We start from the raw sequence: 72,089 nt of genomic DNA, 5'->3' as shown, positions 1-72,089 counted from the left end.
TTAAAAGATTACTAAATATTTAAAAAAAAAATGGTTAAAAATAGACTACAAAGGGCAATGACTCCTTAATGGATCAACTGACAATTTGGGTCATGTTGACTTATTTGTAGATCGCACTTTGCTGGACATTATTGCTGTTTACAGTTCATCTCTATCTATAATAATATTCAAGATAATAACCAAAAACTGCAAAATTTCCCTAAAATTACTAATTCGGGGGCAGTAACCCATATCGGGTTGTCCGATTTATCTGAAAATTTCAGATTTGCTCTAAATGTTTTGGTTTTACATATATAAGCCAAAATCTACATTTTACACCATATTCTATTTTTAAACATGGCGACTATCTTGGTTGCTTGGCCAGGTTATCGGACACATTTTTAAAACTATATACCCCAAGGATGATTGGGACCAAGTTTGGTTAAATTTGGCCCAGTAGTTTCAAAGGAGAATATTTTTTAAAAGATTACCAAAATTTTAGAAAAAATGGTTAAAAGTTGACTATAAAGGGCAATAACTCCTTAAGTGGTCAACTGACAATTTTGGTCGATCTAACTTTGCTGAACATTATTACTTTCTACAGTCTATCTTTTATATATTCAAGATAATAACCAAAAACTGCAAAATTTTCTTCAAATAACTAATTTGGGGACATCAACCCAACAACGGGTTGTCCAATTTGTCTGGATAGATCTTGACCTGATAAACAATAGTCCCTCGTCAGATTTGCTCTAAATGCTTTGGTTTCAGAGATATTAGCCAAAATCTACATTTTACCCCTATGTTCTTTTTTTAGCCATGGCGGCCATCTTGGTTGGATGGCCGGGTCATTTAACATTTTTTAAACTAGATACTCCAAGGATGATTTTGACCAAGTTTGGTGAAATTTAACTCAGTAGTTTCAGAGGAGGAGATTTTTGTAAAAGTTTACAGGCGACGGACGACGGACGAAGTACGTCAAGTGATGAGAAAAACTCACTTAGCCCTTTGGGCCAGGTGAGCTAAAAAGAATAGCCAACGTTGATACAATATCTTGTCTATATTGTGTCATGTGTACTATTGTTTGTCTGTTTGTCTTTTTCATTTTTAGCCATGGCGTTGTCAGTTTATTTTCGATTTATGAGTTTAACTGTCCCTTTGGTATCTTTCGTCCCTCTTCGAAACTTACAAATGTAACCATTAAGATTGAAATACCCTGGTCAAAGCTTCAGGAAATATATGACACCATGTTTCAAGGACAGATGAAATACTAGAAGATGTGTAGTTTCCGGTAAGTGCCGACCAGAAAAATGGGTCGAAATCAATTGAAAACTTTTGAATTAAAACATCAATGCTAAATTTCAACTTCATCAGTAATATATATTTCACGCATTAATAATTATGTAATTTATGAAAATATTTTTCTTCGATTTTGTATTTCTATTTGGATGGTTATACTTTTAAAAATGTATGGGAGTTGGCTGTATACATCACGCGGTGCGTTTTACTGCCAAATGAGGTTGACAAAACCACTCAAATAGTTCACCACATTTTAAACAATTCAATTTTATTTACAAATGGTATAAACAAAAGTCATCTGTTGTTTTCTCTTTTGAATTTCATGATAATTTTTCAATGCATTGGTAAGCACAGTAATATTAATGATTTCAGTTTTGAAACTAAACAACGTAGGACTGGTCTAAATTACTAGTTCTTATTTATACATTTATAAGCATGAGTGATATAAATAACAAGCAACTCTATTTCGACCATTATTGGATCAATGATCATCACCTCTAAGTTCCCAAAGGTGAGTAATCAGTACATAATTTATAATCGACTTTTTTAAGGTTGTCCTATCAGAAATTTTGAATTATATAGAAACTAAGCTCAGTCCAAGATGACCATACATGAATTTAGCTATTTTTTCTTTGTCCACATTGGTGTATAGTTGTTTTAACTGTTTCTGTTCTTATACATCATTAGCTTTCATATTTTCGGCTTTGTGCATTCATCATAATTATTTGCATATACATTATAATTTAAATGTTAGGCGTGGTTATAACCAAACTTATTTGAGCAGAATCTCCCACTTTTATGATCGGTAAAATAAGATAGAAATTTATGCAAAATTGTAAAAAAAACAGAATATTTTTCGACGGTATATAAGTCAGATAATGCATATTTTAAGGTTTTTCTTGTCGTAGAACACACCTCGGGGTGTTAGAATTGCCCAAGGAAAGACCTCCCTACAGTCGGTTTTTCATTTCATCAATCCTGACACCCCTCGATGTTCTACGACAAGAAAAACCTTAAAATATGCATTATCTATAACAGAAATTACAGAAAAGCGTTGTGGACACATGACTATCTTATCATTTTGCTTTATTTTTTTACAGCACTGGGTCAATACCACTGCTGGTGGACTTTCTGCTCGCAGGATGTATCATAATCTCAGTGGTCAGTACTTCGATTACTGACGTGACTTATAACACATTTTTTTTAAGTTTCCGTCGATGAATTTTAGGATTTAAAGAAACTATGGTTTCAATTCCCATTGTACGGTATTCAACAATGTCTTTTAACTGTTTTGATTCGAGCGTCGCTGATGAGTATTTTGTAGTCGAAACGCGCGTTTGGCGTGAATATAAAATTTAAATCCTCGTATCTATGATGAGTTTATTTACAACCACTAGGTCGATGCCACTGCTAGTGGAGTCTTAATTCCCCGAGGGTATCACAAGCCAAGGAGTCATCAATTCTGTGTTGACTTGAGTTATCATTGATATGTTCATAATTATAAATTTACTGTTAACAAATCTTTGATTTTTTGAAAACTAGGGCTTTTCTACCTTAGCTGTATTTGGCGAATCTTTTAGAAATTTTTGGTTCTCAATGTTCTTTAATTTAGTACTTTATTTGGCCTTTTATCATGTTTTGATTCGAGCACCACTGATGAGTCTTTTATAGACGAAATGCGCGTCTGGCGTCAATATAAAATTTCAATCCTGGTATCTATGGTGAGTTTATATACTAGTATAGTTAAGAGCAGATAAGACATTTTTCATATCAAATTGATATTATAAGATGTTTACATAATGGCCTTTGATTTGGGAAAATTATATCGTATATAATCATGTCATGTTCTGTTCATTTATAAAAAGTACCCACCAATCATGCAATTGACAGCTTTGAAATGCGTTCATATTTCGCTCGTTGTCGCTTATCATTAGTGTGTATTAAGACAGTAAGCGACATTTAAAATTTTAAATTGCAGGAGAACATGTAATTAAAGGATATTCTTGTTAATGATAAAAAGTGTTTTTTTCCTCCGCTTCCAACTCAAGAAAACAAACTTTTGAATAGGAAAATCTACTGTTATGTATTTTGGAATCTGGCGTGACAATGTCTCATGAAGTTTTCAATATCATATAACATTGGCAGACAGGGTGATGCTCATACATCAGTATTCTCACACAGAGAAATAATACAATATCTTGTATAACGAAATAATTAACTGAAACAGCAAATGCAAAAAGGCGTATAATTAAGAATGAAAATAGTAAGTCTCATTACCATTGAGTGGGGTTGATATTTAATGTTCTGTTTTGAATCTCTAGTGTTGATTCTCTTATCAACTTTGTAGAAAAGTGTTATCCAACATGATATACAGCTCTGTTTATAAATATATATCATAGTATATGTTATGTTTTAATTGGGAATGTGATAAACGGGTGATTCAAAAACTGATGTGACTTTGATAGACCACTTCGAACACCTGTGTGTTATTATTGTCTAGAAAAAAATATTCCCGAGGTGAGACTTCTACAAGACATAAAACAGGTAAGATGCTTTCCTTTTACTTCGAACAAAATAATTACACTAGGGATATATGAGTTACATAAAATTTAAAAACCTTAAATACAAGTCTTTTATTCTTCTGGCCTTAATAATCACTGAACTAGAACACATTTTCGTTTAGGGGTCAGCTGAAACACGCTTTCGGTGAGGGATTTTATCGCTGTGTTGAAAACCCATTGATGTCCTTCTGTTGGTTCTTTTGTTCTTTGGTCGGGTTGTTGTCTCTTGGACTTATTCCCATTTCTATTCTCTTTACTTTTTTTCATACTTATTATGAATAACAATTAGTTGATTTGCAATGTCCTTGTAAATGCGAAACACGACCGTGTGCATGTGTACCCAAAGATTTGAATAAATGTACAGTTATTGAAATATAAACTATATAAGTACCTATATTATTGTATCGGTTTTAAAATTAATTCTCAGTATCGAGGATCTGTACTACAACATGAATTACATAAGTCATTGTATGGAACTTTATATCATCATCAACTCCTGAACTGAATATTTGTGTGTTTTAGGTGAACAAATTGAAATTAATTTTATAGCGGCTCGTCTGCGGTAGGATATTGTCGTTTCAATCAAAAGCGGTTCACAGACAACATGAACATTTTACCTATAATTTGAAATGATTCAAATGAATTTCTAAGGGATTGCTGTATTCACTGGTTTGGAAATTTCACTAATCCTGATTTTGTCTAGACATTGGTTACATTAAATAAGAATGACTGTTGTTTCATTGCATATTCATTTTCTCTTTTAATGAACTAATGCATATTAAATGTAATATGATTGTAAAACAAAATTATTTGAATACCCTTTTTTTGGAAACGTTTGTTTTTTTTGTATTTTTTTTTTTTTTTTTTTGTGTGTGGAGAATCTCATTAAAAGATTTGATGATCTATAAATTACAAAATATTTTATTATAATTAAACACTTGCAATGGATGATATTTTTACACGAGTTCTGTTATTTTTGGGAAATAGACTGTAAAGTGTTCATGCAACTGCGTGAAATAATGAAATATAAATTGATTATTGACAATACCAACCAGATATTAATTGGACGAAATTAGGATGAAGAGAAACTCAGCAATTTCAAATGTTTGTTCTGATATATTGACAGGACTTTCATGACCAATTTCCGACTGAAAAATTAGATTAAACGCGCCACTATAATTTGCTATAACAACAGGTTAAAAAAGCTTTAATTACCAAAAATAGTTGGAATGGCTAGAAAACGGATTTTTATTATAAAGAATAAAGGACCAATTTCCTGTCATTTTGAAAAATCAAAGTTAAGTATATAAATGTACATTGAAAATTTACTTTGCTATCTGAATTATGCCTTGTCATCTTTGATAAGTATTTTTTTCTGTATAAAAAAAAAATGAATTATCGGTAATGGTGTTCTTATCTTGTTGTCTGTCTAACTGCTTGGTTTTAATTTTAGAGGGTATTCAGACTTTTGCTTGAATGGTCTGATTAACTTTTAAAATTTTAGGTATTTCGTATTAAATACTGTTGGTATGTTTACTGTTATACATTGTAGAAATCATATTAAATCAAAGAATATATCTTCCTTATATAAAGCTCTGTTTCATTGTCCTTTTTTCGTTATACTTAATGTTTTTTTTTTTTTTACAAGTTCTTGAACGTTTGTATATAGTTTGGATTTTCAAATATTTTTGCCTCGAGCGTTACTGAACAAACATACATGTAAATTGTCGAAATGCGTATGGAGTAAAAGTGGAAAATAATACCGAACTGCAAGGAAAAATCAAAACGAAAAGTTCGTAATCAAATGGTCAAATCATAAGCTCAAACACGTTAAACTTTTGGATACCAACTGGTACGGTTAATTAAATTGGCAATATTTTTCATTGTTTCTATGTTGCTGTTACAATTGCTGTTCCCACAACAACTATAAAAATGCAGCACCATTTTGAATTTCAATCATGAATACAATTTTTCGTATTTTATCTAAAACATACCGGCTGTACTTGATTGTAATGGAGAGTCTATAGATATGTTGATGATACAAGAGCTGATAAACAATCATCATGTTCTGTTAATTAAAAATTCAGGATGGATGTTGCAACTCCTCACAGAATATAACAGCATCAATTTATTTCTGCTGTCATTATCTTACAAAAGGTGTAAACGCTTTGGAGTTTGTTGATTAATATCATTTTAACATTGAATTCTGAAATTCAATTGTACATGCTAAGTTGAAAACCACAGGATAATGTTTATAGCCAATTAGCAAAATAAAACGGCTATATAAATATAAAATTCTAATTGGATATGTGAGAGATAGATTAGCTACCTGCTATGAATCTGGTAATGTTTTGGCATAAATTAATTGAAAGGAATTTAGAAGTCGCAATAACTATCATTATGTAAAGCATTATGAGAGGTGTCATCTTCTGAATAAGCTTCTCATCAATTGAAAAGTCATTTTGTCGGAGAACAAGAAAAAAGGGCAACCTTTTTTTCTTCTACAATTTTTCATAAAACAGCACCAACGTCAGTCATCATATAAACAGATATATTTTCGCATATTATAAATGAACGGAAAATGGTAATTGTCTCTTTTTCACTTTAAACTTTTAGAAAGAGACATTGGATAATAAATTAGTAGCCAAACTGTTATACATTCTAAAGTAATATTTAACATATATACAAACATGTATTAAGTATACAAGTCTGTCATTTATAAGACTTTCATATTAAAATAATAACTGTAAATTAAATATTCATACTTAAATAGAGGCGACAGTAGTATACCGGTGTACAGTCATAAATCGACTGTGAAAAAACAAATCCGGAAGACAAACCAAAATATGAGGGAAACACATAAACTACAAGAGAAAAACAAAGGAACAACAGGGAAACCGACGTGAAGGAAGTAAAATCACAAAAGTACTGAACTCCGAGGAGAATTCAAAATACTAATTCCCTAATCAAATGGGAAAACAAAAGTTCAAACACATCAAGAGAATGGATATAAACTGTCAGATTCCTGAATAAAATAGTAGATTAAACTTGGTTTTATTGCTAGATAATTCAAAAGTAGGTTTGGCAAAGTTGGCAAACCGAAATGAATTGTGGGAATTTAGACTCCCATTTAAACGGAAGGGTATGTTGCAATTGGATGAGGATAATAATATATGATTGCAGAAGACTTTTCCCATACTAAAAGAGGTGAAGTAGTGGCTGAACGTCTTTGACGTCCAGAGAGCGGAGTACTTTTCCTGCACGACGTATCGAAATCAATGTCCCTATTCCTAACGGACGTGGTTGAACGTTTTTACATCCTATTGTCTAACATTGGAATGTTTAGGTACTTACATCATGGTCTCTGGGGGAAAGAGCCTGAAACGTTATAACTGTAATGAAAGACTATTTAAATTATAAAAAAGTTCATTAATGTTCATGAAAAGATTTTCAGTGCCTACAAAATGATTGACGATTAACATTATAGTTTTCAAACTTTCAGTAAAAGATCAACACTAGTGCTTACATGTCTTTCCATACTATATTATTCAATTTACTTCTCTAAGTGAATAAAACATGAAAGCTTAAATTGATTTTTTTGATTCCTATTTGCACTTTTAGATTTCTACCATGAATCTGATAGACATGTTGTGACGTATAATAAACAGAAAAAGAAAAATAATTTTGCAATATTGAAGTTAACACTTAGCAACGACTAAATTATATAAATGAGGATATACTTTAACTGTGGCGTTTTAATGAAAATAATGCATTTAAAAAGATAAACGAAAATGTTTGAATAGTTGGTAATTGGCTACGCAAACAAGACTTAATCCGATACATTACGAAATTAAAACACGGAGTCATTACTAAATTTTAACGGTTATCTTGTTTTATTTTAATTTGTAATCAGCTACCAGCAAATTTATGTTGTATCGACTACGTGTTATATTTGCATTAATTTGTTCTTTGAAATAGTTTTCGGTCAAGGCTGTTAAATGTGCAAAACGATATTAGTAAAAAAAGGTTAATCATAATTCAATTACTCGATTTTATGAGGCTTTTTATCAGGTCTAAACTGTGCATGGTTGTCGTTTGTTTATTTGTTACATATTTATTTTTCGTTCATTTCTTTTTACATAAATAAGGCCGTCAGTTTTCTCGTTTGAATTGTTTTACATTGTCCTTTCGGGGCCTATTAGCTGACTATACGATATAGGCTTTGTTCATTGTTGAAGGACAAACAATGACCTATAGTTGTTAATTTCTGTGTCATTTTGGTCTCTTGTGGAGAGTTGTATCATTGGCAATCATACAACATCTTCCTTTTTTTATATGAACTTTACATTTTGTAGTGGATGTTAACATTTTAAAAACCAACAAAGACTTTAAATTTAAGAAGCAAATCCTTTAAAATGTATAGTGCATGTAGAAATCTCTTTTTGGGTTATGCTTATACTGTTCATGAACTATAACAGAAGGAACGGATCCAATTGGGGATATAATGGGAGTTCCTACCATATATCCCAATCTTAACACATTTATCGTAAACAATAGAGGGGTCCACCTGGATCCACCACTGAGAAGAAACATGAAACATATAAAAAAATAATTATGTTTGAACCATGCCCATGCCAAACTGAATCGGAGCCGAACAGAGTGGATAGGTAAGAATACACGAGTTGATACAACATTTGTTTCGCAGGTAAGAGCAGAAATATTACGTGCAGTACCTGATATAGCTTTAAATGATAAATTAGCTTGCTTGCATGTCGTATACAGATGGTAAATCAAATATGGGCAATATCCGTGCTGAAAAAACTAATTCATCCACAACAACCTCTTTGTAGACAATATTTTAATTATAAAACAGACTAATTGTTTTCTGTAATTTTATTCGTTAGTTGGCGAATCAATCAAGTAAAGATTGTAACTACTTGTAACATCTCTGTGACGTCAGTACATAAAAGGTGTCATACTTCACATAATTGTGTACGAAAATGAAATGTCCAGCTTACATTTTTAAAAACAGTTATTTGAAAAGATACAAAATTACTTGTTTGGCAAGAATGTATTAAAATACCGAAATATGGCACAAACATATGCATAACATTCATAAGTACACAAAAACACGTACAAGTTTCTGTCTAATCGTTGTATGAGCCGAGAGCAGGGTTGTCATTTCGGGGCCTTTTATAGCTGACTATGCAATATGGGCTTTGCTCATTGTTGAAGGCCGTACGGTGACCTATAGTTGTTTATTTCTGTGTCATTTTGGTCTCTTGTGGACGGTTGTCTCATTGGCAATCATACCACATCTTCTTTTTTTATTTGTACTACTTAAAAGTTTAACACACTATTTCTTGGTTTTTATTTTTTGTTCTAGTTTTGTAAGGACGCTTTTATTCTTTAAACAAAATATGTTCTAATGAAAAAAATGTAGAAGACCCCAAAAGGATAATCATATCCTCAACTCGGGGCTCATGAGCAACGGCAAAGAAGTAATCTATAATGCGTGGATATGAATGAAAAATGTTTTGATGGAATATTAAGACGTAACGTAATAACTTTTTCCATCAATGATTTATAAGTTTGTAGACATGTACGTTTTGTTTTAGTAGCATGCATAAGAAGAAGGGTCAACATTTGAATCTTTTTTTTTATTGTTGTTGATTGAAATAAGTGTCATGTGTATTGTTCATACAGTTTAAGTTGTAAGGCTCTAATAATTATGGTAAACTGATTACACCAGGAATAATCGTCGTATAACACATTTTTCATGATTATTAAGCGTTCTTTATCTTTATTTCAATGTTAATTTATTACTCGAGCACAAGGAGCGCTTGAGTTATCTATAACGATGATGGTTTAGTTGATTGTCAAGAAAATATCTTGCAAATAGCTACAACACCTTTTTAATATGGCATACTGTAAAACATGGTATGGTACAACAGTATGCTATGTGTTATGGTATGATGGTATGGTACGAAAACCATCATACCATGGTATGCATGATTGGTACCATGGTATGGTATGATGGTATGGTATGCAATGGTATGAAGCATGGTATGGTTTTTCAAAAGAGGAAATTTTGAAAAGTTAATAAACCTATTCTTAAACAGAATTTTATTAATTATATGTTTTCTTTTCTTTCTTTTTTGACCTATTTCAAAACAAACTTTTTATATTCAATGCATTAGAATAAATTGACACACAAGAATATACTTTAAAAAATGGCAGTGGCTATTCGTCCGGCTAGCCGGACGAATAGTCAAAAAATCTATTCATCCGGCTAGCCGGACAAATAGCATTTTGACAGTTTTTCGCTATTTGTCCGGCAAAAAATATAATGATGAAGATATAACATCGTGTTTTGAAAGAGATAAAGCATGAGAAGTTTTAAAATATATATTGTCTAACATCGTTTTATGAAAAAGAACTGATTCTGAGAAAAAAAAAACTATTATACATTTGATTCAGATTTTTTTTTATTCTAAAGGAATTATTTGGGAAGGGGGGGGGGCAAAAATGATTTTCTCTTTTGTTGTTCTGCCTATGAATTACCTGTAAGGTATATAGTCGGGCAAATGACTATTGGCCTCACTAGACATCTATGATTCCAGAAGATCCTGAATTTATTGTTTCAGTGAAGTTTGGTTAAAGTAAGGTCCTCAAATGATTATGCACGATTCTTCATTTAAATTGTTCGGCGATCTTTAATTTATAGGAAATTAGAGAAAAGGGTAGGCACGTGTAACCTGTCCCCAAAAGTAGGATTGTGTTTTCGATAGATTTTTTTTTAGAAAAAAAAAGTATATTAGATACAACAGAAAAAAGGGGGGATACCCCAACCCTGGTGTCATATTCTCATCCCAGGCAAACCAGTGCATGTTCATAGATCTCCGTTGTAGTATCACTTAAAAATAATGAATTCAAGCCAGCTGTTTGATAATTGTATTTTTTCCGAATGCGTTTTGCCTTCATAAGGCAGTTAATGGGGGTAAATCATCAATTTCACTTTTATTCCAGGCTAAATCCTCACAGATAACATGTATACGCTATTGTTCTGGAATCACTCCTATGGAAATATGTTTAAAGCAATCACATTCTCTCATGGTTTGCTATAATAAAACTTCCATACAACAACGCATCCCATATTGCATGATAGGACCCGACACATTACTAATTACGTGTTTCGGCAGTTTAGCTTGGGATGGTCATTTTAAGATGCATTATTTGAATATAACCAAATATGAAAATTATTCATGTTTATATTGATGTGTTTATATTTTAATTCTTCTTCAATAGATCTAGTTATTATGACAGATGTGTTGACTGTTGTACCCCTTTTTGACATTTTTACTTATTTTGTCTGTTTGTTTTGTTCACACATCGTTGTCAAAATAATAGAACTTGATGCCACTTTCATAAAAATGAGAGGTTTTACTAGCTTTAAACCACCATTTTCTACATAATATTATGCCTGTACCAAGTTGTTATCCATTCGTTTGATGTATTTGAGCTTTTGATTTTGCAATTTGAATATACTGTCTGCTCTGAATTTTCTTCTCAGTTAGGTATTTTTGTGATTTTACTTTTGTTACTTTTGGAGAACGTGTTTTCAAACAAACAATTGGTATTCCAATGGGAACCAATTGCGTTCTTCCTTTTACCGACTAGTTCTTTTATTCATGTGAGGCTGACTTCTAAACGATTTTCTTCATAAGAAAGAAAACAAGTTGGCAGTATCCTTTTACTTTACTTTCCGCTATATAGATGATGTTCCCTCATTAAATAATTAAGACTTTGGTGACTATGTTCCATCGAACTTGAGATAAAGGATACAAAAGATACAGTTAAGTCTGTTTCATATCTTGACTAACATTTAGAAATTGACAATGAGGTTCGATTGAAACAACGAATTACAACAAAAGGTATGATTTCAGCTTCCCAATTGGAAACTTACCATTTCTATATAACAATATAAGTTTTTGTTTTCAACCGACCTTTATTGTTAGTTTCCTCTAGATGTAAGTCAGGAATTGGTGCAGACTAAACCTATCTGTTGTATCCTTTATTTCAAATTCGATGGGATAAATGCGTTCAACATTATCATCAAACTTAAAATTATTAAGCGAGAGGACATCGTCCTCATGTAGCGGAACGTGAAGTTAAAGGATAATGCCAGATTTTTTCATTCTTTATAAGAAGCTCTTGTATGAAGTTATCCTCATTTGAATCAGGAACATGTTAGAAAAAAGACGGGAACAATAAGTTCCGATGGCATTGCCGATTAAATTGTTGAAAATCACATCCTAAAAACGAAACAAATTTGTTGTTAATCAACCATCTTAATGATGCAAGTTTCGGGACATGTTTTGTTTGAATCGGTATGATTTTCACAAAGAAATATTGATTTCCTCAAAAGAAAAGTACTTGTATCAACGCTGGCAATCTATCTTTATGAAATAAAGCAGGACCAATTATTTCCATTTGTCTTTTAATTTGGAACGGGGAATACTTGTGAAAATGGTAGAAGAGTTATATTTTTTAGTATTATTGAAGATGAATTAGACTTAGATTGTACATTAATAGATCATTCGAAGTTTTGAGTATTTGCATCTGATTCATGCCGCTCCCACAATAACTTTGAAGTCTGTCTTTGATTACTGATAAAAGTGATGTTATTAATATTGAAAGAGGTTTCGTGGAGCACTTGTTATACATTATGTACCTAAATAAATTTTCAAGCAGTTTATGCAATGTCGTTTACCTAGCAATGCAGTTTGGAAACAAGCGAAATTTATCGCATCATAATGTTTACAGTGATGTTGTTTATATACCTGTATTTGCACACTAGTATCGGCTTTATCGGGTCATACATTTATTACATCTTGATCACTAATGGTCCTATATCTCATATTTACCTTTAGTTTGGCATTACACATTGTCGTGCTTTTATCAGATTGCTTTACGACGTTTCAACACAAAATCCTTTGCAGGTATTCTGATTGATATGTTGACTTGGAGAACAGGGTTTATTTATTTTATTAGTTAGAATATGGCTTCGATTTTTTTTAAGTAACCGCAAGAACTCTTTATTGTTCTGTACTTTGTTTTGTTTTATCATGTAACTGTATGTTCTTGTACTTTAAGACCGATATGGGAAGTAACGCCATTAAAAACTTATTTTACAGTTTGTCCATATGTTGTGTTATTATTCCACCAAACAAGTTTAGGATGAGGGTTGGGTATTCACAAACATTTTAAGCATGCTGTCTGTCACATTTATTGTTCTTCATTGTTATTGTTCATATTGTTGAAGTATAAACTACTTGGTAGGTTTCCTCTTCTGAATTGTTTTCCAATGTGTTGGCATGTGGTAGCCACTTTCTTGAAGCGTTTATATGGATACCAATAACCTTATAACATCACGTTCATTTAGAATATATCTTCAATATATAAATATATAGATGCATGTACCAGATGAGAATACAAGGGTTTATAAAAACTCTATTTTATATGAACTGTGATCAAATTACTAAAAAGTCATATTGCTAATGTCGTTTGTCTATATGTATTTTTGTGCTTCTTTGTTACATATTTGTTTGTTTTATAGTGATTAAGATTATAAACACAATGTTGACTGCTGTACCCCTATTTTTGATATTTTTACCTATTATGTCTGTTTTTCCTGTTCACACATCGTTGTCAACATACAGGATTTTGATGCGACTGTCATACAAGTGAGGTTTAATCCACCGTTTTCTACATAAGAAAGTGTCTGTACGACGTCAGGGATACGACAGTTGTTATCTATTTGTTTGATGCATTTCAGCTTTTAATGTTGACATTTGATTAGGGACTTTCCTTTTTTGAATTTTCTGTTCAGTATATTGTGATTTTACTTTTTATATTTACTTAAAATGAGGTTTACATTTCTAATTTTATTTTATCTCGTAATATATAATACTATAACATTACAAAATTGGAAATAAATATAATTACATAGGAACAAAGACACAAATGAATGGAAACTTGCACATAAAATGGCTATTTCTGCAACAAACCTTTGTGTATTACAATGCATAAATCTTATATTTCGTTTGATTTTGTTTAATATATTTATACTATATACTAAATCAAGTTATGTATGTACCTTTCATAATAAAGAAATAACAGAAATGAAGTTATTTTATGATTTAATGTATTACGATAAATCAAGATAATAAAAGTTTGCGAAGATATTGTACCTTTGTGTAACACTTTTCTCAAATCGTCTCAGTGGTCTAGCCATAAGTGCGGGAGATCAAGGGTTTGTTTTAAGACCAGATCAATTCAAAGAAAAGACTGCGGCTGACTCATACTGTCACACGATTACAAAATGTATTGTCTCTTTGTATAGGTAAAGTTGTCTAAAAGATAAAGATTTTAAAATAAAACGATTGGAGTATAAAACAAATTTATTACGCTCCAGGGTTTGACAAGTATTTGTAAACATTAGATTCCAGTCAATATTTAGTATTCAAAATACAATATTTCAAATATGTCAATGTTTTATTTCCATACAAAACCAGACCAGGCTAAATAAAATGTATAATTACCTTTTTACATTCTAACTTATAATGCTAATAATTCTGAAATCAATTGCTAGAACGCAAATTTAAATAGTTCTCACATCAGAATTTTACATATAATCTATTGATTTAGAATTAAATTATGAAATATGAGGACTACAGATAAATGTTTCGATAAATATTTGCTTCACTAATATACTACTAAAGGAATGCCTTCTCAATTAAATAGTTATTAATTAAGTGGAACTTCATACTAAAATATTCACATCATTTGATCAAAACTCAGATGATTTATTTGATTTTATCCCTTATCAGTGGATCAAATTTAGCTATTTTAAAACACCTTATAAATAAAAATAATACCGTATTATATATGCACTCATCAGTTTAAATGATAAATTGTTTTATTTTTAAGGATACGTATTAGGAGCTACGACCTTTAAGTTGTGATGTAATTACTATATGGTTATTCTGTAGTACCATTTGACATTTATAGTTGTAGAAATTTTTATAATTTCAATGATTTGATATGATGCCATTTACAAGTGCTGACATAGATTTGGTTGCTATCTTGCATCGACTAGTTAGCATGTGACTCATTTATTCCTTTATCTTGCGTTATGTCATTTCGTAATAGCTATGCGTTTGTTCAATTAACCTTCTATTGTGGATTTTAGATCCTTAAGTCCAATATTAGATGGTTTTGTTTGAGAAATCTGGTAGGAATGAGCTGAAGTTCATAGGCGGATCCAGGGGGGGGGGGGGCAGGGCCCCCCTTTCGTGGGAAAAATTTGGTTGATTATATAGGGAATCATTGAAGCATGACTGGAGCGGCCCCCCTTATGTCAGTCAGCGCCCCCCCCCCCCCCCCCCCCTTAGGAAAAGTTCTGGATCCGCCACTGAAGTTGGCTGCTGTTTTTTTTTTCTGAAGAAAACCAGAGACATATAAATACATTTAGTATACATGTCTCTGAGAAAACAAACTTAACTTGTCTGAAACGACTGCATTAGTAAGTACAGTGAATGAGGTTATATAACCTCCTTGGTATATGATGACTAATTTTTAAAGCTGTTTTCAGCATTACCACCGACAATTACACACAGTCGGAAACCCGGTTGAAATAGAACAAAAGAATCGAAGCTCTTTGTTAGAGAAGGCGATAAATGCTTACTGTAATGTTTACTATAGTGACAAAAAAAAATAAAATTAATAGAAACAACCAAAATTACAATTTTCTTCTCAATTACGAAGTGTTTTATTTTAAAAACACCATTTGCATAAGTTTTCAATTTATCTAGTACATAGTTAAGCAAAACAATCAGATATCATATGGGTATTTTTCAAGTTGGATGTTGAAAATGCACAACCTCTGTTTTTTTTTAAATTTACCACGGACGAAAAACATATTAATCTATTAGTTCAGTTATTTTCGTGTCTGTCCTTGAATTGTGCGACTCAAGAAAAAATTCCAAAAAATAGGTAACAATTGTATCGAAAAGAGAGAATCGAGTGCACTTTTTAATGTTATGGCGTGTTTGAGTTGAATATTTTGTCTTGATATCGCACATAGCAAGAATATTTCATACATCGTTTCGCTTCAGATTCTATCATTTTTATATATCAAAGCTTCAGGTTGACTTTATAACATAAAAAAAATCACAGTTCTAAAAGATGAAATGGGTCAAGTGAAATACCTATCTAATGAATCACAAAAACAGAGTAGGTGTGTTCGAATAGCTATTTTTTTTTACTGAAAGTACTTGACGACAGTCTTTCAAGTTGGATCATGAAAATGCATATCTTCGAAAAATTAAAATTGTTTGTGTGTGATAACCAGGGTTTATAGTCTTCAACCACTAAAGAAAATCTAGTCGGCCCTTCCACGAAATATTTAATTAGAATTTTTAAAAATGTTTATGAATTTTCGAAAATTCCACGTGACAACCGATCAGACAATCGTTTTAAGTTGAATCAATGCAGACAAGATCATTAACTGATGCTCATTAGATAATTGAAACATTTGTCTTTTAAAATACAACTGACATATACGGATCGTAATGGTGCAATGTGGATACATTTATCGGTTTCCGAGAGCAAAATTAGCAGCGCGTCATTCCTACAATGGCTTCCATGTCTACGATTGTGAAAATGAACTGGCGTAATGGGGAGATAATTTTGACGAAGTAGAATCCTGATCATTCCTGACTGCACATTACTGGTCTCACTAAGAATAGAACATAGGAGATAAATTTTACAGTTTAGATTGAAACTTAAAAAAAAAAAATAAGTATGAATTGTTTGTGTTTAATTGACCTTGATTTAAGACTGATGGTTTTGATTTGATTTTTGAGTTTCAAATGTTTACTAGCGTATCCAATGACCCTGGCCGCTTCTATAGTTTCTACACCTGCGATCATAAGACATATGTCAAGCTATTATATATTCTTGTTTGAACCAAAAAGGCCTTATCATCCTCATCGAAGGTTTTTATTTTTAAATTTGTATATTGCCACTGGAGAAGACTATACAAAAAATGAGCAAATAATGCACATAGGATCATACTACTCTAGCGATACCGATGCAGTTTAACTATACTTTTAAAATGCTTCATATTTGTGTTCGAAATGGTTCATTAAGCTAAACTTTACATGAACTCTTCATGTTTAGACATTAAAAACTGATTGAGATCATATGTTTTTTAGGTTTACTTGATAACGCAATGCTAATTCAACAGTACACATTATATATTATTCCCGTGGGATTCCTTGTGCGTGCCCATGTCAATCATTCCAGTTATGTTTTAAACAAAAACTGTCACAATTTAACAATTAAAATGTATTTGTGCATTTGATACCTTGACAAATTACATAATTGTGGTTGATCACTGCGAAAATGCAATAAATGCTAATTAAGTGATTCATAGCGTATACTATTACATTAAAACCATGTTCATTCAGAAATAGTAGGTAAGCACAGACTTAAAAATCAAATCACACAGATGTATTTTATCAGGGGTTATAATCTGCCCGTTTTGTTAGGTTATTTCCGAGTGAAGGACTGCACCAGGGAACAAATATCTCGGTGGTTATAAATATTTTTGTGTTTTAAAGTGCAAAATATTCGGACATCAGTCAATTGATAACTAGGTTTGAATCTATAGAATCTTATATAATTAAGGACTTGCCGATTTTAATTTCGTCGGAGTTCAGTATTGCTGTGATTTTACTTTTTATAGGGAGATGTATTTATAACTGGTTTAAGGAATTACCCATTACTGTCTTATATAGATTGTATTCCGAGTACGTTACATATAAACCAAACCAACCGTTGGTTTGGTTTATATGTAACGTACTCTATATTGAACGATCTCTATATTGATATCTTTTTTTCTCTGCAGTACTCGATTTTAATATTTGATTTTATAACTTGTGTCTGTATGCATGTCACATTAAATTCTCGAAAGTTGATGATACCTTCGAGAAGCAACAGTCCTTGACTGATTAAATTGAGAATGAAAATAGGGTTTGTCTCAAAGAGCAGAAAACAGCAGAATGCATCCAATGGATCTTCCACGAAGCAAGAGAATTCCGCTCCCGGCAGCTAGATTGTTTTTACTTTTTCTCAAACTCTCAATTGTTATTTTCGATCAACCACATTTCCAAGCCCTTGAGAACAACACCGAATCATTTAATCATTTACATTGTACCTTTACAAAGCATTCCGGAAAACGTCGTTAAATGCATTACTTGATGATTTGAGATCCTTCTTTTATTTTGACTGTATACCGTTATTCGTATAGTAATCATTCTGTATACATATGTTACAACACTAGTTTTTATATTTTGATGTAGTTATAGAGAGACATGTGTGCGAGCTTTTTCTTAGAAGAAATGTACCACATCCAATATTACCTGTTTTGCACCTTTTTCCAATTTTAAATTGCAGGTGCATAGCTTACGATTTTGATGACGATATAAAAGTTATGATTTCCGTGTGGGTTTTATATGTGAAATAAATGATCGTTTGTTCAATAGTTTACATTACAATTATTGAAATAGTCAAGGTGTTTCTACGACCGTATTTCCTTTTAGCAAAAATCCGTCAATCAAGATTATTCTAACTCTCAAGTTCGGTGGTAATTTTACGTTATGACATATAAGGACGAGAGCGATTCTTTGTCCATTAATCATGTAAACAGACAGCTAAAATCCATACAAAACAGATGTCATCTATTGAAACTTTTAATCCTTCCACTCAACACAAGTATTTCACCTTACAGTAGAGATTATGAAGTTGCAAGGTTCAATGAAATATTTTTTGTAGGGATCAAAAGTAGTATTTTGCTATCAGGCTAAGGTCGATATTCATCTATTCATAGCAACTTACAGTAAGTAATCATATTACTGTTTCAAATTCATTTTTGCAGTCTTGTGTAAATTTGTATTTTCTCTTTCATTTTGCAAAATAATTTTGAACTCTTAAAAATCAATAAGTTAAACACACAAAGGTAAAATGTAGGCCAATTTGTCGAAAAGACTAAGACAATTTTTTTTTAAAGTATCGATCTCTGCCGTCAAACGGTGCTTTTTTTTCATGACGTAGACGTTTGATTAAGGCACGGACACGTACATGTATTGATTAATGCAATGAGATTGGCAACTTCAACAGGAAGCCTGGGAATTCATTTTATCCTAATTTTATTCAAAAATGATTTTTTTCTTCATTTTAAATAAAATATAATGATGTCACTGGTTTATGCTTTGTGTAATGATGAATGTGCTTCTCGATGAATAGAAGATCGTATTGACCAAGTATCAGATACAGCGCCATTCGCTATTTGAGTGCGCATGTCGTTGGTTTTCAGTGGTAGGCCGGTATCTGTTTCTTTTGATCCTGCTTTAGTTCTAACATTGTCTACATTTAGATTAATGCACCATAGTAATTTGGTGATATTTACTAACATTGCAGATGAGACGAGGATGCAATAATTTTCAAATTATCAAGTCGACGAAATAAAATAGCTAATCTCAACAGGAATATGACAAACAAACAACAATAAAAAAAATGTATGATTAACTTTAAAGCATCTCAGACTCTCAGTCCATTTGAAATTCATGCCATTGAACTTCCCTGCAGTTTTTTTCTTGGTATGTGTTCTTAAAATTCAGTTATGGATTGATGGGTTTTGAATATCAGTTAACCACCTCTTTTTCGACGCGCAGTGATTTTTTTATCCAACCATCTTTTTTTTTGTGCTCATTTTGTCTGCTTAACAAGTCAACTACTGAAAGTTAAAAATTTCGGTTAGAATTAAGTTCTATATAGATTTCTAATTGTGAGCTATGAAATATATCGAAATGGAAATACATGATTCGAAATTATTCAAATTGCGAATAATATGTCTTTAATCTCATCATGTATGTTGTCATTATATTTCGGTTTGATTATATTTTATTTGTTACCGGGGGAAGGGGGGGGGGGGGTGCTCTAAGTTTGATTTAACCACTGTATCACTGTGGGTTTGGACACCGTAAGTTGCATGTGTGCTTGACTTTAATCTTAATTGACAAGGGTTTTTAGATTTCCTAACGAAGGTCGATGGTTCTTTCCGCTAACTGCGAATACCTCCACCAATAAAACTGACCGCCACACGTTGCACAAAAATGCTGAAAGAGGTGTTAAACACAGAAAAATCAATATGGTATGGGTACGAGAAATGGAAAAGTCCATGGCGTTTAGTCCCCGGTTTAGTCACGCAGTAAAAACTCTTATGAAGACACTATTCGTTGCTTCTCTGGAAGAGCACCTGTATATATGCGAAATCCTGATTTAAAACAGCACTATCTGAAATTTCTTATCAACTGCGAAGTATTAATTTCAACAGGCACTCATAGAATTTTGTTACATAAAACTTTAGGTAATGCAAGGGAACAATAAAGTCATCTATTATGTTGTAAATTGTAGTTCTCAATGAGTCGTCGCTGCTAATCTGTTAGTAGATGTATTACAAGCCCGATATGACATACGCCTAGCTGTATATGTTTGGTATTTTTTTATTTCAATTTCAAAGTGATAGAGTGATTCAGTGGTAGAACACTCCCTCTTTAGCACAACTTGAGGTTGATGGTTAGTTTTGGCTTTCTATTTTCCATTGAAAGCTATTATACGATAACTGCCTCCTAAACACTTGAAATGCCACATCACAAAAAAAAAAAGGGAAAATGTGTAGCTTTCAGTACAAGATCGCATTTATTTTAGTATATTAGGTCACCTAAATGTGTGGGATTTTCATATCGGACTCCTTTGTATTTAAACATACTTTTAATAAAGCCAAAGGATGGTTTGGAAAAAAGCAGTTAGCTTTAGCATGCATCTGTCCTAATACCACAGGGTCTGAATTGTCATGGTAAAAAATGTCTTTTAAAATACACATGTGTCTCCCAACATAAATTTAATAATGAAATGTTCGAAAATATTAGTGAATAAGGTTTTGTATGTATACATTGTACTTGATTAGGATAACGACTTACGGTATGTGAACATGTAGTTATGATTGCGCAACATGTTTTGATTAGATATTATACATAAAGTCGTTGTTAAACTATTTTATCTCATTTTGAAAAAAAGTATCTTGTTTCAAATAGATAAGTTTCGTACTCGTCTAGACCCTTACAACTATTGCGTTTGGTCCAGTAAAGCTAATTCAGTAGAAACATCCTTGGAACTATATCGGAAAACAAAGCGATAAAGGTGAACTATACAAGATTTTCTCATTTTGTTTCAGGTTGATATAAAAGTTACAACAAATTACTCGATGTAACCTTCATGTGGTGTTTGAATCCGAACGGTTTTATGAGGATTTAACACGCATTTAGGAAAGTCATCTACCGGATTTTATGTCACATCAAAAGTATATTTCTTTACACTGTGGAGACCGCCATAGATAAAGTATTTATAAAGGTAGGTTATATGTTTTATTTATTTATACAGAAATTCGTTCTGCACATATGGTGTAGCACATGTAATGTTAATTCAATATTTCATCGGTATATTTTGAGCCGAACATATTTTTTTTTCTATTTCACTCTGTTATTGTGACAACGGAAAGAATTCGTGTCAACATCGCACATTCATGATATAATCATTTGATAATGTATGTTCTGCTGTATGCTCCTAGATTCAACGAAGTTATAAATATCAAATTCAAATATTTAATGCCGTTTAAACTTTAAACATTAAGTTTGTGACATACAAAATAAGTAAACAATAAAACTATAATTCACATATATCATTTACAGTATTCCAATGTCCCCTGTCCTCAGTTCTAATGACCTCTTGATGTAGGACCCCAATTTATTTACTTGTGATGGTGTTGATGGATTGATTATAAAAATCAACTTTTCTTCATCAGATAAATCTTGAACAGAAAAATTAAAATCCAGATTGTTAAAAAAGTTGATTCTTAGTTCCATATTTAATTTACAATCTAAATATAAAATGTTTTTCGTTTTCTAATGTTTTACATTTAAGGCATTATCTCTGCTCTCTATGAATATTAGAATGTCTGCCTTTTTCTATATTTAAATTATTATTAGTTTTGTTATTAATTTTCTATAAGTAAAGTTTGATGATCTTAAATAGTCTTCAAAACATAAATTTTGTTTAAGGTTCTTATATAAATTAAGTTTACTTTTTTCATTGATGTTTTTGCATCTTATTATGTATCAAATTTTCAAAGTAGTTTTTAGAGCTTGTTTTTATATAACTTTAAATGAATTATTTATGTTTTTGTCTGAACTAGTATTTTGTTGAATTTATGCTATATCTAAATTAAATTCACTTAAAATATTTTTTTACATAGGTTAACCAGGAGTATACTCCTTCTGAGTCTAAGTTTTTACTAAGCTTGTAAGCTTCTTTCAAAAGAGGATTTAACTTACAGCATTCAAATCTCTTTAAATATAATAAACTTTGTGTTTTAATATTAAATTCTATAGGTAGTCTCCCTGTGTTTTAACATTAAATTCTACAGGAAGTCACCCCAATTCAGCTCTAGTTGCAAGATTAGATGCATTCTTTCTCATGTTTCTAGTACCTAGTAAAAATTTACAAAATTGCAAATGTAATTTTTCAATTTGACGTTTTTCTGCAAAACTTAAAATATCTAGTTTTTACCAGGATTTAAAGCTCTATTTTTTGCTCTAAAAAGGGATATATATGTGTCTAAATATGTTACTTCAGAGTTGTATATCATTATTTGTTTTATGAGGGAATCGAGGAGGTGGCATGCCACTTTGACTGGTAAATTATTCAAAGACTTTTTGTAAGCTTTCAACCAAAATAAAGTTTTTGGGGCTTTTTTGACAAGGTCTTTAGTACTGTGAGACATGTTGCCATTGCATTTAATTAATAAGCCTAAAAATGAGTATTCTGATACGTAATCAATGTTACTGTTTTTAAAATTTAAAAATGTTTAAAGTTTAGAGCATGTCCTTTTAAATATCATAGATTTTGTCTTTTTAATATTCAATTCTATCTTCCATTTATCACAGTATAAAGCTAAATTATTGAGACTATTCTGTAGCCCTGTTTTAGTTTTTGAAAAAAAATTACAGATCATCTGCAAAAAGCAGGCAACTTAGTTTTGAGTCTATAATTTTTAGAGGATAACACAAGTCATTTTCAAAGACCTCTGTAATGTCATTAATGAATATTTAAATAAAGTAGGACTCAGTGAATCACCTTGTTTTACCCCTCTTGTAATATTAAACATATCAGTTATCATGTTTTTGTATTTAATTGAAGACCCAGTGTCATCATATTGATGTTAAAAAGTTTCTTTCCTCACCCCATATTATAAAGTTTGTACAAAAGAGCATCTCTCCATACAGAGTCAAATGCCTTTTTTAAAAAAAAAATCTACAAAACAAACATAAAATTTCTTTTTGTTTTTATGTAAATACTTATGTATAAGAGATTTTATTATAAAAATGCTATCTGCAGTTCTTTGGTTCTCTCTAAAATGAGTTTCTCCGTGTTTTAGGGTATTAAGAATATAAAAACTTCTATATCCCTGTCAATATCTTTTTTCCTGTCTCGGCAGTGCATAAACACTTCTCAACATTTGTTTTTACCGGAAATTGGTAACTATTTCTTATATTATACCGACTACAAATTACGCGATCATACGTGTACAGGATCCATGTAAAAGTGTATAACGATATAGAGAAGACGGATATATTTGTATGGATCCTTAATGTTTTTATATTCTCTCAGTGTCTCAACAATCATTCATCATATGTAGGTACTTGATAATTACTGTAGATCGAATTTCCTTCATGGTTTCTTTTCACATATTTTTTTCCGGTCGTTTATTTTATCTATTATCCTGCTTTATTCTTATCTGTATTTCAATAAATGTAAAAAATCGCGTAGATTTGTGTTTTGTAATTTAAACTAAGTAATGAAGTTCATAAAAGTAGAATAGGATTAATATTCTACAAACGAGCTTATTATCTGCATGATTGATTTTGATTGTTGTGGTTAAACGCCACTGTGGGCATTCTTCATTATATCGTGGACGCCAGTTTTTATAGATGTAAGAAACCTGAACAATCTAAGAGAACCACCAGACTTTATCAGGAAAACTGACAATCCTTTTCAATAAAGATAGGAATTCAACACTACTGCTAATTATGGGATTCAATCAAACAACCTAAAGTAACATGTAACAACCTCTGAGTACCTTTACTCTCTAAATGATGATTTGTGTACGAACAATATACAAATGTTTAAGAACAATACTGTAATGCAAGATAAAATAAACAGACCGACAGGAATGTTTTTAAACTGTCATTAGCTTCATTTGGTTACATTGCTTATCGTACAACCTTGCCAATTTGGAAACACTTTTTAATATGTCGCTGTAAAATATGATCGTTATGTCCAAAAGCAAGTCGAATTATTCCTTTGACGGAGTTTTTTTTTATTAATGCCTTGTTGCCATTTTTCAAACTTATTTTGAACATACATTTATTCATTATACATTCAGTGTATTAGGTTCCAACAATCCTGAGACCCAGATTCATTGTAACACTTCTCTTGTCTTTCACAGTTGTCAAATACTTTCATTAGAAGACCTAGTTTATTCAATGCATTGACAAGGCAATAACCTTCAAATAACGAGGTCAATATATACATAAGAGATGTCTTAACATATTAATTTGCTGAGGCATCAACGATGCTCAAAACTATAAGTATTCGCCTCTTCGTATCTGAAAAATAATTCCTATTGATAAATAAGTAGCTCCTATGTGCTGTCGGCTAGTACTTGTCCATTCTTATTTCTACAAAATTAACGTTTTATATATGCATCTAACATGAAACTGTCTAGACGCATGGCCGATAGGAATCAGTTAATGTTAGAAAACCAGTGTTCATCTTTTTACAGTAACACCATGTATGGTGTATCTATTCCTGAGATAACTTCTATTTAATTGTACCTTTCGGTTTGTTTATAAAAATTGTTACACGTATAATACATGTATGCAGTCTATCTAAATTGTTACACGTATACATGTATACAGTCCTTCTAAATTGTTTGGCCTACTCAAATGAACTTCTGTCAAGTATTTTCTTAAATATATTGAATTTAATCGCATAAATGTTTGTTTATTGATTCTACGATAACATTGTTGGTCTAGTTGTGAAAGTATTTGTGAGAGTTCATCGTCGTCTTAAATTCTGTTATTTGTTGATAATCATATCCCCGCGTCTGTGTCAATCTTCATTCTACAGGGTAGCTTGTCGATATATTATAGCAAATAAGTTAACCCAACAATTATAGCAAATAAGCTCACCCAACCCGGTTCTAAGGGACTTTAACTTCGAGTGAGGTCCGAACTTTTGGTTTGTGTTCATACCAGATTGCGAATTTGAGATGAAGTTCAGTACGTGTTGGGATTTTGAGACAGACATAAATGTGCATATAAACAACATATTTTCAATCTAGCAGATATTTTTTGACTGCCGTGAATAGTCACTTGCTAAACAATGAACAAAAACTTTAAATTCATAAATAATTGCGATGTTTTAGTCAATGCGACTTGGTGATTATCGCAAAAAAAGAACTAGCGTTTGTATATCTGATACACATGTATATTTGTATGCAGATTTTCTTGAAATAGCAATAATAAATCTCGCATATTTGGCCATTTTAAAAAAAATCACAATTAGAGATGCACGCAATTATTTCTTAACTTTCAGTGCTGTACGCATGCACATTGTGGACATTTATTTAGCTTAAATCTTGTTGATAAACAATAAACTCAGTCGGAAACCCGGTTGAAATAGAACAAAAGAATCGAAGCTCTTGTTAGAGAAGGCGATATCTAATGAATCACAAAAACAGAGTAGGTGTGTTCGAATAGCTATTTTTTTACTGAAAGTACTTGACAACTGTCTTTCAAGTTGGATGATGAAAATGCATATCTTCAAAAAATTATGTTTGTTTGTGTGTGAAAACTAGGGTTTATATTCTTCAACCACTAAAAAAATCTAGTCGGCCCTTCCACGAAATATTTAATTAGAATTTTTTAAATGTTTATGAATTTTCGAAAATTCCACCTGACAACCGATCAGACAATAGTTTTAAGTTGAATCCATGCAGACAAGATCATTAACTGATGCTCATTAGCTAGTTGATACATTTGTCTTTTAAAATACAACTGACATATAAGGATCGTAATAGTGCAATGTGGATAAATTTATCGGTTTCCGAAAGCAAAATTGGCAGCGTGTCATACCTAAAATGGCTTCCATTTCTACGATTGTGAAAATGAACTGGCGTAATGGGGAGATAATTTTGACGAAGTAGAATCCTGATTAATATTAAAGTTTACATCTTAAAAAAATATTTTCAACAAAAACCTCTTAATTATATGAAACAAAATAGGAATTGAACAGCTACTATTATTTCATATGTAATATTAATGGCTTTTCTTAAAACCATTGTTTCCCAAGGATAATATAATAACCGACATTAGAGAACGACATGGTTATCAAGCATGGTTAGGAGAAAAATTAAAGTCAGTGTGAAAACGATCAGTAATGTTAGAAAGTGTCTGTAACTATGCAGAAAATTATAGGTGATAAAGCAGATAGAACTATTTTGGTAACGAAAATGATTGAAACTCCCTGGGGAAGATGAATTTCAATATTCCGTTAAACCTGTTGTAATGATAAAAACAGGATAAAAAATTACTTTGGCAAATCACATAATGATGTAAATTTCATTCCCATATTGAGTTGTTTTCAACGTTATGTAATTTTTAGCAGAAGATTGGATTTTATAAATCTGTGATGCAAGTTGTCAAATTAACTTTTCATCAAAATGTTGAATGTATTGCGAGGGATTGACTTACACTTTACAAATTATATTTGTATGATTGGCTGCTGTAATCTTAAGTTTCAACAATAATTTAATTAATCATTTAAAACAAAAACTAAACAGAGTGGAAATTAATAGAAACCTAGTATTTTTATCGGCTAATGTTTCTTTAACAAGGAGTGCGTAAAGATTTCTGCGAAGGCGGACTTAGATAAGAAGCATACTTTGAGATTTTAAAATATCGAATAAAGTTGATAATGGAAATGGGGAATGTGTTGAAGAGACAACAACCCGACCAAAGAGCAGATAACAGCCGAGGGCCACCAATGGGTCTTCAATGAAGTGTTACATCTTTGTCAGATTTTTTTCATCAGGGAACATAAATCTATAATCTGTATATTTTAGTGGAGAATGTCGCTTCTAAGGTCACTATGACGTTGCAAAACATGAGGAAAATTACCAAAACTTACCATTTGAAAACAATTTTTGGACAAAACAGACTTGAGCAAATACTTACAATTGGCTACCCAGAATAACATTGGAATCAACGCAGTTAACAATGTTTGCATATAAAGCCTTGAGGTTTCATATATTAAACATGTTAAAAGTGGTGTATACATGATTGCCAATGAGATAACTCTCCACAAGAGCTCAAACGATACTGCAGTAAATAACTGCATGTTACCGATGATGATTTAAATATCATACCAAAAAAAAAAAAAAACAAAAAAAAAAAAAACAAAAAACATGCCAATGGATTTTATGGTAAATCTGACAAATTATGTATACAATATAAAAACTGGTATATGGTTGCCAATGAGATAACTCTCCACAAAAGCACACACAACATAGCAGTTAACAACTATATATCACCGATGATGATTAAAATCTCTTAAAGATGCAATGCACAAAAAAATAAAAACATCCCATTGGAATTCAGGGTTAATCTTATAAATTATGTTTACAATACAAAAACTAAGCCTGTATAGAAGGACTGAATAGATACTGGTCATACAATTTATTTAAAAGAAACCATTAAATTACAGGAAGTATTAGCGTAATGGATGGTAATGTTGTTTCCATGAAAACATCTTTATGTTGTCTCAGTTTTTTCCTCGGCATTTTATTCCCATCTTCAACATTTGTAACGCATCAGTATGACTTTTCCTGATGACATTCGGCAAAAAATCTCTCCATAGATCTGCCCCACAGAAATGCTGCATAACATCTACCTGTTGAATGCATTACGAAACTTTGATGTTGTAAGCTAAAGCCATAAGACTACGTTCTGTTTGCCTCATTGGTAACAATTAATAACTTAACTCATTCTCTGAATGGCAGAGGATTGCTATTAGAATAACTAGGTATCTCAATATGTAGCATACCATTGATCGACAGTCTCTTGAGTATTGCCGTTTAATGTTTTGTCACTGTAAACCTGCTAATGTGATAATCAATTGAGTTTTATGGGAATAATGAATTTATTCACAATGTTTGATATAGTTAAATCAATTATCAGTTTTATTTTGGAAAAACGAAAAAAAAAAACATCCATTAAGTCTGAGGTAAGAATTTGATATATACTATCAAGATAAGTTAGGAATGTTTATTTTTAGTGAACATTGTTTTATAGATTGTTTTATTGTCGTGTGATGGATATTTGTCTACAATGTATTGGGTTTTATAATCACAGTCAATAAAGAGATGATCGAAGATAAGTTTACAATGTATTGGGTTTTACATAGAGATATACAGTCAAATATAGAGATTATCGAAGATAAATTTCGCTACAACACTTTATAATGTTAATGGTAAGTCGTAAATTGACATCATATCGAGCCGTGACATCACGTCACTAGTGAGCAAATGGCCTACTATTACATTGGACTGGTATAAATTACCACGGTTAAATGATAGTTAATTACTAAGATAATAGTAACTAAGATTGCAACTCCCTCGGGTAACCTTTACTGTTACAAAAAAAGAAAACTTACTGCCATGTCCATATAATTATCAACATTTCTATTGCATGGTCCACATTATTCTCAATAATTATTTATCGAACTGAAATGACACTGATTTGACACGGACCATGCTGTGTTATAATAAGTTTATCAGAAAGAGTTAGTAAAAGTCCTACTAACATTCATAAAATTATGTGATTCAAATAAACACATGGCGAATTAAGTAAATACAAATAAGTAATTTACTGGTACAATAATTCAGCATTAGAAAGTTGATCTATGATATAATTAGCGAACAAATCACCACTAATACATCTGGAAATATTGCATTAACAATAATAACATTAACTGTACCAATTTTTCTGCACCAGATGCACATTTCGATATTTAATGTTTCTTCCCTGATCCTCCAGGCCAAATTTAAAAACCCAAAACTTATCCAAAAATTGAAGAGCTGATATATTTGTAACCTGGGCCCCTGTTGTGTTCACATTTCGCTACACTTCGGTTCGAAGCTTAAGATGGGATGGTGGACCGGTTTAATACATTTGTACAATTAACTCGATTCCCTCGCTCATCATGTAACGTATAAATTATTTGTAAATTTTGCCTTGCTCATCATTTTGAAATTTGAATTTCTATTTCTCTATTTAAGTTTGAAAATAAGAGCGCCAAACTAATGAGTCCACCAATAAATTCAACACTTTTATCTTACTTGTAGATCTAGTCTTGTAGATACATTTTATATGCCGTTTTTTTTCTATCGTAGTTTCAAAAACAAAAGCAACAAACAAAACAACATTTCATTTGATAGTATCGTCTGGTTTTATGCCATTATCGAAGTATATGTACTGGCTACTGGGCTCGAGGACTTTAAAGCCCACCAGCAGTGAGTTATTGACCCAGTAATAGTAACGATACTAATTTTACTGCACTAGCTGTGCATTTCGACAATATTTGAAATTTTAGATATTAAATATCAAAATGTTACAGCAACAAATTTTAATATCACAATTCCCGTATTTGCATGTCAGTACCGAAGTACTGGCTACTGGGCTGTTGATACAATTTGAGAACTAACGGCATACGTAAGTGGCAAATAGAAATTTGCCTTTTTTTTGTAATTGCCGTATTCTTATATATAGATATAGAGTTATGTTTATTTCAACAATCAAACTATGGCAAAATTTATCTGCATTATTTTATATCAGAATATCCAATCCCTATACTCACATAATAATCTATAATTATATACTAGTATTTGATATCACTAATATAAAAACAAAAATGTTTTATGTCAGTTTCACAGAATATTTAAAAAGAAAAATGTCTAAATGATTTAATCGAAGTGTTCAAAGTTGAAATAAAACATGATTGAATGAAAATTATTATTTCGTCACGGGTTTAGCTTGTTGTTGTGCCATTGAATAACTTCCGGGCACCTAGAATATTAAAAACAGTAGGGTTAATCGAAATAATTTTGAATATAGAGATTTTAACAGCATCCAAATTATTTCTTCCATGCTGCAAAGATTATTGTAAGTAATTATTCTCAGCATATAATTGGCAAATTATACAAAGACTGCACTATTTTGTTCATGCAATGAATAATGCCAGATGCAAATAATGTAATACGCTTTAATACCCAAAGGATGTTTACTTAAAGTACCATGGAAAATTTTAGTTTTTAAAAATATTAGGATTGTTTGACATTAAAATTTATTTGGCAATATATCAGCCAAGTTGAGGTTAAAAAGCGTGTTAAAACTATCACGGTTTTTGCCTTTTTCTGAGAGGTACAATAACAGGGATTTTGTTTGAACGGTTTTGTATGCCATTGAATTAAAAATATTTATTGTAAAGCGAAATGTTTATTGCAGTCGGAAGGATATATCAGATTTAAAGTATGATCAAGAATACAAATAAGTTATCATAATCTTTTAAAAATAATGTTTTGTAAGCTTGCATCGTTTTAGTGCCAGTGACACTCTGTAACATAAATATATCGACAACACTATGAACGGTACGTGCCTCTGACTCAACTGCCGAACATTGCGTTTATAAACACGTTAATTAAGCTTTATTTCACTGTATTTATTATTTCCTGAAGGAAGACTTGTTTTGGAGAAAGCTATGTCATGTCTGACCCGTCATTAATGGTGAATGAGAAATGTTTCAATAATCTAAGGCTAGACTATAGGTCCAAATTATAGTATTCATCACAACACTTGTAATCGTAATAAATCTTCCCTCATTTATCACAAAACACTTTATAAATCAACAATCGCAAATAATAGGAAAATGAAATTCTGTTTACATGATAAATAGGGGCCGTATTTAATTGATTCAATTCCTTTAATAAAACCGTCTAGCTGGGATGGTACAATACTAACAAATCAAATTCAATGTAACTATTCGTATAAACGAATTAATGGAATTAAGATAATATAGATGAGTTACTGTCTCTAATATTGAGGATTTGACATTTCTTATTTCATAGCCCTCTTGTGCACTATTACCATGTGTTACCATAGAAAATACCAGACAGAAGAGAATCGGCATGTAGTTAAGTGAATATTAAGTTGGTTTCTTTGACGTTGGGGATATTTAATGACCACCAATTGAGTTATCTTATCAATGTCATTTATGTTTAAGTATTGGTCATTAATATGGGGAAACAGTATGGATCCACAATTATCAAACACTGCTACGGTTTTGCTAAGCAACAAGTAGTAACGCAGAGCGTTTAAATTCACAACATATAATTAGTAAATATGACTTTTTTGCATGCTGTATATTAGATTCCATCAAAGTGGGATTAAAACTAAGAGCTTTGTCGTTTCTATGTTCTTTGGGTTAATCAAGGATGTAATATGGTCAATATGATAACTCTATGGGTCAATGTACGATATACACGCAAATATGGTATTAAGTTTTTTTTCGCTTTAACCTGTCAACTTTGCGGGAACCGATACATTCAATTACACAAAATTACTGTTTTACGAGAAGAGCTGTTTAACATGCAAAATTGTTGAAGGTCACGAAATATCGTATATGTAACGTATAGCTACATACATTTATTTAAGTATTTAAAAAATGGTGATTAAAGGGAAGCAGGAAATTTTAGCGAAAATTTTCAAAACCGCTAAGGGACATTTTAGCGCAGATATTATAATCCATTTTAGCGCCGGATTAATCCGTGTATCTGTATTTATGATAACCCATCTAAGGGCAAACGTGCTGGTAGAATAATACCCACTATATTCAAGCCACAGGACAAAACACTTAGTACTTTAGAACAATTAAAATACATAAAGAACTCCACAAAACGCCACCATTTCAGGGCAACAACTCCCATAACGATTTGAGTGACGATCTCGACCATATAACGTTTAAATCATTTGTAAATTGTACCTTGCTGATGATTTTGCAATTTAAATTTCTTTTTCTGTTTTATGTTTCAAAATATTTTTTTTATTTTTCCACTATGTATGAATATATATTTTAGAGCCACAAACGCAAATATTAAAAAAAACAATTGTCATTTAATGGCAATAACTGCTATAATGAGTCGACCAATGAGATCTGGTCTCGTAGATAAATTTTATATGCCGGATTTTTTCTATCGTAGTTTATGCCATTACCGCAGTACTGGTCATGGCTACTAGGCTGGTGATACCATCGAGGTTGGACTAACAGCCCAACAGCAGAGTTATTGACCCAGTAGTATTAATAGTAATGATGTGCATTTCGACAATATTTGTAATTCTAAATAATATCCAAATTTTGCAGCAAAAAAATTCAATTACATAATTAACGTATTTGTATATGTCAGTACTCAAGTACTTGCTACTGGACTGTTGATACGCTTTGAAGACTATCAGCATAAGTAAGTGTCAAATAGAAATTAGCTTTTTTCTGTTATTCCCGTATTGCCGTAGACATGTTTTTTTCAACAATCAAGTTGGTCTGCATTATATTTTATCAGAATATCCAATTACCTATAACACTCACATGACAATCTATATATTTGATAACGCCAATATAAAACAAAAATGTATTTATGTCAGTTTCACAGAATATTAGTAAAAAAAATGTCTAAATGATTTAATAGAAATTTCCAAAGTTGAAATAAAAACATGTCGATTCTATGTTCTTTGGGTCAATCAAGGAAGTGATATAGTCAATATGATAATTCTATGGTTCAATGTACGATATACACGCGAAGATGGTATTAATAAAAAAAATTTCGCGTTAACCGGTCAACTTTGAGGGTACCCATACATTCAATTACACAAAATTACTGTTTTACGAGAAGAGCTGTTTAACATTCGAAATTGTTGAAGGTCACGAAATATTGCATATGTAACATATAGATAGTTACAGATTTTTTAGTTTTCAAAGGTGTTGATTAAAGGGGTGCAGGACATTTTAGCTAAAAGGCAAGAACTGCATAACGATCATGAAATAGCAAATAACAACCAACAATATACACAAGGGAAAAAGACAAACCAGAGAAATGGGAAAAAACAACACAAAGGGCAAACCTTGACCCATTCCCATCTCATGAACAACCAACATCAGAGCATATTGAGCAAGATGAGGCTGCAATAGTAAAACTAAGAGAGATCCGTGAGAGAGAACTCAAATGGCAGATTAGTAACACAACCAACAGAAGCCTCAAATACTATACTGCAAATAGTATCATTCAACTGTAAAAGTATTCGATCATGCAGTGCAACGGTTAGGGATCTGATTAGACAAAATGACTTTGTACCTATTCAAGAACATTGGCTATTTGAAGGACAATTAAATCTGATAGGAGAAATCGATGCAAATGTGAACTATGCCGCTACAGGTGTGGATAAGTATGATCCACTCCCACCGATATATTTGCCAAGAGGTTATATGGAGGAGTAGCTATAATATGGAAAATGAATTTGGATAGTATAACTAAAACATTAGATGAAAGAAGAGAGCGTATACAATGCGTGGAAGTCTTAGGAAAAGATAATAACAATCTGATATTGATATCTATTTATTTGCCATCAACTGGAAGTCGAGATCATTATGAGGAATTTAAAGACACTATAGATCAACTTAATGAAATAGTGCTAAAATATCAAGATACACATTACATAATAATTGGAGGAGATCTAAACGAAGACTTAGGAAACATCGATATAATAAGTAAGAGAAAGGACTATCTGGAAAAATTTGTGAAAGAGACTGGGCTTAAATACGATAATGAAGGAAAGACATTCGTAAAGGTCAATGGAGAAGAATGTTCAGAACTGGACTACTTCCTACATTAACTTGGAAAAATCAAGCCAACACACAAGCAAGTGTTGAACATCATTATATGAACAATACATCGGACCATCATCCTATAAAAATGAAAATATTATCTGGAATTTCGAATGATGCTGATTGCAAAAATCTAACATGACTATACAAACCGAGCTGTCAAATGGGATAAAGTTGATACTGACCTATATGTAGCCATGACAAATGAACAGTCAGATTCTGTACTGAGCATGCCGCTAGATACATTAGAACAAGCTACACCCGTCTTAGAGCAGGTGCATGGATTTCTAAGTGATGCTGCCGCTACATGTGCCGCAAACAAGCCTAGGTACAACGCAAAACCTAAACTGAATGTATGGTCTCCAGATATAAAGTTAGCCCTAGATGAGATGCGTAAATTTTATGCACAGTGGGTCAAGCAAGGAAAAATAAAGGACCCTGGAAATAATATATACAAACAAAGATTGAGGACTAAAAAGGAATTTGGGGACAGGTGCGAATTGAAAATGCTAAAGCCAAAGATACTGAGAAACAACGCATTATGGAAACAAGGATACAAAACTATTCCATTAACTTATAAAAAGCAATAAAAAGACGAGGGGTAATCCTATCATGGATCTGCATATAGGAAACATATGTATGTCTGGTGAGCAAAATGTTATGGAAGGCTTCAAACAGCACTTTAGAAACTTAGCAACTCCAGAGGAATATACAGTCTTAGAGAATAGACAATATCACCAGGAAGTAGAATATAAAATAGGATGAATTACAGAGATGGTGAAAGGTAAGAATATACCACCGGCCACACTAGAAGAACTACAAAAGGCCATCAAATCAATTAATAAAGGACTCGAAATCAGCTGATATCTATGGAATCACTGTTGAACATATATTGCATGCAGGAAAAAAAATGGATGTTGCTACTGAACCTTATCAACATAATATTCAAAGAAGGCAAGGTGCCAGACATGCTAAAGGAGGGATTACTCACCCCCGTGTATAAGAACAAAGGCGAGAAAAACATAGAAAGATGTATAAACACATGTATAAACATGCTATTGGTATCCGGAACTATTTAAATTGTTCCTATTCGAATTTATGTTAATGTGTATAATATTGAATGTGTATGAACTTCAGCGAGCTTTCTTGCTTTTATTAACCCCATGAAAGTTATTTACGGCAATAAAGGCATGACAATATTTTTTTTTCATTCACACACACAAATTTATAACTTGATCGTCGTATATAGGAATGTTGAAGTAGTCTACATACATGCATATACGTAATAGAAATTGTTTAAATGTTATAATTGTTCTACATGGACGAAATACTACAGTTCTACATCAGAAACTGCACTATGATGTCATCATGTTTGGTGAGAATGAGATTGATCCCCGAATGTGCACTTACCACGAACAATATGACGGGCATCACTATTGGATCAGAATATGTTTATTCTTTTGAAGATCACACCTATTGTTTAATTGTATATGTGTTGCTAAGTAGAAAATTTACTTTGTAGGTCTTTTGGAGGAATTATTCGTCTTTTCGTCGTCTGTCTTTTGTTTTTCGTTTTTCTTTTGTTTTTTGTTTTTCCATGGTGTTGTTAGTTTCTCTCCCAATGAAGAGTTTGTGATTTCCCTTTGCTGCCGCTTCTTTACCCCCAAATGTAACCCGCATAATTCAGTCCCTCCCCGTAATCGATCTCTCCTACTTGCGAATGTATTCGGGTTACCCCAAATGAAGGTAAAATTGTCGAAAGACCCCACTGCCGGAATTATATTAATCATCCAATTTTCATTAACCATAATATCATTGTGTATATTAAATACACCAAATCGATCTAACAGTCACATGGGTGTATCACATGTTAGTTGGTATATCTGCTTTAACTGGCATTGCTTACACTTAACGTTTATTATTTTAAATTCTTACATTTTACTTTGATGTAGCGATTAGGAATTGTGTTATGTTTGCAGAAAATAACACACTTTTATTATCACGTTTAAGTTTAAAATACAACATCTATGACAAGCTCGTTGTATATTTAAATAGGTATGACCTAGGTACATTTTTGTGGGTTCGCTATTTAAGTTTTGATTTAATGTTTTCTCTCGTCAAATGTATGTGTTAATCAAATATTAAATACTAATTTGTCTTTCGCACTTTACTCAGTAACCAAATAGTGTTTGTTCATCTCAAAGGTCCGTGGTTAAATAAATATAATAAAAGGGACTTAAAATAAAAGTTTGTTTGATAAACCATCTAATGCAACTAAAATGAACAAAAAGCTTTTTTGTCGTTTAACGTTTTGTAAATAATAAACAAAGTTTATGTTTATATAAAACAGATGTGGGGTTAATAGAAGTATGTTCACGTTGTTGGGAGTCGACAAGAGCTTCTCGATGGTCACAGACACATCGCGTTTTTTTCTATACAAACTGTGACATACTGAAAAAGAGGAATTGTATCGATAGCAATCAAATGTAGGAATATTTTTCTATTATTTTATTGGGAAAAAAAAAACCATCATGCAGTTAATATATTTGATAATCAATAATAAAGCCTAATGCTTTAATTCTGTCCATTGTTCATAAAATATACCGGTAACAGCAATGAGATATTTTTGTACAAAGTTATGTAAATTTGATCATCAACATGAGATTTCGTTTTAGAAGTACATTTCATCGATTTGATGTTCAAGAAAATCACTGGAGTGAAATACTATTACATTAGCATCTTGAAAAATCAGTGCTAATTTTGTTTATAACACAAATAGATCGTACATGAATACAGGACAAGAATTTTGAAGATTATTGTGGCATAACTAGTTGATGCATTCATCTACAGATGTTCTATAGTAATGTTTGTACAATGATTATATGTGGTTAAGATAGAATAAAAATAAACATATTAGATGCAAATCCATCAAATTGAAAGTCAATTGTGATTTATAGTTATGATATTTGTTCGAATTATTGCGTAGTGTTTGATCTAAATATTAGTAATAATATTATTCGGATTGTATTTGATTGTCGATTGCGATTAGGAGTGAGCGGGATTTTTATTTCACGGCCTCTTGAGCAGGAAAATGGTATATATGAGAGATTAATTGTAAAAAGTATAAACTACATTCCATGGGGATTATGCTTTCATTCATACAGGACTAAGGTCATAGTGATAAGGGATATACTCTAAGTGACATTTGATATAACATTTTCTCTTTTTATTGTAAGTATTATCATATGTTAATAGTAAAATTGATAGAAAATTGCATATCATTCTGTATTTTCACCAAATGGTGTAATTAATTTCTAATGTAAAAGGAATTCTTTGCAATATGGAAATAGGACGTGGAAATCGGGTTACGAATGAGACATAAAAAATATGTGTTAAATAATTTGTTTTATTTCTATTAAAGTTTACATTTAATTAAATATCAAAATTATTACTAATTGCAAACTTTTGAGTAGAAAAAATTTTCTGAAAGAACTTAGACATTTTTTTCAAATATCAATGAAAAATACTCACGAAATCCATTTTCAAATCGATCATACGATAAAAAAAAATAATCATAAAAACATTGAGTTTGCTTAGTTGTGACTTACGCAATATTGAACAAGGAACACTGTGTAAACTCACTTGTTTAAATTAATCCAAAGTTATACTTAAATGAACCGATACGTTTTATTGACAGGTATCAAAATAACAAAGAGGGACTTTAATTTTGTGTTTAATTTTCTATCTAACGGAAGCTTTTCTGTAACCTCTGGTCTCCTTGTGTACGCATAGAGAGAATCGTTTACATTGTGTTACGTGTAGACCTTTGATCACAACCTGACCGCCCATTGCGTTCGGTATCTTCAGTTACTGCATTGAATAGCGTTGATGGGGCGTATTATACCTTAGGCTTCGATCTGCACCTATAATAAGCATTGTATCGATAATTACTGCGAGGTAATTAATACAATTCTGCCTTCGATTAACATTTTACATTTAAACTGTAACGAGACTGGACTGCCGTCTCTGAAATTAAGGTAATAAACTGATTTAGAAATCAATACAAAATTCATCATTTTCTCATCTTTGAATTTGAATATAACTAAATTTATCTTTATTTAAAAAAAATACTATTTCGTAAGTGCAGTGTTGTGAATGTGTAGAAGGCGATAACTATTTATGCTATATATGGTTTATCGGCAAATTTATATTCATTTCATTACAGAACAGGGAAAGGCGAATCTGTTAAAAATACATTGAATTTGAATTAACTTGTTACTTTTGTTATTTTCAGATATAACCTCAAGAGATTCGGTGCTTAACTGTTTCTGTGATATTCCAATGGATTACTAAACATGGAAATTAGTTAAGTGAGATGACACAAAATACGATTCAAACATTTTACAAAATGTGATTTAAAAAAAATGAAGAAACGTGTTGAATATAAGAGTTGGATAAAGAACTACCTCCTGTCGATATTGTTTACATTTGTTTTCTCTGGTAAGTATAAATATTACATAATTTGTCGAAATCATGAATTGAATCTTTAAGAGTTGAGTAATTATTATCTCTCTCTTTTCAATCTTTGCATTAAAGTCGTAAGCGATTATTTAGACTTAATCTACTTGGAAAATAGTTGGGTATAGAACACAGGGCCGTAACTACCTATGAGGCAGGGGAGGCAACTGGTTGCCCTGAATTTTCTACACCAATTTTTTTTTTTTGGAAGTAATAAAATTAAGTATTGACAATATGTATACGAGGAACTTGAATTTATATTATAAACAACACACAGTTTTAACAGTGTTATGATACGTGATATTCTGTCATTTTCCGGATTTTTGATCGAAAGGGAACCGTTTCGGTATTTGTTTTATTATTTTTTTTTTCGTATGGCCGTCCGTCTGTTATTCAGTATTCGTACGAAAACTCGTATGAAACTTTGCTTTCACCAATTATTTTTGAATAAATCTTAACTATTCACATTTATTTAGGGCTCAATTAAGCAGAGGAAGTTCCCTTTGTATTGTGAATCTTTTATGATATCGGAAATTCGTTACCGGCTAAATCAGCTGTTGGATAATTTTTTAACGTCTCCCGATCGTACGAGAACATTATGGTTAATGCCTTATTAGTTAAACACTCCCATTCGTTGTAGCAGGGACTTTCTATACTAACTATATACTAGTATAGAAAGTCCCTGGTTGTAGTTATATACTTGTATGTCTGTTCAGCTTTCAACAATGTTGAGATTCAAGGTCCTCGATAAAAAAAAATATCTTGCGTTCTATGATCTTGCTTTATATGTTTTTATGTTTTCTGGTCTGTGCGTCCGTTCGTCTGTGCGTCCGTTCGCTTCAGGTTAAAGTTTTTGGTCAAGGTAGTTTTTGAAGAAGTTGAAGTCTAATCAACTTGAAACTTAGTACACATGTTCCCTATGCTATGATCTTTCTAATTTGAATTCCAAATTAAAGTTTTGACCCTAATTTCACGGTCCACTGAACATAGAAAATGATAGTGCGAGTGGGGCATCCGTGTACTTGGGACACATTCTTGTTTTTTTTTTAACTTACCAGTTTGATATCAAACAAAGATATCTTTAAATACAGATAATAATTGTTTGCATAAAAATTGCTTCCAGGATCCAGCAGATGTTTTCAAGGAAGGAAATCGAAGGAAACGTTTAAAAGGGTCATTTTTAGCCATATTGAGAAAAAAATCCGCGGTCACAATGTATTTAATGTTAATTCATTTTCAAAGTTTTATTGCCATATAAACTTTACAGTTTGTGACATATAACAACAACAAAAACAAATAAAGTCAATAACTAAGTAACTCAATATATATATATACAAATTCAGGTAAATATTAAAGGGCCCCCTGTCCTTAGTTCCATTGACTTTTTTTTATAAAGGATCCTAGTTTATTCACTTGTGTTGGTGTTGATGGGTTAAGTATAAATATAACTTTGTCATTAATGATTATAGGTCAAAGTACAGCCTTTAAGACGGAGCCTTGGCTCATCCCGAACAGCAATTTCAGCGTGTTTTTGCATAAAAATTGCTTCCAGGTTCACGCAATCTATAATACTAAAATTACGAGGTCCAATTTGTCAGCCGTCATCACGTAAAAACGACGAATCAAAGAATTCAGCTTTATATATAACTAATATTGTACAAAGGTGTAGATTAAAAATTACACCACTCCACGCCCTTTTGTTTTCCACGTAATTAATAGTGCCAATAATTAAGAAGTTCCGGGTCGAGTCCGATACCGATACCAATAGTATATTCACCTGTTACCTATTACCTTATCTGTACGTTCCGCATCTAACAGGTGCACCACCAACGGTGTATTTAGGATTATGCTATATACACGGATCATAATCACAGGGTTGACACTACTAAATTCAATCATTGTCAAATTGTTACCTATTGTAGTATTTTAATCAGTAAGACTTTCTAAGATAACAGTACGAATACTTTAAATCTGGACTAAAAATAAGGTGTATATAGGAACCGTTTTCAATTTGTTAGCGGGCATGACATAAAACAGTGAATCAAATAATTCAACTTTATTTATAACTAACATAGGACAATGCTGTTGATTAAATATTACTACATTCCAGGACCTTTTGTTATCCAAATAATTATTTTACCAATAATTGATAAGTTCCAGATCGACGGGTTCAAACAGAAAGATTTGAAAGCAGAGAAAACTGTGTATCTTATTATCGGCATGACTTTATCAGATAAAAAATAATACTAAAATAAGGCTTGCGCATAGTTATATACTTTAATTCAGTCACGGACCCGCGATATCACGGGTGTGTTCTAGTACAATATAAAATCAATACTAATGTTTCTTCAAGGAAAACGGGTAATTTTTAGCCGTTGAATGAGAGAAAAAAATCGGCAGGGGGCTGCGCCCCCCACCCCCTTTCTTTGGGGGCCTCAATCGGCGGCCCCAAACCCCTGCCTCCCCTGAATTCGAACCCTAGTTACGGCCCTGGAACATACTTACGAAAGCATCTATGTTTAGTGAAATATCCGCTTAATTATCTACATTGCATTAAATGAACAATTAAAACACAAAAGTAAAGGAGAAAAATAATATTTACATGAAGTTTTCGATCATTTATTTTTATCTGTAATTCTGACGACTACAAAGTATTATGGTACAAATATAATGAATGTATCGCTGTGTATTTGTCTCCCCTTTATCTTTCTAAACCCGTTAACGTAAACGAAAGTCCTATATTATCCAAGAAAAAAAGATATTCGGGCATTGGGTTTCACTGACTTGACTGCATACATGTATACAAGAAAACTATTTATTGATACTTAAAAGTATTGATAATAGTTAATTTTTGCTTAAAATGTGTTTGCTTGAATTTCGTTCTCAATTACATAGATATAGGAAGATGTGGTGTGAGTGCTATTTAGATTTTTCATACTCCATACATGTACACTTTTTTAAACGTCATGGCGAAAGAGCAAACGACTAGGGGAGAATTGTTTAACTTATTCAGGGGATGAGGAACAAAACAAAAGGACCGTTTTATTTTACACTATTCGAAACTGTAAGAGTGCATGTAAGACGGTATATTTTCTATATTGCCATATAAATATAAAAAAGAAGATGTGGTATGATTGCCATTGAGACAACTATCCACAAAAGACCAAAATGACACAGACATTAACAACTATAGGTCACCGTACGGCCTTCAACAATGAGCAAAGCTCATACCGCATAGTGAGCTATAAAAGGCCCCGATAAGACAATGTAAAACAATTCAAACGAGAAAACTAAAAGAATAGTTGTTTTCAGTAAATGTAGCTTTCTATTATACGATATAGTGTTGTAAAAAAATTTTGGTGTGTAATACCTATTTTATTTGTTGCAACCATTTTTCTACTTGAATATATAGTCTGCGGATTAAGATGATAACGAGACAAAAAATGCTCTTTTTTTGTAAATTTATTGTGGTTTAAAAGCGTTAACCGAAGTACATTTTGTATGAAGCGCGGAAGCGCTTCATACTAAAAATGTGCGCACGGTCAACGCTTTTACAACCCTATAAAGTTGCAAAAAAAGCATTCAATACTTATAATTACATTTTTACCTATAGGATCATGAAAACACGCCTTTTATCAATTTTTTATTTCATTTACCTGTGCACTTTATTGTGGGACCTCGTGTCATCATGAATGAAAAGTTGCATTGTGTAATGCAATTGATTAAGGAATATCACGAGATTGCTAGTTAGCCAATCAGAATAAAGTATTATAATGAAACATACATCTAATGTAATTATATCCATATAATACCATGTTAGGGATTACCATCGTTTCCAGAAGTTGTTTTCACTACGAAGAAATTTTATGACGTTGTCAGACTTGATTCTACCATGATTCTACGTAGTCTCTGTATTTGTCATTTACAGCTTGTCTAGACTAAGGACCATTTAGAGTTGATATATTATATGTACCCATGTCCATCGATAAAGCAGTTTGTCGACCCCTACAGTGGTCTATTTTTGCTTTGATTTTTTATTGGCGTTTAAACTCCATCTCCTATTATTCATTTTATTAACTTCATTGACCGCATCATTATTCATTAAAAAAGCCATTTGGCAAATATTTTCAACAACGCTGTACGTATCGATATTTTTCTAATTCTTTTTCTCGGCATCAATAATCAAAACGGTATCTTTGGTTCTATCTAAATACCAAAGTATCCATCCGACTACGCCTGACGCAAGAAGATAAAACATTTTCAATACAATTACTTTTAACGACAAAATCATTTTCATCCTTAACAATAAAATGGACTTTAAGAGAACTATTATCCTAATTATCTTTTATATATATAGAGAAATGAACATTTTAATGATGAAGCCTTAATTCTATAAACTTATTGTGTTAAAAAGATATCCCTTTTACTTATTTTCTGATTTCATGTATCATATATATCTAATACACGAATATCATGATGAAAGTATTTTATATTTTCAATCTCTTTCCACTGCAGCTTTAAAGATAGTATGTCGTATATAATCTACAATTTAAAACCAAAACTTCAGATATATAATCAGAGTCAAAAAGCATTCACTAAATTAAAAATAAGAAATACCATAGACCATGGAAGTATTATATTTCAATATTACTTCCGTGCATAGACAGAAAGTTTAAAAGACAGATTTGTTGTTATGCATGGATTTGACTGCATGACAAAATGCTGGCTTAAATATCTATAAAGGGGGTGGAAGTATAGGTTGAATGTCACAAGGCAAAACATCTGGTCTTACAAAAAAGCCCTGATTTTCCACCGACAACCAAACTTTCATTTCTATATCTGACTGGGTTTTTTTTCCCGATCACACCTAGTCTACATTAATTCATTGTACGAAAGTTAACTTCTAAGGGTGAATGAAATAATTGCCACTGTCATGAACAAAAAGTAAATGACAATCAATCATAAAATGAAAAGCAAACAGATTAAAATATTTTGTAAAAATATCAATATTTTAAGATTTTTTTTATAATAAAGGATATTATTGTTTTTTTTTATAGAAGTGAGAAGATGTGGTATGATTGTCAATGACACAAATCACCACAAGAGACCAAATGACATAGAAATATAGGTCACCCTATTATAGTATACGACCTTCAACAATGAGAAAAACCCATACCGCATAGTCCGCGATAAAAGAAAAAAAATAATGTAAAAATTTGGTGGATTGTTGTCGCATTGGCAATCATATCAACATGATCAAATCTCCTTATATTTGTATTAATCGATTGTGATGGCCTGACCTTATTCTTATAAAATAGGATTAACTATTTTAACTGTAATACTTTATATATAAATATAATGGCTATTTGTTTACCATATCTCAGTTTAAGGACTATTTAAGCTTAATTCTGTTTATTTATAATTAGACATAAATTATGTTCTATAAGTTTCAATCTGTCAATTCAATATTTATTAATTTAAATAAATGTAATTAAGGAAAAGGCGTTAACTTATCAGAACTATAAATCTATAGCTTTCTTTCCGAAACCCATAATATTGTACATGTTGATATGTCTTATATACTTGTATCATGGAAGTATCAAATATATTGACTCGATATTGCTTCAATATACTAATACCAAGGAGATTATCTCATATAACCTCCCTGCTAATACCAATTGTATATAGTAACAGTAGGGTAATCTGAAAGATTACAATAATCCTTAAATTCAGTTAATCTGTTAATACCTTTATCTTTCAAGAGGACTGGTGTTTGTGAACTTCTACAATACAATCTAGTACCAACGGACTGACGAAATGTGAATATTGATATACGAATCTGTAGATAGATTTATCTTTATTCCCACATGTGATAAGTTATATATTTTTTGAAGAAATTATGTTTTTAGTTGTTGATAAAAGCAAAGCAAACATCGATAAAACTGAATATTTATGACTAGCACAACCTAAGTATAATTTAGCTGATTACATCTTCTGCCAGGAAAGAGTTTTGTTGACGCGTTCTTTCACTTCGAATTCATTATAAAAATATTCGATACTACTTGGGTTATTTAGCAAAATAATATTATTCCGACCTCACGTTAAAACTCTAGCGTACCGTCTAGATATAAAATAAGTAAGTTCTACAGTAAATCTATCGAGTAGCGTACTCCAGATATAAAATAAGAAAGTTCTACAGTAAATGTAACTAGGTGTTAATTTAATAGAGTGGATGGTGGACAAATCAATTGACTTATAGATACTATAACAGCTGATGACAAGTACTATTTATCATTATTACTTGGAGACTTCCTAATCCATTTACATCTATAGCTGGACATCTATCTTTGTCGGATTTATATAAGTTTATTGCTAGTCACTTTATTGGAGACGGCTACATCTGTGAAAGTTGACAGTATACGAAGTTATTAGTTATCAAAGGTACCAGGATTATAATTTAGTACGCCAGACGCGCGTTTTGTCTACATAAGACTCATCAGTGACGCTCATATCGAAATGATTTATAAGCACAAACAAAGCTGAAGAGCATTGAGGATCCAAACTTCCAAAAAATTGCGCCAAATACGAATAAGGTAATCTATGTCTGGAATAAGAAAATCCTTAGTTTTTCGAAAAATTCAAAGTTTTGTAAACAGGAAATTTATAAAAAAAAAAAAATGACCACATTATTGATATTGATGTCAGGCAACACCGAAATGTTAACTACTGGGCTTGTGATACCAAGCCCAGTATGCCAGAAAAAAAATATATTGTTGGTTTTACTCTCCCTACCCTCAATAAAGTTCAAGTCTACTTTACACAGTCATGTTATTGACATTTTAGCCTATATCAATTTTAAAATGTAGCATAAAAGTCTTTTTTTCGCTCACTGCCATTAACTAGTCTGTTCTACTAAAGTTCGAAACTTTCACGATTGTCACTTTACTAAATCCTTCAAAAACTTTGATAATGATTTCTAGTTCTATAAGAGTAGTTTTCTAAATTCTATAAGGGTAATCGATCTTTCGGATTTGCATTTTTGCCTTTGAGTTGGTCAGAACAGCTTTCAGTGTAACGTGTATACCACGTTTTGGTGTATATCTCTATAAATTTTAAACAGATTTACTGGTTAGACAAATAATTCAAAACTATCAAATGTAAAACTATGGAACCATATTTGTTGTGACTTATACATGCGCCTGAATCGAATATTTTAGTTCTTTTTCTCATTTGTTGTCAACCAAGGGAACATACTGATATACATTTATGTAACGTGCATTGTTCGTTGTCTTACTGTTATTATCTTTGTACATGTGTAAAGAAAATAAATTTCCACTGTCTTTTCAAATATGTGCGTAACAACTTTCAATTTGAATTAAAGAAATGATTTATTGGTCTGAATTTGACATGATAATGATTGAACGATATATTAAATAAAAAAACATTAAACTTATTACACATTTTTTAAATTGTACATATATAATGAGACATGCGTGTTTCTTTGTTTTTTGTTTATGTTTTTTTTTTTTTTTTTAGAATTTATTAAAAAATAAAGGAACTTCAAGTTCAGAGGTTTTGATCAAGTCAGTTGGTTACGCAACTTTTTTAATTTTTTTGTTTTAATTAGTTTATCATACTACTACGCAAATACTACCAACAGTATTCATTTCAGAAAAAAATATGCACCTAAGATTTTGATTAATATCGAGCATAAAACTATTTGTTGTTAATATCTGGAGTTGAAATGATTCAGACTGAATGGTTAGTCACACGACAAAGAATGACACACCAAAATCATCCATTAAAACTTAATACTATATCATTTTAAATAACTACCATAATTCAAAAATAATTTACTATAAGCTCAACCTTTTACAAAATTCTTTACTGTAATTTCAAAAGTCATTAAGCACATATAGTACGACTTAATCCATTTTAACAAGCAAATAAAGCATTAATGATATGTATTAAATACCAATATTTGACTAGGTGGAGGGCTCATGTTGCAGATTATCGGTCTATCATCTCTTATCATCTAACCAAACCAGGTGGGATGACTGGGTGTCCACACGTACTAAACTCCATCACCCTGTTTTGTCTTTATCACTGAACCAATAAAACTATACTTTAATTTATTAAATATTTTTGTAATCTAAACATTTAGCTATGAATTGGGGTTTCCCGAACATCATCTGTAAAGCGCTCTCTTGAGGTTTCATACTGTGACTGTAATTGAAGAATAAGTCAATTTGAAACAATCGATAGATCTAGGGCGATGAAATTAGAAACCGACGGAGATGTCAAAGTTCTATAAATGCAAAAGTAAACAGCATGTACTTAAAGAGGATAGTTGTTTCAAAAGATTAGATAACATCACAATAGGAGCCTTCAATCGATGTTCGAGTCATTCGCACAATACATCATTACATGTATTTCAATATGTAAATATGATTCCATCGTGTTATAAAACAATAACGATATTTAAACCTTTTATGATTAAAACCATCAATAAAAAAATACTTCGTGGATAGTGTAATCCATGCAACAAAACCTTTTTACTGAACTTTTACAAATTGATTTGTCGTAGTTTATATATACTAAAAGTTTTAGATAAAAACAATTATTGCAATGAATGAGGTTAACTCAATTAAAATCTTTATTGAAAAAATACTTTATATTAAATATTACCCCATTCCCGAGCAAGAAAAAAAGAAAAGAAAAAAGACACATTATAAGGCTTTAAGTCAACGATGTGAAATAACGTCATTATTGAAATTGATCGTATTTTGTCTGTCTGAGTATAGATGTGTAAAGCCATCCCAATATATATACATCTATGGTCTGATGGGGACGAATACAATGAAAAAGGCGTCAGTTTGGTTTTGCGTGATGTTTACAACATGCAACAACGTCCATTCCGACATCGCGCAAGGAGAGTATCATGCCCTTACCCATCATATCTGTCCCGTTTATCCACTGTCTGTCAAATTTCCACGATGCCTACCTATTATATAAATTGTGTATGTGTCTTCGGGCATGAACATATATGAAACATTAGCCGCTGGACGTTAAGCAATCGCAATTTATTAAAAGTTCTCCCGATAAAATACCCCCATCGAGTGCTAACATATATCCAATTTTTCTCAATATGTTTTGAAAAGTTACTGGATCATGGGATATTCCATAACTTTGTCTCCAATTGAAATGAAGGTTAAGCATGGTACCCTTCTCCCACTTGCTGGAACCAAGAAGCCTGGTAGATTATGCTTTTATGGATTTAGATATAGGAAGATGTGGTGTGAATGCCAATGAGACAACTCTCCATCAAATTACAATTAATAATAGTAAACCATTATAGGTCAATGTACGGCCTTCTACACGGGGCCTTGGCTCACACCGAACAACAAGCTATAAAGGACCCCAAAATTATTAGCGTAAAACCATTCAAACGGGAAAACCAACGTTCTAATCTATATAAAAAACGGAGACATTACATTACATAAAACAAACGACAACTACTGACTTAGGACAGGTGAAAACATTTAAAGCGCGATTTTTCTTTTTTTCTTTTTTTAATTTTTTTTCTTCTGTTTTTCGAGGTCTAGAATAGACAAAAAAAAAAGATCAAATGATATAACTTCCGCGTCACCTGTACTTACTATACGATAGAACTATGGTATTAACTATACTACAAAACCAACCTATAATTTCTAAAGGTACAAAACAAAAATGTACTTGAGATGATTTGTCCCGAAATTGACATACTGATAATGGCATGAGTGACATATATCTTGTTAGATTGGCGTAAGTTGACAAGATAGGCGTTTGAAGTGCTAATTAGTACTGTAAAGGACATGAAAGTACTAAATGTACAGATTACAAGCTACTTCTACTAACCTTTGATGAAGGCGTAAGTGCGACACATCTCATTTACCTTATCTCTTAAAAGTGTAATATGTGAATTATTTCTACCGTATGAAATCACCAGCTTTTGAATCTAACCATAGATGAAAAAAGATATTGCGGTTCTTATCTTAATTTAGAAAGACAAGTTCCCTGCAAGGAACACATATTACGTCTTTGTTTTATTGTTCAACAAAAAAAACTAAAAACCCTGTGGCTAAATCATTTTCTAATTTCATACTAATCTCTGTTTGACTTATACTTTAAAAATTTACATCCTCTCTGCAGGAAAAAGTTATGAGATTTTTTCGATATAATGTTGCCTGCAGCAGTTTAATTTTGACGAATGCATTTCAAGCCTATGTTTCAAGAAACTAATTAAGAAACACATTATTGAAATGTATTTGGAAATGTCAGTTTCTTATGAATACTTTTCATCGTCAATCCGTTTCTTCCAATATCTTTAACGTATGTTTTCATATCCTTAATGGAAATCGAATGTAGCATTGGAAGCACATACCGAAATGACAGCTGAAGAATGATCTCAAACATGTCAATTTTCATTTTATTTACACCCTTATATGACAATATAATATTATTAATTTGATATACAGCCCTATTTTGAACTGTTCCGTATGATAGATGAGATTGCGATACAGCTGTTCCCTCTACAAGACAAATATTATTGTATGTTTTAGTGTTCTGTTACTTTGATATTTTGGGTAATTGGCTGCAATAAAGTGAACATTTTTGATCAACAATGTAATCGACTATGAAATTATTGATAGAAGAGGTTCAGAGTTTGAACCTGATTTATCTAAATTCGATTTATTAACAAAATTAAGCTCATTTGAAAATGAATCATAATAGATGGCAAAATTAGTTTTGACAGTTACAAATTACAATATCTGAAAGTTGCAATTCTGTTTTCGCCGGATATTGATTATAAATTATTAAGAATAGAATTAAGACTTTATAAGTCGATATGACCATTAGACCGATTGGAATATAGCGTGATGTTGCTTTTTAAGATCCACATTAAACTCTGCAATTGGTGTATATTATTTGTTTTCGGGAAATTAAAAATATATATTTTTTTCTTAACCATGTAGTGATGTATGTTTTTCTTCATAAATAAAAACACCTGAGACCATCCGTAGTTTTTCGTGGAGTTCTGTTGCCCAGTCTTTAGTGTTCTGTGTTGGGTTTGTATACTATTATTTGTCTGTTAGTCTTTTTTCCTATTTTAGCCATAGCGTTGTCATTTTATTTTCGACTTACGAGTTTGAATGTCTCTCTGGTATCTTTCGATTATTTTTTACCCTGTCGACGAAGCTTTTATAACTTTTTTTTATTGTTTTTGCGATGCTCAAAGTCCAGTGGCAATTATTTCAGAACGATTAGATGCTAAGGGCCAAAATCGATACAATAAGATATAGATTATTCTATCCGATTTTTATCTGGAACTTAAATTTAGTATCTTTAAACAAAAATTAACTATTAATGGTAAAATATGTCAAGGCGCAGAAATGAAAAAAGTACAACTTATCGTACAGGTCTTTAAAAGCATTTTGAACCTTCACATTCTCATTCTTATGTCTATTAACTTAAAGTTACAAGCATGCAGCTGGAGAATTTTATTTATGGGATCAAGGAGGTAAAGAAACTTATTTTAGATTTGATTATTTTCAGATCGCTTTAAAATGAAACATATTCCTATATACTCCCATTATGACACAAATGCGTGCTCCTTGAATTGATAAATTGCACATAGACAGATATATTATCGTTCATTCTTTGCACTTAGTTAACATTTTGGAAATACAAAAAGCTTCACTTTCAGATCTATCTAGAACCATCATCAAAGATTGCATTTCTTCAATATACGACGCTTATATCATTTATCGCTTTCATTTTTTATCAAGACATTTCATCTAGATATAAAAAAATAAGATGTTCTACTTCAAATATCTTCTAACTATTAAAAAATCAAAATAGATTGATAGAGCATAATATTTCACCGTAGCATAGATAAAATATGATAACTTTTTTTGTAGATGTCAATTGGTAAGGTTACCTGATGCTCCTTACCTTTTCCATGTCTGACTTTATCAGTACACAATAGTGTCTTTGATTTTCGAATCTTTTTGTGGACGGATTTATTTGAGAAAAAATAGAAAATTTAAAGTTTTCTTATTTCATTTAAAACTTTGGTTAAATATTTGCCGGAGATCAAATGTTATAACATAGTTAGGGAGACTTATAGTTGTTAGGCGTGTATAAAATGCAAGATAATTATAATCTGCATACTCACCCTCTATGGATTCGTAGGGGGTCAGTGGTGAACCGTATAACGAATTTATCGCATACAGGACTTTTCCTGCTGCGTTTTGTAGAAAAATAATCAATGAAATAGAACAACATCAATAGAAGAAGTCACCATTAACAGTAGACGTGATGCATGAACTCCCTATGAAATTTGCTACCCCCCCCCCCCTTTACGGATCCATAAGGGGTCACCACGTGACGGCGCTAAACCAATCACAACGTGATATTTTACCAGCGGTGCAATAAAAAGTAATAGCAAGTGGAAACGCCGTATCATTTATTAAGATCCGATTATCATGCAACATGTATTAGCGTGTAATAGTGTCTTTAGGAATCGAGTCATCTAGCTAAACAGGCACTTGCAGTGTCTGCAGAAAAACCGTTTTCAATTAATAAATATAATTATTACGTAATTATTAGATGTAATAATTATTGTTCTACAACATTTTTCCATTTTTGTATTAGTCATGAGAATAATTCCCATCTGTCATGTCCGAGTTTGTCATCCTATTCCTATACAACGGAAGTATGCTATTCTTTCCCAACATTAATCTAACGACGACCTGTAATTGAGTTAATGATTATATAATTTCATATTAAAAAGAAAAAAAAGCTCTTTTGAGTAATAAAAATGTCTTTATGGATGTTATAGATGACTGTTATTCAGATATGCAGTTCATTTGCAGATCAATCTATAAGTTTATGGAAAATCCTTCTCTTAATTATCGAGAAAATAAATGAAGTATCAAAATAGATTGGAAGAAACCATTTGATTACAATTAATGATACCGCGTTTATATTGAAAACAGGTATAATTTCACTATTCTTTCTTATCTGCTTTAATGCAATACCCCATTAAACTGGCGTCCCTAGCTGATGTCTATTGATATCTCTTTAAAAAGAGACCGCGAAGATTTCTAGAACACGTGGCATCAGTTGTCTGAAATAACGCATACGAAACATAGACAGTTGTGAATATTGATAATTACTAATAACTGCTTGTAGCGAAAAAGAAATACTGAAACGTTTTAAACTGGAACGAGCAGTTTTGATTTCATGTTTGGGGATTTCATTTTACACTTAACATATGCTATAAAATGGGCGACAAGACAAAATCTAGGAAATGGGGGTTTAGGTTTGTTAACACAAACCCCATAAATATAAGAAAGCGTTGCGAGTATCTTGATATTTAGTTAAAAGTGTATAATTATGTTACTGTCGAGATGTTAACTTGCAGTAATTCAAAGACGGTTATTGGACCTATTGGTCAGTAACTCCAAGGGCCCACAATGAGATTTTATCTTTCCTAATGTATAGCAATTGTAGAGCGTACCCATGGCCAGATGTACAAATGTAAATCTGCATCATTCTTTGGTAAAACATGCCACTTACTCTTTTAAAGTCAGACTTCCAAGTAAATGAGAAAAAAATGTATGAACCTTGTAGATTCGTTGAGAAAAGCGTTTGTTTGCAGTCAGTTAATACTGTGATACATTTTATTCTTTTTATTTCAACGTTTTAGTGAATAGTTGTCTAATTGCCTTTCGGAATTTGTGATCGTTGATGCTCTTCATCTTTGTACTTTATTTGGCTCTTTAAACGTTTTTAAATCGAGCGTCATTGGCGAGTTTTCTGTAGACGAAACGCGCGTCTAGTTTACAAATTTTAAACCTGGTATCTGTGATATTTGTATTGTCAATAATGCTGCGTTTCCATTTTTTTATGACTTTTTGTATTTTTTTTTTCAGTTTCGGCTGCTGGATGGAATGGTTATATATTACCTTCGTTTAAAGAAACCAGGACAAATATAACTGTTTACGTTGGTAAAACAGCTGTGTTACCGTGTTCAATTGTTAATCTTGGAACAAAAAAGGTTGGTATTTTGCATTTAATTGCACTAAAGATAAAAATTACACATGTATGCCATCATTAGTAGATATGATGATACCTAAATAAAATATGTATCTTGCTGAATAGATCCAATTATCGTGGGAGAATCAAAATGTTGTATTCCTGGCATACCAATGTAATTGATTACCCAAACAGTCGGTACATATTCTAATGTAATTATTACATATCTTGACCAAACAGCAATCCAATTGGCTATGTACATGTATGCATCGTAAGAGAAACATTGCAATGGTTATCATCAGTTATGATTTGGCATATGCTAAATGCACGAATAATGTTATGAGTAATTGTACCCATTTCTCCATCAACGTACAAAGACATAGATTATTGACAACATTGTTTGCATAATCTGTTGTACTATTCATTTCCAAGTTGCATGTATGCACATATTTTAACTATCACATGACTATGATCGCTTCAGTTATGTTGTGTCGAAATGTTATTGGTCTTTAGTTAATGCAAGTTAATGGTTTATTTTCCTTGATGGTCTGCGGTACATTTAATCATTCTCATTACGTCTGGTATTTAGATAAATGTCTTACTACGTTCGTTAAATATTATTTTTAAGCTAATTAATAGTTTCCGTTGGCTGTAGTAAAACCGACACCAGTACGTTACAGTTGTGTTACGGTTCCTTATGGATATGCTTTGACATCCTGTCATTATATCATGTCATAGTTTTTGCTTAATTAATAGTTGTAGATCCATATACCTACCTTGTACTTCTTCGTTATTTACTTGAACATATGACACTTCTGATGTTAAGTAAGGTCATTACATAGGTAGATCGCGACGTACAGTGCAATGTCGCCAGTGGTTGCTAGAAGGTGCGCAGACAATTTAGCACTTATTCTATCAACATTATATTTTCTGTTTCATGATAACCCTGGTACTACTTACTGTCTGCTTTCCTTTGGCTTAAGTTTTATTATTGTTTTTTGCTATTTTCTCCTTCTGTTTTCACACAGAGCTGAAATTTTCTATAAAATAGATATAATTCATAAACTGGATCAATTGCCTCAGTAATCGTGTAAAATGTGAAAATCTTCAAGAATTTTATTACAATCAATATGCCGTCGTAACCAGCTTATTAAATCTCTGACCTTATCTTACAACATAAACCTGGATAAGAAATAGAATTATTGAGATAAATCGAAAAAAAATATCAGAAGAGCTTGCAATAAAAATTCATTACATGACTATATATTTCTTCAACTTATCAATTGCCAGAGTTTTAAGTAGAACTTGTAGATCATCTAATTGAACATTCTAATTAATCAAGCCAAAAATAAATTGCACAATATAAATCAAGTTGCCTTTAAACACTCGCACATACATTTGTTATACCTTATATTTAGCTTATTAGTTACGTATAATTTTAATCTAACCGCTTCGGTTGTTGTAACGTGCTCGTCTCGGGTGTGGCCTAAGTTATAGGTTCATTCCATGTCGAGGTCAAACCAAAGACTTTAGAATTTGTATTAGCTGCGTCTCCACTAAGCATACAGGTTTAAGTAGAAATACCAAAGGGGTCCACACGGAGTCAGAACATGTGAATACTACCTATTCACATTTTCTGACTCAGTTTGGACCACTTTGAACATGTTTTGAAGAGACATATTGGGTTGCGAAATAGCACGTAAAAAAATCAGACTCAGCGTGTCTGTCAAGTACGAAGCAGTCTTCATTTTACATTGTTTTACATTGTCATTTCGGGGCCTTTTATAGCTGACTATGCGGTATGGGTTTTGCTCATTGTTGAATGCCGTACGGTGACCTATAGTTGTTAATTTGTGTGTCATCTTGGTGTCTTGTGGAGAGTTGTCTCATTTGCAATCTTTTTTATATTCATATTCATTTCACTTTACATATTATCCGCAATATGCATTAAGCTTGGTGATTGACGTTCAACAATTCCGGGAGAACAATACCTTTGTCTTCTATAATATTATAAGCAATACCTGACTGTTGTTTGACATCATATAAACATTAATTAGCCTGAAGAAAAAAAATATAGTATTAGCGTTCAATAAAACAAACCCAGATATTTAAAATATCAGATTAGTTTTCCAGTAACGAAATAGTATAAGTAATTAAAAATAAACAATCAATAAGATTGAAACAAGGGAATCGATGTATCTCTCTTGTGCCTAGCATCTGTGTCAGTTTTGGCTGTATGTTTATACGGAGTGTCTATTCGTCCGGCTAGCCGGACGAATAGTTAAAAATTTCTATTCGTCCGGCCATCCGTCTGCGGATGCGCAAATATTCAATATCAATAAAAGTGTCATGTGACGGGGAAAGTGTCCCGGATGAGGTGTCGGATAACACACGCGGTGTCGGATAACACTCACGCGTATATGCAATGGACGTGTTGAGAATTGGAGATCGTTATTCATATTTAAAGATGTCATAGAGAAAACCAGAGAGAATGTGATTGCTTTTATAAACAAATGTCTATAGGAGTGATTCGAGCGTATACATGTTAACTGTGAGGAATAAGCCTGAAATTAAAAGTGAAATTGATGATTTACCCCCATTTACCTGATGGAGGCAAAACGCATTCGGAAAAAATACTATATCAAACTTGCTTGGATGCATTATTTTTTAGTTATACCACAACGCAGATCTATGAAAATACTGATGACACTGATATGCCTGGACTAGGAATAAGACACCAGGGTTTGGGTATCCCCCCTTTTTCTGTTGTATTTAATCAAGGAATTGTATATTTAAATTTAAATATACAATTCCTTGATCTAACATACATTTTTTTTTCTAAAAAAATCTTATTGAAAACACAATCCTACTTTTGGGTACAGGTTACACGTGCCTGCCCTTCTCAAGTTTCATATGAATTAAAAATCGCCGAACAATTTAAATGAAGAATCGTGCATAATCATATGAGGACCTTACTTTAACCAAACTTCACAGAAACTATAAATTCAGGATCTTTTAAAATCATAGGCCCGACTATTTACCTTACAGGAAATTCTAAGGCAGAACAAAAAAAGAGAGAATCATATTTGCCCCCCCCCCCCCTCCAATACCCAAGTTCCTTTAGAATATTAGAATAAAAAAAAAAATCTGAATCAAATGTATAGTTTTTTTTTGTTTTTATAAGAATTAGTTTTTTTCACAAAACGACGTTAGGCAATTTATTTTAAAACAACCCGTGCTTCATTCAAAACCTTCAAAACACGATGTTATATCTTCATCATTATATATTTGGCCGGACAAATAGCGAAAAACCGTAAAAATGCTATTTGTCCGGCTTGCCGGGTGAATAGACATTTTTGACTATTTGTCCGGCTAGCCGGACGAATAGCCACTTCCATGTTTATATTAGCAATTGAAAAATTTATCTTATATTTTTGATTTGTAATAGGCTTTACTTTTAGCATCAATTCAGAGACATCAACTGCTGAAATGTGCTTTTATTGCAGTAATATTTTCAACGTATATATTATAGAAAAAATATAATCTTTTATTGTTATATATGTTTGTAAAGCGAACTAACTTCAAATCCTAACCGTATGAAAGTTTTTAGAATTAATAGCTTATGGATGTAGGGAAAAATTGATATCTTTTTATATAATTAGTTATCAAAGTGACAAGGCTTATTATTTGATACGCCAGACGCGCGGTCGTAAGACCCATCAGTGACGCCCAGATCAAAACAGTTAAAAAGCCAAACAAGTATAAAATTGAAGAGCATTGAGGACCCAAAATTCAAAAAAGTTGTGCCAAATACGCCTGAAGTAATCTATGCCCGGGATAAGAAAATCCTTAGTATTTCGAATAATTGATACTTTTGTAAACTGTAAATTTTAAAAAATTGCCAAATAATTGATATTCATGTCAACACCGAAGTGCTGACTACTGGGGCTTGTGTTACCCTCGGAGACGAAACGTCAACCAGCAATCGCGTCAACCCAGTGGTGTAAATAGTTACCAGGATTATAATTTGATACACCAGACGCACGGGTCGGGTCGTCTACAATAAACTCATCAGTGACGATCAGATCAAATTAGTTAAAAAGCCAAACAAGTATAAAGTTGAAGAGCATATAGGACGCATAATTCCAAGCCATACATGCTTGGCGGGAGACGCTTACCCTGTCGGCGTACCCGGTCTCGTTCTCTTTGGAGATCATAAGATTCCTTTAGTTTTGTCTGTCGCCCGTTGCTTTGTCTTCTGCACCGATTGATGAGATACGAACATCGGTAAAGTGCACTGTTGCCTATATTTATATAAAAAGAAAACACTCATTATTTCTAAGGTTACATTTCATGTCTTAAGATAAATGGTTTGTTCGGGAAACTGAAACATCTTTGATATGCAATATGAAGCCTTACACTCTTGATTGTCCTTTATACCGATCGAGGTGCTTAAAGCGACACTGTCGTAAATTGACCGCATACGGTTTTGATATACCGAAAGTAAACAACAAAAAGGTAGGGACGTTTACAGAATCAGAAACATTGTAGTAATAACATATGACGATCAATGTTGAACTACGAAAATCATTTACATATGGTGTATGTACCTATGTAAACATCATCTAATTACTTTTGTCTAATTAAATATTGTCCAAATAATAGATTGTTTGTTGTATTGAATGCGAAGCGACGCCTGATAGAGAATAGTTTGTTTACATAGGTCATCTATCAGTATCAGTGTCTGACAAATATGTTGCAATACACAAACGCCAGTTGTTCCCAACATGACATTGTAAGTATGTTAAGGCTGAATCTGTTACTTTATCCTATTCAACTATTTAATCCTTCGCCTTTTCTGTGGTTTAAGGTCAAAGATATTTTGAAAATTTATCTTTGTAAGATGAATTAAAGATTCTCGTTGCCACTTCAAAAATTGTTTTCATGCTAATGCAAATATGAAAAGCTATGCAAAATGAACTCTTACAAAATCTTGAAGTTGCGATAAATATGCAGTATTGTTTTCAGAACTAAATTATGGAAATGTTTCTACCAAAAAATCGGGAATAAATGCAAACAAAATGAAACCTTCTTGAGAAAGGCTGAAATTAAAAAGATTAAAAGCCGTGAATGTATAAATACGTTTAGAGCTACTTGATTAAAAGGAACATAACAGGAACATAATGTAAGGCCAATTTTGCTTGAGGTAGTTGGAACCTCAGTTTTGAATTCAATTCATAATTTAAGAAAAAAAAAACGTATAAAGTCATGTCAGTTGACAACTAAGCTGATGATATTCTCGGAAATTAGACTACTCGTCTGGCAAAGTACATTGTAAAGAAGTTTATATATTTGAAAAAATAAATAAATACAGAATGATTTGACCAAGGACATTGCTGCATGGACAATTTCATAACATTGATATTTAAGATATGCATACTATTCACATCAAATATGCTCACAGTTTTTATGAACAATATTTATCACAATTCGGTTTAAAAAAGTGATATGTACTTTCGAATATTTATTGAAAATTATTACTTTGAATAATTAGTGGTCTCATTTATATTAAATTAAAGAAGAGTAAACATTTTATAGATGACAAATGTTGTGGTAGATTTTTGAATATTGGTGGAATCTAGGTTTGATTAATAATGTTATTTAGAAGTAAACTTAGAGTACTCTTTTTGCGACATTCATCATGCACTTATAACTTTTGAATATAAACACGGAAACGGTATGGTATATTAAAATAAACAAGTCATATTGAACTTTACAACCGTTACAAGATGTCACAGTATAATTTTCCTAATTATTAATGTCTTGGTTAGACTTGTTGGCCTTTTCCAATCCAGCTGGTTCTTTTAACTATTGGCCTGACCTCCTGACTAAAATGTATATTATTTTGAAACCACTGTATTTTATATATGTTTTGTAAATAGATGCACATTCATGTACATATTTTGCACTCTCTCTGTACCTATGTATCTGCAATGGTTATATATGAGAATAAAGATATTGAGATTGACCATTCCATGAGGTTTCCCCATCTTGTTGGTAATTTTTATTATTGCATACTATCCATTTAATGGCCTTTGTAAATGATGCTGGTCATTTGTTATGGGGTCCCATCCATTGCATGGCCTTTCCCATACCAGGATTTTTTTTTATATCAAGTCTGCATCAAGTTTCGATTTGCCATTGCATATTTTCGTTCGTTTCTATAAAAGAAATATGTTTATTTACGATGATACAGTAAAACTGAATAACTGATTTGTACACACTCATTTATAAAACTAGTCAACATAATCGATTGATTTAAATAAATTATGATCATCACTAATCAGGACATCTCTTACCAAAGTAACAACCATAAATCTTTCACTGAATGTGTATGAAAATGATGCTTCTAGAATAAGGAATAAAGCGTTTCAACCAAGCTGCAGATTTGAAAGGAAGTTCAAACGCAGTCAGAATAATGTGACTAGGTGGGGACAGGTTTTAAAGAGAAATATTGCATTGTGAACTAAACGTAAAAATTCGACTCAGCGTGTCTGTCAAGTACGAAGCAGTTTCCATATTCATATTGCATTAACATATTCTCTTCCGTAATATGCTTTAGCTTGCTGCTTGACGGTAAACAATGTCAGGATAACAAGACTTGTGTCTGCTACACTATAATTAAACAACACATGACTGTTAAATAACTTCATATCAACATTTATTAGCCTGAAAAAAAGCTATTTGCGTCATCATTAAACAGGACATCTCTTACCGAAATAAAAACGATAAAACTTTCACTAAATGAGTTTGAAAATGATGCCTCTAGAGTTAAGAAAAATGAAGGAAAAGCATTTTTGTTTATTTATTTTAGGTTATCTGGAAGAGAGTTGATCAAAAGCATGCTTTAACCATAGGCGAGTTTGTGTTTACAACTGACGAACGACACAGTGTAGACCATTCTGACAAAGGTTATAAATGGAATTTGGTTATCAAAGATGTCACTAAAGCACACGCTGGTCTTTACGATTGTCAAATAAGCACCAAAGAAGACTTGGTGAGGAGAATAAGACTTTCTGTCACAGGTAATAACTTATTTATGATTATACTTTATTGAACAATTACTTTTACAATCTATCAAGATTTTAATATTCAGCGAAACAAACGTCTTTTGGTAATGAATGAACACTCATTTGAAATTTGAGCCAGTTAGTGAATAGCTCAAATGAGTTTCAAAATGGGAAAATACTACGGTTAACTTCATGCATCCTTTACTTGGTCCAGTTATTTTTGTTGGTTTAAAATTTCGTACTTTCGGTTTGAAATCTACTCCAAAATAGAGTACAAAGGAAAGAATGTAAAACGTGATGTTTTTATATCAGCACGTCAAGTACCTTGAGCTGGTTTTCAGGTTAGCTACAAACATTTCCTGCTCGGTTATAATTATTTGTCCCTTTTGATAAAGGGGAAGATATTATGTATAAGTAGTTATATAAATTCTTCTTCTCATAAATGATTTTGAGTTTGTAAACATATTAAAACAAATTCATCTATTTTTACTGCTCTTGTCAAAATCTGCTTATAAAAATGTTCATGATGAACCAAACAATTATATTAAGACCGTGTGTTGCAAAATGTACAGAGTCAATACAAGGCAAGTTTCTACATTTACTAACTCTACATTAAACTGGTAAACATAAATCAACATTAACCATGATAACAAACAACTACATAAAACAACTTTTATTAACCAGAAGTGCTAAAATCCTTTACAAACATATTTTGTTTCTAAAACTCACTATTTGTTTTACATATAAAGAGCATATTTAGCTGGTCGGTGTTAATGTATAGGTTAGCCTTATAACTCGTGTGATATCTCAAAATCTTTTATTTTCAGATCCTCCTCCAGTGGAAGAAACAAGAGGTAATTTATGTCATATATTTTTTGGAACATATTTCGATGTTAGTTGTCGTGAATAAAAGACTTGTGTAGTTTGTATGTTAAAACATATTCTCATCTAATTTATACCTACATATCTACATGTATAATGCTTTTAGTAAGACAGCTCTGTATTTTCAAGTGCATGTATCAATGCATTACAAATATACAAATGTAATGAACATTGGTATATTTTTCTAACTTATTGATTAACTTAACCCATATGTCTGTAATTCGATGACTGCAGGTTAGTTTTTTGTAAAGTTGAATGTTTGGTTTGGAAAAAGTCCTGAGATAATTGAATATGGAGTGTTGGAATATTATTTTCAATTATAAAATGACATATAATGATTATACAACATAAAAAAAAATAATCAATTTATTGTTTAATTGACACGAAAAGAACATCAATTCTAATGTCATCTATATAATACTCATTTTAAAAATTTTCAATACTTCATGATAGGTTTTTAATGAAAATTTTAAAACTTATTCAATTATTGTGTTTTTTATGCCCTTTTGACATTACGTATGTATATATTCGTACAAATAATCATTGCATTATTTTTATATATTGAGTGCGTAGATATTTACTTTAAAACCTTACATGTAAGAATGGGTCAAATCTAGGTGCAGTTAAAAGCGTTTACTATTTATTTTGCGATCAAATACAAATATGTTAAAGAGAAGGACAACCCCGTTTCAAATGTGGTATTAAAGTTAACCTCATTTAAATATAACATTAACTTATTTGATTATACTGTTAGTATTTTAAGACCACTTTGAAAGTATATGATAGAATTTTATTTAACCTTTGGTTTAAGATAAATCCTTTAATCTTTCAAATAATTTGCATTTTTAGTTATCTTTACTCTCTCATGAAAATACATTAACTTTCAAATGTTTCCAATATACTGGGTGGTTATGTACACAAGGCACTCGAGGACAATTCCATAAAAATTAAATAAATTGATGATTTGAAATAAATAAAACCGCCCTATTATTGATAAACAACAGTTTGTCATTTTTCTTCGTTGCTTTTGCTAAAATTCAAAATTTTCTTTTTTTTTTAATTCATAAGTACAGAAAATAATGTTTTACTTATATAATAAACATAAATGACTAAATATTCTCCAGGTTGTCTTGTAAAATTAAAATCAAAATTATTTTAACTTGTCATTCCTGGGGAGAATACCTTCCAAATGAGTATTTTTAAATCAATAATCAAATATTACATACTTAATTATATTTGCACAGCCTACTTTGTTGGGTAAACCGTAAATAGGTTACGTATTTATTAAACAGGAAAAAACATGGCAACACGAGAGATTCAGTTCCATTTGTTCTTATGCATAAAGACTAAAACAATAAGCGCATCTGGTGCAGTTAAATTTGTGTCGTTTTTTTTTTTTTTTTTTTTTTTTTTTTTATCAAATTTCAAAATAACAGCCCTTTTTTTAATCATCTGATAAAACACGATTAGGCGCAATTTAGAAAAAAATATATTTTGTGTCACTTATGTAACATTTTGCATTTTAATCATCTTTATGGAACTACCTTTACAATAAAACGTTAGTTAAAAGTCTGACGCGCATATGATATAATGTATATCAATATTTTATTTCAGAAAAGAAGACAATATTTCGTCCAGGTACACAATCACTTACTAATCACACAAGTTTATATTTACTAACTATGCAATTAAGGAACATCTTGCTCGTATATTTTGACCCTCATATATACGGTACCACTGAAGTATTTCCTTCTTAACCCTTAACTTAAATCAGTAGCACTTCTAACCATCGTTTAATAAAAAATAGAATAGCTATATGCAACGCTTTTCTGTAAACATTTAGTAACTCGCTTATCAGTATTATAATGGCAGAGTATATTCTTGTGCAACCCCACATACATTCGAATTGACCAATAATATAGGGTGTGCAAATTGCTATTGTTAATGTAATATCTTCCAAAGGTTTTATTAAACCAATAATTTATGGTTAAAGAAGAAATGCAGAAATAGCTCGTTCTTATGGTGTACTGTTATACCACTGTCCCAAATTAGGGGGAGGATTGGGATCCCACTAAAATGTTTAACCCCGCCACATTATTTATGTATGTGCCTGTCCCAAGTCAGGAGCCTGTAATTCAGTGGTTGTCGTTTGTTTATATGTTACATATTTGGTTTTCGTTCATTTTTTTTTTATTAAAATCAGGCCGTTAGTTTTCTCGTTTGAATTGTTTTACATTGTCATATTGGGGCCTATTATAGCTGAGTATGCAGTATGGGCTTTGCTCATTGTTGAAGGCCGTACGATGACCTATAGTTGTTAATGTCTGTGTCATTTTGTTCTCTTGTGGACAGTTGTCTCATTGGCAATCATACCACATCTTCTTTTTTATATCATGAGTGAGCAAACGGACATAAAATGTACGTGATTCTCGTTTCTTGTTTTTATATGGATTAGACCTTGGTTTTCCCGTTGGAATAGTTTAACACTAGTTATTTTTTGGGCCCTTTATAGCTTGCTGTTTGGTGTGAGCCAAGGCTCCGTGTTAGTTTTGGAGGCCGTATCTTAACCTATAATGGTTTACTTATATAAATTGTCACTTGGATGGAGAGTTGTCCCATTGGCACTCATACCAAATCTTCTTATATCTATAAAACAATTATTTGAAGAAGCCCATTTCACTTGGATGCTATTGTAATTGTACAATAAAAATGCTTACGAGCGTACATATGTTAACGCTATCATCTGATCTGAAATGCTTTGAATATGTGAATCAGTGTCGTTGCGTTATCAAAGACACTTTTCTTACTTTAAGAAGAAAATAAAAAAAAACAAGAAATAAAAACCAAGTAGCAATTTATTCTTTATCATTAATATAGATTGTTATATAAAGCCCCCCCCCCCCCCCCCCCCCCCCCCCCCCCCCCCCCCAATATTCCGCTAAACAAAATAACAGTCGTTATAAACATAGACTGGATATCTCTTCAACAAATATCAACTTTTTTAGTCAATGATTCTTGTTCAAGCCGTAAACTTCATTTTATTGAACAGTGGTCGTTACAGACAAACGTTCACGTAAATTGTCCCAGTCAATGGATGAATTTAATGTGTCAATCAATGGCCACAGCCACACTGTTTTGAATTTCATTCTGTTATGCAGCTACTGTTTTTCCAAATAGCAGTGTAACTAAAAGCCCACGGAATCATTCGGGTATAGTTGAACAATGAATCTTGTTTTTAAATCTGTTGTGACACTTGAAGTTATTTTACTGCATTTTTGCTCTCTCTTTTTTTTTTATTGTTAATTGAAACACAATAACAACTAGTGTTGCATGGTGATCTTGACGCCCCAATGGTAAAGAAGAAAGTTGAAAAGGCCATATATTTTGCCCCTCGAAATTAACATAAAACAATTATTTCAAACAAATAAGAAATCTTTCATTTTTTATTTGGCATATAATTCTGTTAGATATAATAATCTGTACTTTTAAATATGAGAAGATCCTTTAGATGATTTTATAAAACCTTTATTTCCTTTTATTCATACTATCGTAGAGTTTTGTATTAGAAAAACAAATTGAACTGAGTTTCTTAAACGTGCTTCCAAGGTAGCGATAACATATTAAATACATATTGCAAATGAAAACTTGATATTTATTCATACATTCAACATAGATTTTGTTTTCTCTAAATCAGAGTTCTAACAATGTACTTCATTCAACACGTACTATTGAATGCAGAGAAGCTTGAACGGAGTTTTATTTCATAAGATATCCATTTGTTTCCCTTCGCTTGAAAAACAATGTAAATGGAATTCAAATTAATTTACAAAATGAACATGAAAGCTCCTACACACGGTTGTATACACTAGAAACTTATGTATATGTTTTTCAAATATCGGCTGGGAACCAGACTATTTATAATAATTAAAAAAACACAAGAAACCGAGTTCATGCACATTGTCAAATGTTAGCTTTCCTTGAAGTAATTACAATTTTGTAGTATGTTAAGTAAATTCATGAAACGGAAATTTAGAGGCAATATATTCTTTTCAAATTGTGGCTGAAACTTAGACCCGCACATAACTTTCATGTTTGTCTGTCTTTTTGTAATATTAACAGCATGTCGTAATTTTAAACTGATTTCACTGCATGCTATATATACACAAAACACAAACCATCAGGTTTAGTTTTAAAATTATAAGGGTTGCATCCGAAACAGGTTTGTTGCAGTTATCAATAAAGGCAACATTAGTATACCGCTGTTCGAAATTAATAAATCGATTGAGAGAAAAGAAATCCGGGTTAAAAATTATAACCAAGGGAAACACATCAACTATAAGAGGAAAACAACGAAACAACATAAATACTGAAGTGAACAAAAAAAAAAAACGACAATGCAACACACACACAGACACGAACTAGAAAGATAACAACAATAGTGGATTGAACCTGGTTTTGTTGCTAGCCAAAATGTGAAATGAAAAACTACCGAACTCCTACGATAGTCCAAGACGAGAGTCCATAATCAACTGTGTTCGCTTTAAACTTGGTTCAAAGCAATCATGCACAAAACTAAACACAACAGCTATAAGTAAAATACTACATGATTCGAACTCGCATTGTGTCTTGTGAGTTTCTTTAAAATCGTTGCATTCTTGTATCTTAATCTCATATGCTCATTCATACATGGTGAGTATTTTAAGATAACGCACTTGCACTGAATTTTTTAATCACCTAAAACACTTAAGCAAGATTGTCGCTTTTTTCTTCATCGAGACGACATAACGTATTTTTGAATATTTTTTGGTATTGTAACATCTTATAAAATAACCACCCCTTTGAAACACGAAAATATCATAATGAAAATAAAATAAGGAGAAGGAAAGCGATGCAAATTCAAAACTTATATCATTAAAAAAATATAGAGATCTAAAGAAGCATCAGAATTTGTTTATTTACCACTAAGGTTCTTTTTAAGTAATGACCACCAGCATCATGAACATCAGGGAAAGCTGTGCATGTTAAAATTTCGGTTTTCTGTTTAAATTATTTATTCTTTCTTTTAAGCAATACATATATCAGGGCCAAATTTCACAGAGAAAGGTGAACCTATCCGCATAACATGCAACGCAACTGGTGATTCAATGACTCCAGAGCATATGGATTGGTTCCGTGATGGATTAAAAATACAGCAAAACATTGATGCTGGTGTACTTATTACAGAATTTAGACATAGTGAAACAAAAACACTTTATAGTGTGTTAGAAATAGCCAAGAGTACGATGAAAGACACTGGAGTATATATCTGTAGGAGTTCGAAAAAAGACGTTGATAGTCATCTTGTTGTCGTCTTAAATGGTAAGTTAAGTAAGTAAATGTTATACATGTACTACAAAATGTTTAATAACAATGACATTAATTCTAATTCTAGAAGGAAGATGGCCTAGTTAATTTAAACATATTTAGCCTAGTTATTCTGTATCACCTTTTCATGAATGATATTTGAAAGTGAGATGATTGTAGTTCATCCTTAAACTTAAAACATTGCAAATAATGTAGATCTAAATGCTAATGATATAAAAGCCTTCATTATTTGCCTATATTATATGACTTTATCGAAAGGGTTAAGGCTAGTCTTCATTTTAAATTATGATTGTTCCGTTAAAACATTTGAAAATATGTACTATATGTATACAAACACATTTTACTTGAATCATTGTAGAAGGAAAAGGTGGCAAATAATAACCGTAACCTTTCACACTATCTGCATTACGTAGTTCTAGAATGTTCATACATATAAGATACGTCTAGTATATTTTTTAGATACTTTAAATACATATGTTTGAATCTAATATAACGTTTTATTCTGTTTTTTTTAGCTGATTCAAGTCATGACAAACGTGGTGAGTATCTTTTGACTCGTACTTTTTCACGTAATTTGTGAACTTGTTAGTGATGCTTAATTAAAAAAGAAAATAATATTCGCAAACAGTACGATACTGTGATAGCTAAAACATAACGACTCACTTATGGTCTATTATTTCTAGCTTCATGAATTGGTGGTGTAGTATTTCTAGCGCCATGAATCGATGATACACAACATTTTTTTTCTTCCATTTTGAAATTAAGAAATAATTTGATTACGAAAAATGTAAAATCGGTGTTATAACTATTTAAATGTAATATTCAGTTACAAAGATAGTTTATGGTAGCCTATGAGACGACTTTAAGCATTCAAAAGATATAAGCAGTTACAGGTCACTGTACAGATTGCAATAATGAACAATCATACCAAAACTCCTTTTTTTCATATTTAACATAAAGTTAAAATGTGACATAAAACAAAAAAAAATACCTGACTTATGGCAAAACACTTAACGGAAACAAAATATGACAGAAAACTATTATTCGCCATTATAATTTTACCATTCAACGTTTATGTTATGGAAAATCATGATCAGAATCATGCCAAATATGTTTAAGCTAATTTGAAAAAAAGAATTATGGTTTGAATGCCAATGAGACAATTTCCGACAAGAGAACTAATTACACAGACATTAACAATTAAAGGTCTTCGTCCTGCCTGCAATAATAAATAAAACCTATAACCGAATGATATGAGTAACCGTAATCCAGCATCTGAACACCTCGTCAAAATTTGGAAAGAAAATGTATAAGGATAGAACAGGAGGTATAACAAGTCTATCTTATATCTAATCTGTATTAAAAGTCTAGATTTCTTTTCAAATATTGGTATACATTCTTAAACTTTAAAAAGATATTCTTTTTCAGGTTTTCAAGATATAAAGACTGTTGTGAAATCATCTCATTTGGATAACCCGGGTAACAGCGCGTCAAGTGTGAACAGACGTGTTCATTATTTAATGTCGAACTGTTTATTATTATTAGTGACTATACTCGCACATAACCGGTAGCACTTTACGGGTACTTCTATACATAGGTTTTAATCCAGTGTGATATGTAATATAATTTATCAAAATAGTGTTTTTACGATTGAGACGTTTGTCTTTGTAAGATGTATATAGTAAAATTCTTATTCATTGCTTTATAAAATTGTATGTTTTTAAGATGGTAGTTCGGTACCGGAAAGGAAAGACATGGTTAATGAAATGAGAGATTCCAAAGTGTGTGTTTAAACAGATAAAGAAGATAGATATGTTTTGAAAAGATGAATAATTGAAAGACAGTACCAAACATATCAGTTATTTCATACATAGATGGTCGCACATGTACAGAAATATATAATAACAAACGCTAAGGGTTTATTATGTTTACTTCTTTACCACATATCTATGTTTTCTTCTTTTTTCCTTAGACACCGGTTCTATTTTACAACGAAAGTGCTTTTAAAGGGGGATACTATTTCAATCTATTTAAATGTAAGAAAGTATCAATTGATCTTTTTAATAATTATCTTAACAACTGAGTTTCATATACTTAAGAAATATGATTGTTACTGTCTAAAAAACAGTGAATTTAAGCAGTGATTTACAACAATTGTATTGTACTTCCATCTTAAAATCATAATTTAATCTTTGTACTTTCCACTATTATTTCTGGTCTTAAGAAGGCATAGTGCTGATATTTTTGTTCTGAACATATGTTTCCAAAAGAAAATAATCGAATATGTAATAGAATAGTTATCAAAAGTACCAGGATTATAATTTGTATACGCCAGACGCGCGTTTCGTCTACATAAGACTCATCAGTGACGCTCAGATCAAAATAGTTAAAAAACCAAACAAATACAAAGTTGAAGAGCATTGAGGACCCAAAATTCCAAAAAGTTGTGCCAAACACGGCTAAGGTAATCTACTCCTGGGGTAAGAAAATCCTTAGTTTTTCGAAAAATTCAAAGTTTTGTAAACAGAAAATTTATAAAAATGATCATATAATTGATATTCATGTCAACACCGAACCCTGTTCTTTCATTGTTTTTCTTCAGCGTTAAAGCAACATTAACGATGGTATTAGATAACACTTTAGAATTGAAAAACTTAAAGGATCACGCTTTTAGAAGCAGTTATTTGCACTATTTAGCATACTTGATGTTGAATCGTCCCACTTGCTATGCATTGATCTGGACGGGATTGCATGTTGGAATTGTTAACAATGTAAAATCCATTTGTATAAGTACATCACATTCAAAAGATCCAATATAAAGTTATCAGTTTGCACTTCAACAATGGTTGAAAAGTTCATGTATTGAAGAACCATTCTATTTGTACGGTCGATATAGGTTTATCATAAGACCATAATATGTTGTGACAATGAAGGATTAATATTCACGAACAATCACACTTTAGGACAGAATCTTCTGTCATTCAAGCATGTGCGTGAATACAATGTGAAACATATGCAAAAAACTATTTATATGCAATTCCATAATTGAAATAACTGATGACACAATGTGTCATAATAACTATTCTCGGTTGTCAATATTAGTAAATAAGTTTGTATATCTTATTTTTCATTATTTATTTTATCAAAATTTGCATTGTAAATATCATAAATCTAAAAGTGATATAGTGCTTATATTAGATTTAGCAGTAATTCGTGTATGTTTTGATCGACAAATACTAATAAATTTGTTTATAGAATATTGATTTATATATGCAACGTATATTTAATATCCAATAACTAAAGCTGATATCAGAAAACCAAAGAAGATTACAGAGATGATGAAGTGTCAATTATTTAACGAAAAACGTATAGAAAAACAATCATCACAGATACAAACCTTATAATTTGGTACGCTTTCGTCTACATCAGACTAGTCATTGACGAAGTTGTAGTGAATTATTAACCGATAATTCCGACAATGTATGCAAAATACGACTGAGATAGGTGTTTCATTTACCCGTTGTTCATTGGTCATGTGTGGATTTGATCTCGTTGGCTATCATAATCACTTCCTTTTATGTTATAAATATATTGTCAAAGCCAGGAAAAAAGTGTCAATTAATCAAAGTTGAAAATTTCACTTGTAAGTTGCAAAATAAACTTATAATAAAACGCATATCTCCAATATATATTCTAGTGTAAGTCTTTTTGAAAAAAATAAAACTTAAACTTTATCAATCCATTCGACATTGAGACTATGCAACCACCAACCAGATCACGAAAGCGACCGTATAACACCTTATTGACAGACGTTCTTTCTCATAACATTGCTGGAGTATTTTTTCGTCAATGGTATACCTCTATTAGTTCCGTTGCCAGTATAAAAACAAGTTTTGGTTCAGCTTTCGTACTTTGAACTGCCACTTTTAAAGCAGTAACATATAATCTTTCTTACCATTTAACGTTTGCAATAAACATCTTAAGCGCATGAACATCAATAACAGAGCTGTGCTCCTTACACCAAATTTATCCATGAAGAGTTATGGTGAAGAACCTAATTGATTGAGTCGTTGTTCACATTATATTTCATATTTACTATATGTGCTATCTTTTGGTTGCAGTAAAATAGTTATCAAAGGTACCAGGGTTATTATTTAATACACTAGACACTCGTTTCGTCTACATTAGAAATAAAGCTTCACTTTAAGCTCTCACTTGTCAATTTTGTTCGCACTTCGTATTTGTAACTGTAATTTTCGAAACAATTTGCCATTATAATTACTCCTAGTCACATTTATCGTAACCACATATATACCGACACATACACAATATGACTTTTTTGTTATGTCTTCATTGACACTTTTGTTCTATCTATATAAAATTATTATTTACGCTAAGCATAAATGGTGCATCATTTAGCACGAGCGTTAAATAGTCTGGTATTTTCAGCTGATATCTTTATTTGTTTGCATATCTGACTGTCATGTTTTCCAGTTAGGGTTTGTATACAAGAAACTCATAGTGCAATTTTTGAAATGGATTTACTTCAGACATGTGTTAGAATATTTAAAAAATCTTTGACGAGACATATGAACTGTACTTTCCTCATATATCCTGAAAAAAAGTGTTCGTTATGCTCTACAATTTTGTACTTGTTTGGCTTTATAAATATTTTGATATGAGCGTCACTGATGAGTCTTATGTAGACGAAACGTGCGTCTGGCGTACTAAATTATAATCCTGGTACCTTTGATAAGTATTATACGAATTTGTGCAGTTATCATATATTCTTGACCATGTATGTCACACTGTTTTACGCCCCACATAAGGGCATTATGTTTTTTGGAATATGCGTTCGTTCGTCTATCTGTTCGGCTTCAGGTTTGTGGTCATGGCAGTTTTTTATTAAGCGGGAGTCCTATCAACTTGAAACTTAGTTCACATGTTCCCTATCATATGTTCTTTCTAATTTAAATGCCAAATTAGAGTTTTGAACCCCCAAATTCACGGTTCACTGAATAAAGAAAATAATAGTTCTAGTGGCGCATTGGTATACTATGGACACAGTCTTGTTTCCATCAAATGTACGATATTGATAAATCAAGTAAAAAAGTATTGACTTTTTTGGTTTATGCCAAGCTTCAGGGAATGAGACCTATTACTCAGTTGAGCGAAAATGAATAAGATTTGAAGCAATAATTCACTGGAATGTATTATTCTATCTGATTTGCTGATTTTATTTATCATTATTCTAATATTGCACTTTTTAATAAGTGAGACATCAACTTAACTATGAAACCAACCCTACTTCAACTTCTGCCTTTTAACTTATTTATTTTCGGTTATTTTCTATAAAAAAAAGCTTATATACAATTTTAAATTGGGAACATAGTATTTTCGTGGTTTGTTATATACTGATTTTAATGGATTTCGTACTTGGTGTACATTCGTACGTGGTATCTATGATAAGTTTATTTACAACCACTAGGTCGATACCACTACAGGTAGAGTTTTAATTACCACATGGTATCAACAGCTCAGTAGTCAGTACGTCTGTTTACAAAACTTAGAAAATCTACGAAGGCTTTTCTACCTTAGAAATAGACTACCTTAGCTATTTGGCAACCCTTTAGGGAAAGTTTTGTCCTTAAAGCTCTTCAACTTCCTACTTTATTTGGCCATCTTTTATCATTATGTTTATTCATGCGTCAAGTCTATCGTAGACGCAACGCGCGTCTTGCGCAAATGAAAAAAAAATAAATCCTGGTATCTATGATGAGTTTATTTGCAAACCGAACAATCACTATGCCTTTCACACTAATATTGACAGATTGGCACCACGAAAAATACAAAAAAAAAATAATAAAAGAAAGACAAAAGACACAAAATATACCGTTCTCAGACAAATCACAATCACTGAGAGTTCACTACCATTAACAATTAACTAATAATAAATCATGTTAGAAATTTTAAAAGCAATAGTATCTGTAGTATCCTTTATCTCTATTTCGATGGGACAGATTCGTTCAACATAGTCACCAAATTTTGTATTATTTAGTAAAAGATACGGATAACGTGTAATTAAAAGGAGATGTTA

General features: G+C 31.6%; 1 protein-coding gene across 8 annotated transcripts; it reads left to right on the top strand.

Moving 5' to 3' along the window:
• The first annotated feature begins 21,066 nt into the window (after positions 1 to 21,066).
• On the top strand, positions 21,067 to 69,249 carry LOC143073201 (zwei Ig domain protein zig-8-like). Of its 8 annotated transcripts, none has more exons than XM_076248559.1 (10): positions 21,067 to 21,377; positions 38,371 to 38,576; positions 52,574 to 52,698; positions 59,551 to 59,761; positions 60,574 to 60,600; positions 62,243 to 62,266; positions 63,787 to 63,837; positions 65,696 to 65,995; positions 66,508 to 66,531; positions 67,421 to 69,249. In XM_076248559.1, the coding sequence occupies exons 2-10, from the start codon at positions 38,501 to 38,503 to the stop codon at positions 67,561 to 67,563; spliced, it is 981 nt and encodes a 326-aa protein (XP_076104674.1). In that variant the 5' UTR covers positions 21,067 to 21,377; positions 38,371 to 38,500; the 3' UTR covers positions 67,564 to 69,249. The 8 variants fall into 8 exon arrangements, with proteins under 8 accessions (XP_076104674.1, XP_076104677.1, XP_076104675.1 ...); XM_076248562.1 differs by having other exon boundaries at positions 21,145 to 21,167; XM_076248560.1 differs by lacking the exon at positions 21,067 to 21,377 and adding an exon at positions 36,942 to 37,307.
• Positions 69,250 to 72,089: the final 2,840 nt, after the last annotated feature.

This window comes from Mytilus galloprovincialis, chromosome 4, assembly GCF_965363235.1.
Source record: "Mytilus galloprovincialis chromosome 4, xbMytGall1.hap1.1, whole genome shotgun sequence".
Lineage (NCBI taxonomy): Eukaryota > Metazoa > Mollusca > Bivalvia > Mytilida > Mytilidae > Mytilus > Mytilus galloprovincialis.
The sequence above is the reverse complement of the archived record's forward strand: the minus strand, read 5'-3'. Positions and strand labels throughout refer to the sequence as shown.

What these genes read in the sequence shown, in the direction of transcription:
- LOC143073201 (XM_076248559.1), top strand. Translation starts at nt 38,501, where the DNA reads ATGAAGAAACGTGTTGAATATAAGAGTTGGATAAAGAACTACCTCCTG. An exon ending in AATAAGACTTTCTGTCACAG is followed by an intron (nt 59,762 to 60,573) that starts GTAATAACTTAT and finishes TTTTATTTTCAG; the next exon opens with ATCCTCCTCCAGTGGAAGAA. An exon ending in GAAGACAATATTTCGTCCAG is followed by an intron (nt 62,267 to 63,786) that starts GTACACAATCAC and finishes TCTGTTATGCAG; the next exon opens with CTACTGTTTTTCCAAATAGC.